Source organism: Pyrus communis, chromosome 10 (genome assembly GCF_041283825.1).
Source record: "Pyrus communis isolate YQ-2024b chromosome 10, ASM4128382v1, whole genome shotgun sequence".
Taxonomy (NCBI): domain Eukaryota; kingdom Viridiplantae; phylum Streptophyta; class Magnoliopsida; order Rosales; family Rosaceae; genus Pyrus; species Pyrus communis.
In genome coordinates, this window is record NC_142574.1 from 23,593,910 (window position 1) to 23,654,857 (window position 60,948).

The 60,948-nt window shown below is 38.3% G+C and overlaps 8 protein-coding genes, 2 long non-coding RNA genes and 1 other non-coding gene across 15 annotated transcripts; 4 read left to right on the plus strand and 7 right to left on the minus strand.

The window, feature by feature from the left end:
- Positions 1-4,544: 4,544 nt before the first annotated feature.
- Positions 4,545-6,513, minus strand: LOC137728698 (cytochrome P450 94A1). The gene has a single exon (XM_068467438.2). It carries the CDS (start codon positions 6,269-6,271, stop codon positions 4,760-4,762), a length of 1,512 nt encoding a protein of 503 aa, XP_068323539.2. The 5' UTR covers positions 6,272-6,513; the 3' UTR covers positions 4,545-4,759.
- Positions 6,514-21,366: 14,853 nt separating this feature from the next.
- LOC137727346 (putative myosin-binding protein 4) lies at positions 21,367-26,136 on the minus strand. Of its 2 annotated transcripts, none has more exons than XM_088677262.1 (4): positions 25,976-26,136; positions 23,792-25,170; positions 21,924-23,698; positions 21,367-21,803 (listed from the first exon to the last, which is right to left on the minus strand). In XM_088677262.1, the coding sequence occupies exons 2-3, from the start codon at positions 25,050-25,052 to the stop codon at positions 21,945-21,947; spliced, it is 3,015 nt and encodes a 1,004-aa protein (XP_088533388.1). In that variant the 5' UTR covers positions 25,053-25,170; positions 25,976-26,136; the 3' UTR covers positions 21,367-21,803; positions 21,924-21,944. The 2 variants fall into 2 exon arrangements, with proteins under 2 accessions (XP_088533388.1, XP_088533389.1); XM_088677263.1 differs by lacking the exon at positions 25,976-26,136 and adding an exon at positions 25,310-25,865.
- Positions 26,137-29,232: 3,096 nt separating this feature from the next.
- LOC148693752 (uncharacterized) lies at positions 29,233-31,861 on the minus strand. 2 transcript variants are annotated; one of them, XM_088677380.1, is made up of 3 exons: positions 31,450-31,861; positions 30,399-31,331; positions 29,233-30,293 (listed from the first exon to the last, which is right to left on the minus strand). In XM_088677380.1, the coding sequence occupies exons 2-3, from the start codon at positions 30,991-30,993 to the stop codon at positions 30,037-30,039; spliced, it is 852 nt and encodes a 283-aa protein (XP_088533506.1). In that variant the 5' UTR covers positions 30,994-31,331; positions 31,450-31,861; the 3' UTR covers positions 29,233-30,036. The 2 variants fall into 2 exon arrangements, with proteins under 2 accessions (XP_088533506.1, XP_088533507.1); XM_088677381.1 differs by having other exon boundaries at positions 30,399-30,554; positions 31,450-31,854.
- A 1,142-nt stretch (positions 31,862-33,003) lies between these two features.
- Positions 33,004-33,165, minus strand: LOC137730358 (U1 spliceosomal RNA). The gene has a single exon (XR_011068122.1). It is a non-coding gene; the product is annotated as a U1 spliceosomal RNA (small nuclear RNA).
- LOC137729907 (iron-sulfur protein required for NADH dehydrogenase, mitochondrial-like) lies at positions 33,164-37,380 on the plus strand. Of its 2 annotated transcripts, none has more exons than XM_068468959.2 (8): positions 33,164-33,377; positions 33,492-33,612; positions 34,109-34,231; positions 34,762-34,859; positions 35,410-35,536; positions 36,064-36,149; positions 36,273-36,398; positions 36,937-37,380. In XM_068468959.2, the coding sequence occupies exons 1-8, from the start codon at positions 33,351-33,353 to the stop codon at positions 37,096-37,098; spliced, it is 870 nt and encodes a 289-aa protein (XP_068325060.2). In that variant the 5' UTR covers positions 33,164-33,350; the 3' UTR covers positions 37,099-37,380. The 2 variants fall into 2 exon arrangements, with proteins under 2 accessions (XP_068325060.2, XP_088533814.1); XM_088677688.1 differs by having other exon boundaries at positions 33,214-33,377; positions 36,922-37,324.
- A 266-nt stretch (positions 37,381-37,646) lies between these two features.
- On the plus strand, positions 37,647-40,869 carry LOC137729524 (fructokinase-1). The gene is made up of 5 exons (XM_068468496.2): positions 37,647-38,441; positions 38,854-39,104; positions 39,195-39,486; positions 39,615-39,767; positions 40,252-40,869. The coding sequence occupies exons 1-5, from the start codon at positions 38,052-38,054 to the stop codon at positions 40,636-40,638; spliced, it is 1,473 nt and encodes a 490-aa protein (XP_068324597.2). The 5' UTR covers positions 37,647-38,051; the 3' UTR covers positions 40,639-40,869.
- A 2,147-nt stretch (positions 40,870-43,016) lies between these two features.
- LOC137728966 (uncharacterized) lies at positions 43,017-46,315 on the plus strand. The gene is made up of 3 exons (XM_068467783.2): positions 43,017-43,103; positions 43,306-43,352; positions 43,720-46,315. The coding sequence occupies exon 3, from the start codon at positions 43,809-43,811 to the stop codon at positions 46,107-46,109; it is 2,301 nt and encodes a 766-aa protein (XP_068323884.2). The 5' UTR covers positions 43,017-43,103; positions 43,306-43,352; positions 43,720-43,808; the 3' UTR covers positions 46,110-46,315.
- Positions 46,316-52,151: 5,836 nt separating this feature from the next.
- LOC148693753 (uncharacterized) lies at positions 52,152-53,362 on the minus strand. The gene is made up of 2 exons (XR_015952299.1): positions 53,222-53,362; positions 52,152-52,888 (listed from the first exon to the last, which is right to left on the minus strand). It is a non-coding gene; the product is annotated as an uncharacterized LOC148693753 (long non-coding RNA).
- LOC137730044 (calmodulin calcium-dependent NAD kinase-like) lies at positions 52,190-55,836 on the plus strand. 2 transcript variants are annotated; one of them, XM_088677763.1, is made up of 9 exons: positions 52,190-52,288; positions 52,418-52,585; positions 52,685-52,908; positions 53,059-53,120; positions 53,240-53,461; positions 53,711-53,840; positions 54,319-54,641; positions 54,757-54,901; positions 55,250-55,836. In XM_088677763.1, exons 1-9 carry the CDS (start codon positions 52,279-52,281, stop codon positions 55,487-55,489), a joined length of 1,524 nt encoding a protein of 507 aa, XP_088533889.1. In that variant the 5' UTR covers positions 52,190-52,278; the 3' UTR covers positions 55,490-55,836. The 2 variants fall into 2 exon arrangements, with proteins under 2 accessions (XP_088533889.1, XP_068325212.1); XM_068469111.2 differs by having other exon boundaries at positions 52,279-52,585.
- On the minus strand, positions 53,775-56,730 carry LOC148693754 (uncharacterized). The gene is made up of 5 exons (XR_015952298.1): positions 56,598-56,730; positions 56,435-56,490; positions 55,038-55,139; positions 53,998-54,952; positions 53,775-53,911 (listed from the first exon to the last, which is right to left on the minus strand). It is a non-coding gene; the product is annotated as an uncharacterized LOC148693754 (long non-coding RNA).
- Positions 56,731-58,510: 1,780 nt separating this feature from the next.
- Positions 58,511-60,123, minus strand: LOC137727776 (histone H1.2). The gene is made up of 2 exons (XM_068466591.2): positions 59,585-60,123; positions 58,511-59,465 (listed from the first exon to the last, which is right to left on the minus strand). Exons 1-2 carry the CDS (start codon positions 59,774-59,776, stop codon positions 58,770-58,772), a joined length of 888 nt encoding a protein of 295 aa, XP_068322692.2. The 5' UTR covers positions 59,777-60,123; the 3' UTR covers positions 58,511-58,769.
- Between the last annotated feature and the right edge of the window lie 825 nt (positions 60,124-60,948).

Genomic DNA, 60,948 nt, shown 5'->3' on the forward strand with positions numbered 1-60,948 from the left:
TTCCTTACGTTTCTGATTACAGATCAATTCCATTTGAAAAATGGTTAAGTCCTAAGGCCGGGGGGCAATTTTTCGCTCTGGCCACAATCAAAAGTCTGTTTCATGAAACTGCCAAGACGGTCGAAGAAACACCTAGGCCACCTGTTGTCTCGATCGAGACTGAAAGCGTGGTAGGCCTAGAAGAAAAAGTTCAAGTTTTTGCGCCAAAAATCAACGATTCATCAAAGGAATGTTCCAATGATGAACAAGACCGATATATGGATTTAGATGAAAAAACCACATCAATTGATATGGTCATTGAAGACATAGGTCTCGCCGAAAAAACTTCGCCTATAGATATGATTATTGGCGATAAAGTTGATATGGAAAAATCCAATTCAGCTAAGTTGTTGGAGTTAAAAGCTGAAATTAATGAAGCAATTATGCCTGGGGGGCATAATAATTGTCCGACACTTTCGGCGGCCGAAAATGAAAAATATTTCACCAAGTCAAAAATATTTGGAGAAAATTCTTTATTCGGCTTAGAGCGAAATCAATTTGAGAATTTTGATATTAAAAGATCTCGACTTGGAATAAAACATCGTTGGCCTCCTCCACTTTATAGTTTGGCCACTTTTGTTTTCTTTTGCTAAAAAAAAAAAAAAAAAAAAAAAAAAATTAAGGGTGAATAAATTATTTTCTTAACCATTCGGCCGTTCAGGCCGACGCCAAGAAAATAGGGGTGTGACACTGCTATTTGTTGTGTGCATTGTGCTTTCAATGGTGCCATGCAAATGAAAATCTAGCATACATGAGCTTTGGTTGAAGTCGGCGTAAATTTGGCATACATGAGCTTTGGTCTAAGTCTGCGTAAATTGAATTTGGTGGTCTGCAGGCAGTAGGAGGGCCAAAAATGTGTGGGATTTCCGGCTAAGCGATTTGTCTACAAACAATCGAGTGCAACAACTAGGGATAAAATCCTCGGTCATTACTCGGCCTCCCAATTTTTCAACTAGTCATGATTACCAAGTTAGAAGTTCTTGTACTCGGCCATAACTTTCCTCAACCTCGGCCCAAATGAATTTTCTTGACCTGAAAGGCCGAGCTGCCAAGATTATTGCTTCTTTGATCATAGCTTTGGTCATCAAGTCGCTGCGGTAGCTTTCCCACAGATGCAGCTTTTCTACCATCACAGATGGGCTGCTGAAGACAAATGGTACCCATCAAATGTTAATAAATAGAATGCATGCACATATGCATGTGCATGAAAAGGACAAGGGGACTGATGGTTGCAGACTTTGTTAATAAAGTGGTTTTCCCATTTTCCTTTAACCAAAAGAAAAGGAAAGTGGGGGATTGGAGGGCTATCAAAAAAAATAAAAAAAATTAAAAATTAAAAATTAAAAAAAAAAATATATATATATATATATATATATATATATATATATATAAGAGTTGGCCAGAAGGTTTTATAGTGGAAGGTGGGTTGTCAAATCCAAGAGTCAGGATATTTAGTAAGCTTCGGCCTTGGATCAGTATATATATACATAGGCAAGCCGAGCTGCCAAGGAAAATTCTTCTCGACCTCGGCCTCAGCCTGTCTTACACTCGACCCTAATTTCTCTCTACCCCTTTCCAAATTCTTCTCAACCTTCTGGAAAAGTTGCCGAGCCTAGTATGAAGTTGTGGCAGTCGAGGAAGGTCGTAATGTTGGCAAAACATACATGTTATTGTTAAGAAACAAAGTTTCTTTTTCGGCGGTACGATGGGATTTTGTTGGTTTCGAACAATTAATTTCCTTAACCATTTGCCTTACGAGCTAAAGCTCAAGGAAATTGGGGGGCAATGTTTGGACCCGATTTTACACTATCGGCCCGAGTAATCGAGACCGTTGAATGACAAAGTGGTTGAAATAATTTTCAATCATTATCAGGAAATAATGTTGTGATTTTAATCATGATATTATCTCTTAATAATATATTAAATTTTTTAAACCTAATATTTGTCTAAATTCCCATTGATTTGAACATATGGGATATTGGGATACGCACGGCAATGAAGCAAGCAAGGATGGGATTATGCATGCATACAACTACAAATTGATGAATGTATGTGTGACTTAATGCGACAGGGTGATAGGCTTGGTGATGTGACAAGCCTAGGTGTTGTTTTTGTTGAAAAGTCATGGATAATCATAAAGGATCCTGAGATTTTGTCAGATGGGTTTTGATAGAGAATGGTCTCTTAAAATGATCAGGTTGTGTTGTAGATAAAATGCAATTTAGTATGCATGCCCAGTTCCACTTGGACTAACACGGTGGAAAAAGAGAAGTTTCAGTTGGAATAGGATGCTTTCATTTGGTGAGGTAACGTATGCGGAAATATATATTTATTTTTCCAAGGGAAATTAGGAGAAAGCCTTTATCATATCCTAGAGATATTTGATAGCCAAGATGATTAGACACCAGTTATGAATTGATTTTTGACAGAGTTTGAGTTGCAAGGGGACTTTACACGATTATCTAGTCGTGCCAACTACGTCGGTCCTATAAATACAGATGCAATGGCAACGGAAAAGCGACCTCCAATTCAACACACAACTGCCTTGCGCAAACATCTTGAGATTTTTTTTATTTTCTTTTTCCACCAACACACCTTCAGTTTGGATAAACAACACTGTGAAGGCAACTGGTGAGTATCTTCAGTTTGGATAAACAATACTGTTACCGTAGAATTAGCCAATCGAGGAGCACCTTCAGTTTGGTTAAACAACACTGCGTCGAGGCCGACTAGTTACCTATCCAAGTCTCGGTCAAGAAGGGTTCCCGAATCCTTATTGGCAGAAGTCATCTCATTAGCTATCTTGGCGAAGTGAGGTATTGCAGGTGACTACATTCGGCACATTGAAAGCCAAATTTGATATTGAACTTCGCAGAACTAGCAGCCTTGTCTTTGAGCTCAAGAACCCGAATGGTCGAAACTTGTTCCTTTCTCGGTTGCAATCGCAAGATCAAGAAGTCAGCAAAGCGCTCAATGCAACATCAACAAATTTTACTTCTCGGCCGATGAGTTGGCACGCCCCTCATTCAACCGAAAGATGTAGTTAGCTCATTAGTTACTCGGCCTACGCACCACATAGGCTTTGTAATTTTTAGGGTTAACACTTCTAATAAAAATGAAAAATAAAAGAAATAATTTCAACACACTCCTTTCTCTCTCTCTCTCTCTCTCTACACTTCTTTTTTATTTCGAGAGATTTTTTAATGTGCTCGAAATACGGCATGAAACACCATATGTCATTAGAGCATCTCCAATGGAGATGTCAAATTGTCCAAATCAGCAATAACAGTAACAAAAGACAGCATTAATGTTTTCCAATTGAGAAGCCAAATCTGATGTGGCATGATATGGATTAACATCTCTCTCTTTTGCTGCCAAATTTGATAGCACCTTTAGATTTTTTTAATTAATTATTAAATGCTTTTTATTAATTTTTTTATTGATTTAAAGCATGATCCTTTTGTTTCTTTTCATTCCCAATGCAAAGAAAATACATATGAGTTAGTATTTTATGTTTAAAATTTGACATATCGGTTGGAGAGTAAAAGTTTAAAAGATGCTAAAGTGTCATGTAAGAGCATTTCTAAAGGAGATGTCAAAAGATAAATGTCAAATGTTAATTTGATGGCTGATGTGACAATGTCAGATTTTCTCTTTTTCCAACCGATATGTTTATTTGTTATAAATGATATTTGTATGATCTATTTGAAAAAGAAATCAATTAAAATACATTTTTCAAGATCTACAATTGATGCATTAATAGGACCCACATAATAAAATAATTTAAAAAATTAACATCACTTTTTCTCATATGTCAAATTTGACATATGAAAACTCATATGTCAATCCACATATCAGTTGGAGCTCACTCCTACCTTCAAATTTGATTACATGGAATTCCACCTAGGATTTGACATTGGAGATAGTCTAAGCCTTCAAATTTAAATTTTAGGTTTAAAATTTGACATCTCCTTTGGAGATGGTCTTATACAATTGGAAGAACATTTCAAAAAAAAGTTTTACTTCAATTATATAATAACATGTGGTGTTCCACTCTATGTTCCGAGCACACTGAAAACTTTCTCTTCTATTTGGCGGGTTGTAGTCTTTATTGCATGAATACTTATGACAAGCTTCGACTTAAATTACATACGCACTCTTTACAATACACACACAATACGCAGTGTTCTAAAAATCTCCGCTTAGCGCTGCCTAGACCCCACCTAGGGGTTAGGCAGCTGACCATTACCCCGATTAATGCCTTGGCGTTTGAAAATTAAAAAAAGAGCGCCTAGACCTGCTGAGGCGCCCGCCTAAACCACCTAGGCACCCGTCTAAACCTGCCTAGGTTGCATCTCACTTAGATAGAAAATAGATAACTTTCATTTTGCATTTTATATTTTTAGTAAATTGTAAGAGAATTGTTGAATATTTAAAAGAATACACATTATATGATTGTTCTCCATGTTTTCATTATGTTCTAATACTACATAATATATATGACATTTATTTTATAATTTATGATTAAATTATATATATTTTAAGTATAAACTGACATTTATTACACGAAATATAATAGATTCAGTTAAATCTATCTCATCCGTCTAGGTCCTATTTAGCCGCTTAAACGCTATACGTTAGGCCCAACCCGCCATCCGATTAACCCCTAGCGTCTTTCTGAAGATTGGCAATACGTACTCATTACAATACACATGCATACTTAAGCCCTCTCCAAAACGGCGACCGGAAGGCCGCCTTTCATCTTCGCGGTGAGGTAGGACAACAGCTCCGGCTGTGCCCCGCCCTCCCTCTCCCGCGGGACCACCTTAAACCTCTTCAAAACCGCGCTCACCACTCTCTTCATCTGCAAAAACGCCATCTCCTTCCCCAAACAAATCCTGGGCCCCGCCTGAAAAACCGGATAGCTATACGTGTCCCTCCCAACAAACTTCCACTTGTGGGCCCCTCTCTCCTCTCTCTCCAGCCACCTCTCCGGCCTGTACTCCGCCCAGTCCGCCCCCCAGAGCTCCTCCATGCGCCCCATCGCGTACACGTGGTACATCACACTCATCCCCTTCTTCACCTTCGTGCCGTCCGGCAAAACGTCGTCGTTTGCCGCTTGTTTGCTGTCGGTGGGAACCGGCGGGTACAGCCTCATGCTCTCGCACAGCGCCGCGTGGGTGTACACCATCTCCTTCACCTCGTCGTAACCTTTTCCCGCTGCCGACTCAGACGACGCAGCTTCGTTGATCTCCCTCAAGATCTCGTTTTCCACACGTGGGTTCTGCGAGAGAAGCCAGAAGAACCAGGTTAGAGCCGCCGACGTGGTGTCCCGGCCTGCGAGGATGAAGCTGATGACGATGTCAGTGACGAACTTTTCGTCGGTGTGGCCAGAGCTCAAGAACCGGGAGAGCAGATCTACAGATTGCAACGCCTTCGCCTCGCTCAGATCCCGCTTCTTTTCTCTGACAATGGTTTTCGCGAACTCGCGGACTTCCGATACGACGGCACGGAGGCGCTTTTCGGACCCGATTCCGAGAGCCCGTTTGAGTTTCCATACTGGGTGCGGCAATCTGAACCTGTCGCTGCTGATTTGCAAGGCTTCGTCGAAAGCCACTGCGAATTTGGCTTCGGGCAGATAGGGCAGGAGGTAATCCGGGTCGTACCCGAAAGCAATTCGACAGATGTTGTCGAAACCGAAGCGCTGAAGAATGTCTTGGAAGTCCAGGACTGAACTGCTGGCGGCGGAGGCGGAGAGAATTGGAATAAGGCGGTTCGAGAGCTCGGTGTCGACCACCTGTTCGACAAATTTACGCAGAGACTTGGTGTTGAACTCGTGGCTGGAGACTTGGCGCTGGAACTTCCAGTTATCTCCATCAGCGTTGAAAATGCCGTCGCCGAGGAGCTCGGCGAGGGTGGTGCGGAAGGTCTCGCCTTTTTGGTAGTTGGGGAAGTTGGTCTTCAGGATGTGCTGGACAACGGTGGGATTGGCGGTGACGACGAAGCGGCGGCCGAGAGAGTGGTGGAGAGTGAAGGTGTTTGATGGGGAGGTGCGGAGGAGGTCGGTGAACCACGGCAGTCTGCGGCGGTGGTTCTTATAGAGAGATGGGAATGTGCCGATTATTGGGTATGATTTGGGGAGCTTGCTTGTTTTGGGGTTCGGGTCCGATGAAAACCTGAAGAGGATGGGAAGGAGGAGGAGGAAGGCGAAGGTTAAGAGCTCAAGAAACATGGCTGGCCGATATAACGCAGAAAAATGAAAGGGTTTAAAGGTGTCGGACGATTTGCAGTGGTTGTTGTAGTGAGGCTGATTTGCGGATGATTTGGCAGCAAGATTTGGGGGTTAATTTATAATGTCTGAGTTTGTTCTGTTTAAGCAAATTATCAGACTAATCACTTTTCACTGGAAATTTACAAAAAAAATATGGTCTTGTATGAACAGTTTTTAGTGTACTTTTCAATGAGTCAAGTCTATGGCGCGCATAAATCGTTCACAATTAAATGACAATCGATAGTGATATTAGTACGTAAGCGAGGTTGTCAGAGCAGCCGCAGGTACATGGATGGTGGGTCTTGGATTTAAAATAAAGGAAAGAAAATTTTGGAGAAACACCATCACCCATGGTCGTTGTTGACCTCGAGAGAATATTCTGCTCTCACTTGGGTGGGTTTTACCGGAGATAATGAAGGAGTGCAGATGTGTGCTAGCTTTTTGATGTAAAAATACTAATGTTTATTTCCTTTTTCTAATTTATTTAAGGACAAACTTAGAAGTTTAGTGGAAAATATTTAATCAACTTTTTTCCAGGCAGATTGATCTTAAACTTTGGATAAGATCTGAAATGACGTCTATTTGCAAACAGAATGAAACACGGTAACCACATTCTCTGGTCTTTCCTGTTTATTTGCCCTCACAGCGCATTCCTTGTCCCCTTCTTACACTATTTCTTCAATATTAAGACCACGATGACCAAAATCGTTTTCTAACCTAATTGTCGCATTATATTTGGGTCAATAGCTCTTACCAAAAATTCCAACACCAAAGTACCCAAATCGGAAAAAGAAAAATACTAATTACTCTTATCTCCGCAATTTGTCCATAATATGGGTTAAATTATGCAATTTATTTAAGTGGTGGACCTAGAACATGGAAGACGACGTAAGCAAAACTGTCACCCAAAAAGACAATGAATGGTGCATGTACGAAGGCTTCAAGGGTAAATCTACGGGCACGGCAGAATGGTCTTGTTGAAAGCCAAGATCCAAGGGTCCCAGCCCTAGGACGACACTATTTCAGGCCTTCCCGGAAGTGGGAAGTGGATGGAAATCAGAGGAAATCCAACTTCAATGTTTATGTGCATTCACACCCCACAAAAGCTTTGTTCATACTACTCGTATCGATTCGTTAGTTTGATTGTTATTCACTATCATATAACGACACATTACCAGATTAACTAGATCGTCTAATTATTTACTATCGTATATCGGCATAGTTATCAATTATTAATACATTGTTGATATTATTGATATTATCAATTTGTTATTCAAATTTGACGTGATAAGTAATTGATAATGTGACATCCATTTTGTTAGTTGACTCTGCTTTTGACCTAAGCATTTCTCCCATGAAACAAGCGTATATGTGTCAACTCTTTCTCTGGGCTCGGAAGGGGTAGATAACCGTGACTTATCACTAGTTGCTTCTATTTTTCTAACTCTCTCATCGGATGAGGCGTTACATGATGAGATAGACAAAGAGGATTGACATTTGCCAAGTTTTTCTCCCGTGAAACAACTCAATCCTCCCTCTATATCTCTCCTCAAGTGAAGCAGTACATGATCACGTGAACCGCTACATGACCAGGGAGGCAAATAGACATGATGCACACACACAACAGGTAAAGTTACTCCATTGCATCCTAGTTGGTGTTAAATGATGAGTTAGTTAGAAAGACATGTTGTCCACGCTCGGCATGTAAGTTTGTGGGAGGATAAAATTCGGTTTCGATTCATGGGCCAATACCAATCACCCAGAGGTGGTGTTGTGCAAGATAAACTGGGAGGAAAACACATAAGGAATATACAGATACACGTGTCTAGATAATTGCCTCCACTATGGAGGACCATTAAGGAAGTGGGAAAGGAAGTAACTGCCTCCACTAAGGAGGACCATTGAGGAAGTGGGAAAGGAAGACATGACGTGGTACTTGTTCCCGAAGCATGTAGTCATATTACAAAGGACCACTAAGGAAGTGGGAGAGGAAGAGAGGTCGTGGTACTTGTTCTCTAAGCATGCAATCCTATAAATATGGAGAAGGGCCAAAGAACAAGGTACGCCATCAGAACCCTTGAAAAACCAGAGAATAGAAAATCAATCGACTGACTTGAGCGTCGGAGTATCTCTTGCAAGTACACCGCCTAGACAAGCTGCGGGGAAGGACTATTTGGGGACTCCTCTAATGAAAGATTCGGTGAACGTGAGGATTACGGTCAGCAAATCTAAGGAGGTATTTCTTCCCATAAGAAATTTCGCTCTAATAGTTGGCGCCGTCTATGGGAACACGAAACAAAATCAAGCTACAAATATGACTGGATCCACATAAGAAGTTCCAAATCCCTTCGGAGATGCAGGGACTTGATCAGTGCATGCGAGGTCTCAATCCCAAAATAGTGAACTCAGTCTTGCCATGGAACAATTTAGAAGGCTAATGAGGGAATTGCATGAAACAAAAAAGACAGTAGATGAGGCGTTGAAAAAGGCTGAAACGAGAAATGTAGTGGAAGATGTGACCGGCACCAAGAGACAGCGTGTAGAAGAGGAAGATAAGGAGGGAAACTCTAGTAGTATGCCATCCAGCAATCGTGTTGAGATGACAAAAAGTCGGGGCAAAGAGGATCACAAGGGAAAAGGATTGAAAAAGGTAAATGATGTTGATTTGTGAGAACAAATTGAGAAGATTGTGAAGGGATATAATCCACAAACCCCGATAGAACTTGCCTTAAAAGCGACCAGAGGGATCCATAAATCGCCGTTCACAAAAGACATCCTGAAAGCTAAAAAACCTACCAAGTTTACCCAACCAAAGTTCAGGTTGTTTGAAGGCATGGCTGATCTCGTCGAGCACATTTACCACTTCCAACAATAGATGACGCTTGAAGGAGACGATGATGCCCTCCTATGCAAGTTGTTCCCCTCAAGTCTTTCGGGATCATCTTTAACTTGGTTTAGATAACTGAAACCAATGTTTATTGGAAGTTTCACGGAACTTTATAAAGCATTCATATCTTAATATGTTTGCAATTGGAGGCCAAGAAAAGATGTTACGATCTTGTTCAGCACCAAACAAAATGTTGGTGAAAGCTTCAAAAGCTACATGACTAGGTTTATGGAAAAGTTGTCCACCTTAGAAGAATATGATTCTTACACAGCGTCTTTGGTATTCTGAGAAGAGGTGTTGCCTGAAACGAAGATGCGTAGGTCATTAATCGAAACTCCACGACTGGACATGAGGGAGGTGATGGCCCGAGCTGATGGAATCATCAGACCGAAGGAAGAGGAACTTATCTGGTCAAAGCGGGCCACAACCATTATTGCAGCATCTCCAGCGGGCACTTTCGTGCCTATTCAAGGTAGGTGAATGGGTATTAAGAAAGGTTATGGAAAACACAAAAGATTTGAATGAAATGAAGCTTAGATGCATATGGTAAGGACTATATGAGGTGACCAAAACCTTCAGAAATGGAGCTTATAAACTCAGGCACGTTGAAACAAGTCAATATATGCCGCGCCCATGGAACGTAATTCATTTGAGAAAGTACCACATTTGCTTTTCATGTTTATGTTTTCCGTATTTAAATTTCTGTTTCCAACAATGTTGAAAAGTAAATCCCTTCTTGTCTTCCTTGCATGTCAAAGGGTGTATCCCTAGATGTCTGTTGACATCTCCTTATTGTATGATAAATAAAGTAGCACTTCATTCGAATCTTCGACTAAAGTCTAAAGCTGGATAACATAAACCATGGATTGAGGATCGAATCGAGATCAAAAACATAAGATCGATTGGGAAAAGAAAACCCAAGACCGGATAGGCGGAGACCCAATCAAGATCAAGAATCTAAGATCAAGTGGGAAAAGAAAACCCAAGATCGAATGGGCAAAGACCTAATCAAGATCGAAAATATAAGATCGAGTGGGAAAAGAAAACCCAAGATCGAATAGGCAAAGGCCCAATCAAGATCGAAAATCTAAGATCGAGTGGGAAAAGAAATCCCAAGATCGAATAGGCAAAGGCCCAATCAAGATCGAATAGGTAAAGAACTAATTAAGAGTAGAATCCAAGGATTAAACTGTTTTTGAGATCGATAACGAGATGAAATCTGATTTTCCTCCTCGAACACGTCATGTGTTTGCAGAGGAAAATAAAGCATTACATGTGCAAAAGTAAAAGCTCAAGCAGTGGGACATTGTTTTTCCAGCTCGTAAAAGGGAACATCTTTTATTTAAAAGAGGAAAACCTTTTGGATATTGGATACATAGTGCGATAAAAGATAAGAATGAAAGAAGAAATAAACCTATGGGTAGAAGGTGAAAACAAGGACAACATCACTACTAGATATTCTAATAGTGGTTGGACCTAAGGGCCAAACTTATTACAAGCAAAATGACATCTAGTCTAACGGAATGAGGAGACTATCCCAGTTTATGGGGGGAAAGGTCGCTTTAGCCTTGGAGCGGAAATAGTGAATGCCTTGTTTAAAACCATCATGTATGACATCTGAGTGAGCAGCGGACACGGCACAATTAGCAGCCATCAACTCCCCCTTGAGAGGATCCACCTGGTGTTCAACGCGTTGCAAGTATCCCTTTAAAGTTTCACGCTCGTCCAATGACAAGGAGTAGTCAAAACACAGGGGGCAACATGGGTGGAGAGGGGAAGGTGCACGAGAATGACCCGCTTCATCTCTTACATAAGGGATGAGAGAATGAGCAACAAAGTCAGGAGCTCGAGTTGTGTAACTCCTTTTTGGATAATTCAGCCTTGGAGAGATCCTTCCATCGACAACGGAATCTAGAGCCTATTTTTCACTCGACCTTGTTCGAGACCGGTACGTGGATTCACGAAAAATGTTAGGAACTTCAAAAGAGTGAAAGGCCCTCATTGGCGAATGAGAAAAGGAATTAGAGCATAGCTCGATAACATTCCTAGAATCCCTGGAACCCTTCCGAGAGCTTCCCTTTTTGGGAACATCAACACAAAGCCAAAGGTTGAGCTTCACTATTTGATTGTTAGCCATGAAACCCAGGTACTACCTACTTGCTTTCAAACACCTCTTTATATAAAGACGTTTCGAGGTTGCTAGAAACAAGAATTCAAAATCTAGGATGATCGTATCTTATTGTGATATGTTAATCTCTCGTTTGAAAACTCAAATTTAAGGATAAAGGATATTGATCTCATTTGGTTAAAACTGAAAATCAAAAGGAACGGCTAGGAAGGGTTGGGAAACAGAAGGGCGAAGGCCCAACTTGCGAACGACAATTACACTAAGATACAAGCAAATATAATAAGTAAAATATGATGACATAAATACAAACACAAATGGGGTTATAGCCCATAAGAACAAATCACAAACATAAATGGGGTTTTAGCCTATGAGAACAGATTACGCGATGACATGAGCTACTGAGCGCCAAAACGAAGGCTTATATATAGACATATAAAAGATTGGATTGGGCGTTTGTCATAATCTGATTATTATGAACGCAGTACACACCAAAATATTGGTAGAAACCATTCACAACCAGACAAAGCACACTATGTACAGGTGGGCAAACTAAGCTTTGGAGCCACTATATATATATATATATATATATATATATAAACTGCAAGTTAAATTCATAATCGCTCTTTCAATTTATAGTTTAACGTCCTCATAATTGTTTGTTTAAACTCTCCAACCAAACAGTAAGACGTGGTCCAAATAATAAGTCCTAGGTAGAGGTATGAGCGGAGCGCATGAGCGAGGAAAGGGTTTAGCGAATACGCGAGGAAGGTGAATGAGTATAAGTTTTCTGTATTTTGTTTGCTTGATTTGTGAATTCTATGAGTAGATTATTCAGATCTAATTCAATGGCCAACACTAGCTCTAGATCCAGTTTAGGTGGAATACCTGATATTGTTAATGAAGAACAAAAACTTGATTTTCAAACTGATGATAGTATAGACTTTGGAGATTAGAACATCCCCAAGGTTTCAAGTAAAAGCATTTACAATAAGAAATGGTCAGTAGCCTTATTTAGAAGTGAACATCATGTTAAAACGGTTGAAAAAGCATATGCTCTTAGCAAAGAACATGAAACTTGTCAGTTGTTTTCTCCGGAACAAATTAAATCTCATAGGAAAGATGGTCATAACTATATCCACATTGGCTTAGTTCAAATAGCCGTAAAACCTTTAACACGTATAGGCCTTAACACCTCTATTTTGTTGTGTCTCTGAGATGCTAGATTCACTAACTTCAGTAATAACATACTTGGAATGATCGAGTCAAGTCTTTATAATGGACCTATCCATCTTGATTGTTTTCCTGATCTCACCATAAGCCTTTCAGACCCTCACATGCTGAAAGCACTTACTCTCAGCATCAAAACTTCAAGGTATCAAGTCCTTAAAGGCACACAACCTTTGGCCTTAATTTACAGATTATCCTACAAAGTCACTGGCACAAACATGAATTTTCAAGCTTTAACCAAGAGTCCTAGAGACCATACACTTTTAATGCAAACTAACCAAGAAAATGCAAACATTAAAGTTCCCAGAACCATTAGTTGGTCAGATATCAGTCTACCTTTAGATTGGTGTTTGATTAATGAAAGTAAACCAGTAGCTATCCAAAATAGCCTAGTTAATTTAGACAACATAGAACAATACTTTGATGGAACTGTTAACATCAATTTTGATCATCCAGCCAGAAAATCTTGTGAGTTTCCCTAGTCACAAAGATCATTTGCTCATAGTAGAAATTCTTTTTCTGGATCCATACCAACCGATAGGATGGGTCAAGATCAAGAGTTAATCAATTCAATAGCCAATAGGAAATTAAAAGTCGTAGCCTCCAGTTCATCAGTAACCCAGAAGAATTAATTAATGATTTAATTGATATCAAATTAAAAACAGTAGAAACAACCTCTTAGGTCACACATCCAGTTTACCAACCCCAAACCCAAGATCAAGGAGAACAATCTTCTCCAACATAATCTGATTTTGACGCTTGTCAGATTCATCATCAACTTTTAGTTTTGAACAAACCTTTTAAACCTGATAGGAAAAAGCTCAATGCTAATATTGAAGCTGAAGAAAATATTCCAAGAAGGAATATTTTTAGAAATAAATATACAACAAAAGAAAAATTAGAAATTTATAAAAAAATGGAAAGAATTTATGCAAACACACAAGCTTGAAGTGTTTTTCTTCGATTCTATTGAAAATTATTACGAGTCTGAAAAAAAAAATAGAAGTAATAACTAAAGAAAATTGGCTTAAGGAAGATAAGACAATAGTCTCCTCTAGTCATCCTCCACAAGAAAAGATTTTAATCACTATTGCTAATACGCAAATCCCAGCAGCTCCTTTTAAACTTCTCAAGGAAGATGCAGGTGTAAAACCAGTCATTGAACAAAACAATTTTACTACCCAGAGTCTCCACACCATTGGAAAACAGTTAGATAAAATTGAAACAAAAATAGATAAACTTTCTCAGCCAAAGTCGTTAATTAGGGAGAAGCCCCTGGTTAACTTCCCAGAATCTTCTTCAAAGGCAATAACTTTAAAAACAATTTCGACAAGTCAAAAAATTGACCAAATGTTATCAGAATTAAAACAAGAAAAGACAATTCATGTCTTACAACATCCCAATGATTCTTCATCAGGAATCTCTCCAACCTCCTCTGAGTCAGAAGATGATTCAGATTCCATACGAAAAGTTGAACAAGCTTTTCAAAACCTTGAACTCAAAAGGATTACCAATAAAAGAGTCAATCCTACATCCCTCACCAAAAATTGGTATCTTAGGCCAATACCTCCAGATATCCAGTTTGAAGAAAGAAATATCCAAAATCAATTCTTAGTCTCTTTTGATAAACTCTATGAATGGAATATAGATGGTTTGTCAGAACAAGAACTTCTAAACAAACTCAACATATCTTCATGGTTGCTAATAGTTATATTACCTATCATAATCTCATCCAAACACAAGTTGTCGACCTTTTGGTCACTGGATTTGCAGGAATGCTCCATTCCTGGTGGGAAAAACATATCACTGAACAATCCAGAAATGAAATAAAAAACGCTGTTAAAAAAGATGAAGAAGGAATACCAATCTTTGACGAGCAAATTGGACAAGGAGTCCCAAATGCAGTCAATACATTACTCTTCACAATAATAGAACATTTCATAGGAACACTTAGTAATGTTACTTCCAAAATCCATGATCAACTCAGCAATCTGAGATGTCCAACTCTAAGCGATTAGAGATGGTATAAAGATGTGTTCATGTCTAGAGTCATGCTCAGAGAAGATAGTAATCAGCCCTTTTGGAAGGAAAAATTTATAAACGGATTACCAAATCTTTTTACACACAAAATTAGAAGTGTCTTAGTTAACGAAGAGGTGTCATACCGTATAATACCCTTACTTATAGAAATATAATTAATATTATCCAGAAGGAAGGATTAAAAATGTGTGAACAATACGGATTACCTCCTATTGCTCCCTTCAACAAAAAGAAAAAAATTTCATGTTTGTCATAAGTACTCCAACAAGTACTCAGGTAGATCTTATCCCAAATATAATAAATACATATGCAAAAATAAACATTTCGAAGCTAATAAGTTTTATGAAAAACCTAAAACCAGCAAGTGGAAGAGGAAACCCTGTGGAAAAATCCACTCCAAGAACCCAAAACAAAAAGGAAATTGCTACAAGTGTGGCAAGTATGGCCATTACGCCAATGATTGTCGTGTTAAGAAAACAATCAGTCAGTTGAAGATCTCTGAGGAAGAGAAGCTTCAGTTAATCAGAGTCTTAGAGCTCAAGGACACATACCATAGTCAATCGGAAGATGATTTGGAATTATCCTATTCTGATAATAGTTCATCAACCAACCTTTCATCCCCCGACATCAAGCTAGGATGTACTGATGCTTGGTGTAGCAAAATCTCAGTGCTTAATAAGCAAGAAGAACAAGAAGATCTTCTTATAGAACTAATAAGTAAAGTCGATGACCCTGAACTAAAATCTTTTTATCTTAAGAAACTTAAGAAGTTAGTTTTTTCTGATGAATCCAGCATTAGCCAACCTCGACCAACTCCAAAAATCTCTCTTAGCACAACCTTGGAAAGGTTTAATAAGACTAAGAAAGAAATCACAATCAAAGATCTCCAACGAGAAGTTAATAAAATCAAAGACGAAATTAGGTTTTTAAAGTAAAAAAACCTAGAAATTCGTACACATCTCAGTAGAGTCTTCACTCAAACCCTTGTTGACAACCATGATGAAAGACAAAGCAGTTCTTCTTCAGATCATCATTCTGATGCTCATTTGAGCAAATCATCTTCAAAAGATTTAATCTTAGGTCTTTTAGACAAGATAAGAATCCAAAAATGGTATTCTAAAATCAAAATAATAATCGATGATTTTCGTATTGAAACCATTGCTTTGATAGATTCGGGCGCAGACTTCAATTGTATTCAAGAAGGGTTAATACCTACTAAATATTATTATAAGTCCAATGAAATACTTAGTGCTGCAAACCAATCACCTATGCAATTAAAATTTGAAATCCCAAAAGTGTATGTTTGTCAAAATGATATTTGTTTGAAAACCTCATTTGTTTTAATAAAAAATATTTCTGACCCAGTCATATTAGGTCTCCCTTTTATGGCACTCATATATCCTTTTAAGTTTCATCACAATAGGATTACCACCCACTTCTTAGGACAGAAAGTCACATTTGAGTATTGTAAGGAGACATATCTCAAAAAATTAAAACACTTACGGAAAAATAGCGTTTCGCGATACCTCAATTTAATTACTCATAAAACACAACAAATTAATTTCTTAAAGGAAGAAATTAATCACAAAAGAATTGAAGAACAACTAAAAAATAAGTCTTTGTTAGAAGCCATTAATACTTTTCAAATGAAACTTGTTAATGACATCTGTTCAGATATTCCCAACGCCTTTTGGCATAGGAAACAACACATCGTTAAGCTTCCTTATATCAAGGAGTTTAATGAATCCAAAATCTCAACCAAAGCCAGACCAATTCAAATGAGTCAAGAAGTTTTGGAATTCTGCAAAACAGAGATACAAGAGCTTCTTAATAAAGGAATTATCAGTAAAAGTAAGTCACCATGGTCATGCCCTGCATTTTATGTTCAAAAGAACACAGAGTTAGAAAGAGGTATCCCCCGATTAGTTATTAACTATAAACCTTTGAAAGAAGTTTTGGAATGGATTCGATATCCAATCCCCCAACAAAAGAGATTTACTAAAGAGACTTTCTCAAGCAGTTATATTTTCAAAATTTGATATGAAATCAGGTTTTTGGCAAATTCAAATCCATGAATCTGATAAATACAAAACAACTTTCGGACATTATGAATGGAATGTAATGCCTTTCGACCTTAAGAATGCCCCAAGTGAATTTCAAAATATTATGAATGAAATTTTTAATCAATATAGTCATTTTTCAATTATTTATATTGATGATGTGCTTATTTATTCAAAATCAACAGACTAACATTGGAAACATTTGCACATGTTTGCTATAATAATTAAGTCCAATGGATTAGTTGTATCTGCATCCAAGATTAAACTGTTTTAGACTAACATTAGGTTTTGAGGATATAATATCCATAAATCTACAATTCAGCATATTGATAGAGTCATTCAATTTGTTGATAAATTCCCATATCAGATTATTGATAAAACTCAATTACAACGTTTTTTAGGTTCTTTGAACTATGTATCTGAATTTATCCTCATCTTCCTCAGTAGTGTAAACCATTGTTTGATCGTCTCAAAGATAATCCTCCAACATGGTTTACCATTCATACTTCCATTGTTAAACATATTAAAACTCATGTTAAGACTTTGTCTTGTCTTGGCATTCCAACTCCCAACTCTTTTAAGGTAGTTGAAACCGATGCATCTGATATCAGTTATAGAGGTATCCTCAAGCAGCAAACTTCTTCCATGTCTCCTGAACAAATTGTTTGTTTCCATTCAGGAATACGAAATTCTGCACAAAGTAATTATAGTACTATTAAGAAAGCGATATTATCTATTGTATTATTCATTAGCAAATTCCAAGATGATTTATTAAATCAAAAATTTCTAATCCGTGTTGATTGCAAATCTGAAAAACATGTTTTACAAAAAGATGTTCAAAACATTGCATCCAAACAGATTTTTGCACGGTGGCAAGCCATACTAAGTATTTTTTATTTTGATGTTGAATACATTAAAGGTAGCCACAATTGCATTCCTGATTTCTTAACAAGAGAATTTCTGCAGGGGAAGAATGACAGGAAACAGCAGTAGCCAGAGAAGGCTTCTAGCCACTCTTCCACCTCCACCACCAGTAAAACATGAATTTATTCCCGATTCCTCATCGGCCTTAGCCATCACCAACAAATTCACTCCATTTGGATCCACTATAGGGAATTTCCGACCAAATTACCAAACGGCTTTAACCAGTTCATATGATCCATATTCATCCATGCCAACCTCATCATCATCCAAACCACCCAGCTCTGCTAAAACATCCCTATATGTCAAGAAAAACCCAATGGAATACCAATTTTGCATCCCTCATCACATTGACAAAAAACAACCCCCAGAAAAAATAGCCAAAATTATTTTCCCTCCAAATTCCCATCATCTCCCAGCTGAACATCCTTTAAATATTATCGGGCCATTCTCTCTGAAACTGAAAGTATTGCTATTAAGCCCATTTACAATACCACCCATGAACGCAAAATACTCTACCATTCTCTTCATATTGGTAGATTTCTTACCGAACAAGATTGGGGAATCCCCCTTTATCAAACCAAACAAATCCATACCCAACATGCTCTCATCCCAAACAACCATTATAATTATTTTGATTACATTCAAGCCTGGACTAATATATTTCTTCATCAAACAGCTGATTTCAGCCATTCACGGTTTGTAACCTTTGACAGAAATTTCAGGCTAGTCTTTCAAGCATGGTTTTCCAATTGGTGGTCAGTCCATGGCCCAACAGTCAGCCTACTACCTGAAGAACTCATGCAGGTTTTATCATCTGGTTTCCAGCAAAGATTTGACAGAAGTCGGTTCGATGGCAATTACCCTTCTATCATTGTTCATGGCCAAATACAAGGTCCCCTGGATCTTCAGATGGAACTACGAAGCCGAAACAGGCCAAATCTACAGGTCCCAGTGGGTCAAATGGTGGGACAAATTCGACTGTAAAAAATTATCAGTTTAGTCTCATCGGAATTCCCCATTGTTCCTGTCCCAATGGTGCCTCCACCAGCTCAGAAGGCATTGCCAGAAATCCCAAAAAACATCTAATCCTTATCAGACAGTAGTCCTTCATCCTCCCTTAAGGGCAAAACTAAGTCATTCAAATCATCCAAGTCTACAAGTTCGAAGAAAATAGAGAAATCCTCGCAACTTCAAGATTTGGCAGATAAGCTTATGGTAGAAGCAGCCTTGCTACTCAAAGAGGAAGAAGAAGCAAACTCAGACTCATCAGATGCTTCATCTCAACTCATCAAGTGGTCCGATTATCAAGATTCTCAAGATCCATTTGAATTTTGAATTTTTCAAAATGTAATAATTTGTAATCATTTCAAGGGTTTACCCATGTAAATTGCACAGTCTCAGCCATGTGATCAACAGTAGCAGCAATCATTCCGACAAGGAACTATTCATCAGCAGTAGCAGCAGACAAATCACTATTCATGAATAGTAAAATCATTTCGAAGATAGACGCGTGAATACACAGTGAAAGTTTTCATCATTCGCCAGCTTTAATAGCTAGCAGCACATGCAAGCGGGAATCCCGGCTCAATTATCTCAACCTCAATCATTCTTCTCAGCAGTATAAAAGAAGAGCTCATTTTCCGAGCAAAGGGACTTTAGTCGCCAAAAGCTAGAACTTCTCTTGAAATATAAGTGATTTAGCTCCATCCCAACACCAAATATCAAACATTTGTATTTTAATTTTCAATCAAGGATGCCTGCGAGCACCATCTGTTTTCTAATCAATCGTTAGTAGATGAAATTGTAAGTTGGTTTCCAATTTGAAATAAAATTTATTTTCAACTTATATCCTTGCATCATTAATTTAAATTCATTATTTTCATTATGAAAAATATTTTCATCACCACTGATTTTAATTGGCATTTATGTTTATCCCCCAGTCAATTTATTGAGTATCTCAAGTTCAAGGTAAATACCGATTAATCATTTGTCCAATTCTTCTTATTTGTTTATCATAACTTGTATCATGGCATATTTAGCCCAGAAGTTTATGAACCTCATCTTCTTCTTTTTCCATCTAACATCTCTGATGATAATTGTGATGGTGATTGTCTATTTCATAATCATATATAGCTTCTCCCCCATTTGGTGTGTGTGTGTGTGTGTGTATATATATATATTTATATTAGACTTTCGGCCTACACGTGCAGACTAGGTGTACAACCTAGTATGGTGGATCATATGTGTGAGGAGGAAATAACATTATGGGTCATATGTGTGAAGGATGGAGGTTTATAATATTTTTATATCTTGAGAAAAGCAGAACATCTAGTTTGAACGAGAACGAAAAAGGAAACAAACTAAGTGTGCAGACAAAATGGGATAGAGATCTGTAAAATAAATACGTATAAGTGTTAGTCAACTTTTGTCGGTCCTTGTTCATAAATCCTCGTTTGTAAATCTTACGAAAGTGTCATTGCCAATCCTCATTCAAAATCCTTGTTCGTAATATGAAGGTGTCAATTCTCGTTTGTAATCATACGAAGGTGTCAGTTCTCGTTCGTAAATCATGTATCAGCCCTCATTCATAAATCCTCATTCGTACATCATACAAAGGTGTTAGTTCTCGTTCGTAAATCATGTGTCAGACCTCGTTCGTAAATCCTCGTTCGCAAATCATACAAGGTGTCAGTCCGCTTTCGTGGGAAGGTGAAGCCCTCATTCATAAATTATGCGAAGATGTTAGTTGATTTTCGTAAAAGTATGCAAAGGAGTCTGTTGGCTTTCACAAGTTACGCGATAGTCGACTTTCATATATTATGGTTTAGGTGTCAATAAATTGTGCATCAGTCCATGTTTGTAAATTTTGCAGAGATGTCTATTGACACTCGTAAATTATGCGAAGATAAGACAGGGCAAAGAAAGCTAGTAGAGCATCCGTAAGTTAGGCGAACAAAACGAGGGCTTTGGTGGATTAACCTTCAGTAAATTTATCCTTAGAAAAAGTAACTTTCACAAATTTGGCCTTAGCAAGAAGTGCTTAGAGTTAGAGTTTCAGCTTGGCTTAAAGAGTATAGTTTCAAGGCCTCATGCGATCGAAAAACTCAGTTTTTCCCTATTTTACATGCGTAAAAAAAGGAAAAGGGGGGCATTGTGGGAGGATAAAATCCGGTTTCGATTCATGGGCCAATACCAATCACCCAGAGGTGGTGTTGTGCAAGATAAACTGTGAGGAAAGCACATAAGGAATATATAGATACACGTATCTAGATAACTGCCTCCACTATGGAGGACCATTAAGGAAGTGGGAAAGGAAGTAACTGCCTACACTAAGGAGGACCATTGAGGAAGTGGGAAAGGAAGACATGACGTGGTACTTGTTCCCGAAGCATGTAGTCATATTACGAAGGAACACTAAGAAAGTGCGAGAGGAAGAGAGGTTGTGGTACTTGTTCTCTAAGCATGCAATCCTATAAATATGGAGAAGGGCCAAAGAACAAGGTACGCCATCAGAACCTGAGAAAAACCAGAGAATAGAAAATCGATCGACTGACTTGAGCGTCGGAGTATCTCTTGCAGGTACACCACCCAGACAAGCTACAGGGAAGGACTATTTGGGGCCGCCTCTAACGAAGGATTCGGCGAACGCGAGGATTGCGGTCAACAAATCTGAGAAGGTATTTCTTCCCATAAGAAATTTTGCTCCAACAAAGTTCCTCTCGTCTTTTATCATCCATAGCAAGAAATTTTTAATGAGGAATATGCAGGTACTTGAACAATTTGGGAAAACTGGATAAAACTACTCTAAACTTACTAGAAAAGACCTGCTTGAATTTACAATGGAAGTGGTTTGGCTAAAAATGGAGCCTTAACCTTGACAACAAGAAATATCAGCTACACAAGATGCTAATTTTACAGCCTTATCAATAAATTTGAACTTGAAAATTCCTGCCAGTTCTCCAAACAAACAATGGGGAAAATCGGACCTAACAGAGGAAAAAGAAGGCCGATGGAAAATTGTGCGCTTATGAGATGATAACGCCATGTCCTAGTATAGACCTTTTTTTGGTTTTTCCTTCCAAGAGTTTTGGCTGGTACCTGTACATGAAATCATTTTGATTTTTCATGACTGTGGGTGACTGAAGGAATGCAATTGATTTCTTCACTTTTGCACCGAAATGCTCGGCTGATGTATCAATACTTCTGCCTTCCAAATTTCAAATGTACCTGACAAAAGGAATGCATGAATGGTAAAGCAAATGTTGGAAAACACATTAAGCAGCCGAAAAAGGGAGGGAAACTTGAACAGAGCAAAAGCACATTTTAGTCCTTGGATAACATACGTACCGTGTAATTTTCCATTTGAAGTTAGGGAACAGACTGATTTCTGAAAGCTGCGCCAATTTTTCGCAGTTCTCGCAGCTCCTGAGCTATCTCTTGAACGAACTGTAGCCCTTCCTGTCCATTTTGAAGAGAGTAAAGCATGTGCTCAAGAAAATCATGATCAGTCTCGAGCGCCTCCAACCTGTCATTAAGGTCTGACATTTCGTTTTCCAGAACATCCAATTCAGAATCTTTTGTGTCTTCACAGTCTAAACTCTCGCAATGAATTGGTCCCTCTTGTGGAGCAGCACTTCCGTTAGATATATGTAAATCGTTTGGCATCTGCACAACTTCCTCTTCAATCTGACCATTTAATAAAAGCCTAAATTTTTTAGGCGTCTGTACTTGATTTGGTTCATCATCTGTATGCTTTCTAGAATGCCCACCATTAGGCATGTTGATGGAAGCCCCATTACAGGAAATTTCGGAAAGCTTCCTCTCCAAGCTCTTCAGACAATTTGAAATGTACAATTTTTCATCTTCAAACTCCAAAAGTGTTGTCTCAGAAAAAAGGCGTTCATTGCTAGCTTTAGGTACCTCGGTAACTGTTGAGTTACCAGTAGCTTCGACATCACTTTTTACTCTGGGAACAACAGCTTCAGGTACCAAGGTACTCTCCACTGTGTCAATCTTACCCTTCAAATCATAACTTTTTACCGGCATTGGCATACTGTCCATTGTCGATTCATCTACGATATTGAACTTAGAAAATTCTAGCTCTGCTTCCAAGTCCTGTATTTCTTTCTCCTTTTCAACCAGGAGATTGTTGGCTTTTTCGAGTGCATCTACATCAAACTCGGCCTGCTCTTCCATCATTCTTAAATACTGAAGGGCCTCCATATGGACTGCAGCTTTCTCTTCCTGTAGCTTTGTGATCATGGCCATTGCCTGATTTGCAGCAATTTCAGCGGCATTCCTTTCTTCGTCTAATTCCCTGAACAACTCCTTTATGCACTTTCTATAATAATCAACCTGTCGTTTTAACCGATCAACAATACTTTCACCTTCAATTTCACTGACATATCCTTCATCCAGAGATTCAAGACCAGATTCTACTGACCATGATGTTTTAAGCCCAGGATTTGGATTAGAATTGGAAGCATCAGTTACCTGTTTTTCATCACCACCACCACATACCCCTGAAATTGTATTATTTGATGATGAATTACTCTTCCGAGCATAAGACTTTGAAGCATCAGGTACTGGCTTTTCGCCACCAACACCACGTGCCTCTGAAATTGTGCCATTCAATGATAAATTACTCTCCTGAGCAGAAGATTTGGAAGCAACACTAATCGGCTTTTCATCACCAACACCATGTACCCCTGAAATTGTACTATTGGATGATAAATTACTCTCCTGAGCAGACGATTTGGAAGCCTCAGTTACCGGATTTTCATCACCAACACCAAGTACCCCTGAAACAGTATTATTTGATGATAAATTTCTCCCCTGAGCTGAAGAATTTTGTGAGTCCGCTGGTTTCACTTCCCCATCAACTCTATCAGGTACCTTCACTGTAGGTTGTTCTTTAATAGAATTGGATGTATCTCCTTCCTCATCAATGCCTGCTGACTCAGACACAGCATTTACATTAATATGATTTGGCTTCGTAAGAGGTTGGTCATTGATGATAAGATCAGTTTTAGTAGGTGCTCCATCTGTTGCACTTAAAGACTTCAAAAGTTCATCATCCTTACTGATGGGTGCATCTCCAAAGTCGCTTGTCCCAGTAAAACCTGTTCAATAATTTCAAAAAAGATCAACGTAATAAGTCAAAGGTCATACAACTCATATTAACTGGAATCTGAAAAGCGGAAAGTTGAGCTTACTAGTTTCAACAACATTAAATGGAGGGATATCATCCAGTGAAATAAGCTCAGGGAATGCATAAGGGATGGAATTCTGACTCACTTGCTGCCAGTTAAGCTCACCCAAGCCATTCTTTGAAGCAACATTCGAGCCTAAGAATTTTATATCAGACCTTGTGCTACCATCTGGCTGCACACTTGGATCAGAAAGTATAGGCTTGTGGTCGGTGGTAACGTTGCTCTGCTTTGCTGGATTCAAACCATTTAGCGGTGCTTTGAATGGTTTTTCTGAAGTATATTGAACTACTAAAGCTTCCTTCTTATGCTCCCGATTTCCAATGATTATGCTGCTACCACCGTCTTCATCAGAAAATGGAATCTCAGAATCGGTATCAGAACTAATCTTCAACTCAGTGTATCCTACATGAGACAAGGGATCCCAGCCAAGTTTTCCAGCACGACGAGCGGATTCAGTATCAGAATTAATCCTCAACTCAGAGTATCCTACATGTGGCAAGGGATCCCAGCCAAATTTTCCAGGACGAAGAGTGGAGTCAGTATCAGAACTAATCCTCAACTTGCGTCCTCTATGTGGCAAGGGATCCCAGCCATGTTTTCCAGGACAACGAGTAGTTACTGATCCAGAAATTTTATCCCTGGTCTTCTTTGAACCATCCCTGCCAGGTATACGACTACGGCTTGAAAAGCGTGGCAAAGGAATATTAGGTTTGGAAGCAGATGATTTTTGTTGTAGTCCTCGAGCATTTTCTCTAGGTCTATAAGGCCTACTGCAACAAGAGCATGGCCTTACACCCACAGAACTATGAACAAACTTTCTGTTCTGCATGGACCTCCTAAAACCGGAACTTCCAATATCAGAATCCGACTTGCCAGCCAAAAACATGTGCTTTCCGGGGTTTGACTTGCCCTTTTTGGCATATGACACGATGCAATCTTCACACATTCCATTGCCATCGTGCTTACCATGAGTTTGACAAGACAACCATGACGAGAACTCAGATATGTGGTTGCTGCAAAGTAGATCCTGATAAAGTTGAGGTTTTGGTTTTTCACTGCCTATAACATGTTCCAACCTGGAGCAAAAGATGCAAGGCTTTTGCAAATTGCAATATTCTGCAAATTTAGTCAGCAGATAGGATAACAGTCCGTCGACAAGCAGAAGAAAGATCAAAACCCATTCACATGCTGCAGATGTTAGAATGTTTACAAACCCCTCTAAGTTCTTCTGCACACGTACAGATGAATTTCCCTTTGCTGCCATCTGCCTACCAATTGCTCTACAATCTCATGACCTTCCAGTTACAAAAACTCGAGGAGATCACCGGTCGATCAAAGTAATAGCTGCTCCTATCCACCCAAATCAGAACTAAGCATCCCATCTTCAATCACCACCCCAAGCAAAGAAACAAATGAAGCAATTAGGAACATTCAAATAAAAATAATTGAATCACAGAACTGCAGTTAAGCTAGAAACTATACCAGATGAAATTAAAAACATTAAATAAACTCAATGCATACAGATGTGAGTTAGGCAGTGTGTCCGCACTATAGCACCCGAGTTCAAATCCCCCTCCCCGAAAACCAGAGTACTTCAGAATACCGCATTGTACGAAAATAAATAAACAAATAAACCATACCTAATTGTGCATCACCAACCATGACAGAAGCTAGCTACTAACAAGAAGTACCAGAAGACAATCAAACATTAAACTCTAACCATCCCAACTGTTCTTAATAATGACAAATCAACAACCAACGATATACCTTAAATAAAACGAAACGAAACTCACCTAACCTAATTCATGTGAGAAACCCAGATAGAGTTCAAGAACACCAATTCTGTGTGAATAAAAAACAAAGCAACAAACTTTTCTGCAAATTCTAATGCTTCAAGCATATGGAAGATTACCCAGCATATTAATTTTCTATAAAATTATGGAATTTCAAACAAAACGAACAACAAAAAAAGGATCACGAAAAGGGCATCATCCAATCCATCACAACGTGCATTGCGATTTCAGAAAACAAATTAATCCCAGATTAGTGTTAATCTAAACAGAAATAAATTTTACATCTTTTATGCATTTCTCGGGTTTAATTAACACATGAAAAATGAAATGGGAAAAAAAAAAAAGATAAACAAAAAAAGGAAAGGGAAACAGAAATAGAGAATGTGGGTGGTACCTGGAAAATGGAGCTTGATGGAGGATCAAAAGGTGACAGAGGAAGAAATGCAACTATGGAATAAAAAACATTTTGGAAAAAATGGAAGAGGAAATTGAAAAGTTTGGGGGAATTACGAGCAGGTCCTCCGTTGCGTGGGAAAGTCATAGACCGTTGAAACCAACCGATTGAAGATTACTTTGGATGCCAATAAAAGCGAAGCTCCAAGCTTTAGCTGGCTCATGAATTAACACGTAATAAAACCATAGAACGTGTCAATTTGAAAAATGCTTCTAATAGGTTGTTTTTCTTTTTCTTTTTTATTTTTTATTTTTTATTTTTTACATAAACGATATTGGGAGTTGCAGTTAATAATTTGGCGTCGAATTTGTTAGTTTAAAACTTTTCACTAACGAGTAAAGAAGTACCAAACTATAATGTTAAGTCTAATGTTTACAAAAAGTTTAAAGTATGAATGTGACAATAATATAAACGAGTTAACTAGAACAAGATGCATTATCACCCCAAATTATCGCCAACCGACAAAGCTGAGAGTATAAGGAGGGGACTTGAACCTTGACAAGGCTATGCTCTACCATTAAGTTAGAGCATCCCCAATGAGGGGCTCTATAGGATAACAAATGTAACCCAACAATTCATAGCTAGGAAGATCAATGCTTAAGAACACAGAAAAGCAGGAATTCGAAGAAGAAGAACTAAGAGAGAGAAAGAAGTTTGTAAGGTAGAGAGAGAACGCACTGATTGTATTGAAATGAATGATGAAATGTGTTTACAAAGCTTTTATATGCTAGCTATTTCTTAATGACTAAGCAACCCTCATTATACACTAACATATTCTAACTAATTACAACCAACTAAAACCATTTCCAACTATATAAGCTGACATGGCAACACCCATTGTAGTACTGCTGAGGTTGAATAAGTGAGACTGTAGTTGATAGTACCTTGCATATATCTTAGGATTATTTTGACCAGATCAGAGTGCACATCAGTAGGATTGTTCATATATTGACAAGCAACATTAACAGCATATGCCAAATTAGGTCTTGTAAATGTGAGGTATTGCAAAACTCCTACCAAACTCCTACATAATGTAGGATCAGATAAAGGTATCCCTTCTAAATCAAGAAACTGAGTATGAGGTCTACACGATGTATTCACAGACTTGCAACTGTCCATACTTTCCTTGTGCAGCAAGTCTTTAGCATAGTTAGACTGACTAAGAAAAATATCCCCATTTGCTTTGTATTTAACCTCCAGTCCCAAGAAATATGACAGTTTGCCCATATCCTTGAGATCAAACACATCCCTTAACTCTTGAATAATTGTTTGAACCTTCTCAGGACTAGAACCAGTTAGGATTATATCATCAACATAAAGTAATAATGCAATAACATCAACTCCATCATATTTCACAAATAGACCGGTATCAGATTGAGAAACTATGAACCCCATTGTAGGTAAATAGCCAGTGAACTTAGCATTCCATGCTCAAGGTGCATGTTTTAAACCATAGAGAGACTTTATCAATTTGTAGACATGATTTGGATGCTGAGAATCAATAAACCCTTGTGGTTGTTTCATGTAAACCTCTTCTTCTAAGTCACTATGCAAGAATGCATTTTTAATATCAAGATGTCTCAATTCCCATTTGTGTTGTGCTGCAAGTGCAATGATTAGTCTCACAGTGGTCTGCCTAACCATAGCACTGAAGGTCTTCAAATAATCCAAACCATGCTCTTGAGAATACCCCTGAGCAACCAATCGTGCCTTGTATCTTGAAATCGAGCCATCTGGGTACTTCTTTAGTTGTAGACCCACTTACTTTCAATAACTGCTCTGTGACTAGGTAGAGGTACTAAAATCCAAGTACCTTGACTTCTGAATGCATCATACTCCTTTTGCATTGCATTCTGCCAGTTTTTATTTGTTGCAGCACTTCAAAATGATGTTGGCTCAGCACTTCAAAATGATGTTGGCTCAGCAAGATCATGAATCTTAGCCATTAAAGAAAAGGCATTTTAACAAGTATCTGTATCATTCAATCTCAAAGTAGACAATTCTGGCCAAAATGCAATATAACTAGAGTAATCTTTTCTAACCTGGTTTGCATCCTATGAGTATTAGTACCACAATGTGAGTTGTTACCAATTTCAGAGGTATCAAAAGGAAATCACCTCCAATTGTGCAGGGTGAAGGATAGGTAACACAGAGGCTATATTTGGAGATGGGATAGTTGTTTCAAATTGTTGAGATAATGTAGTACAATCAAATTCAGAACTTGAGTCTTGTAGTTGTGACTGTAACATTGGAGTGATAGACTCAGAATTCAAAAACTGCACTTCATTACTAGAGGACAAATTCACAGTATCTGGCACTGAGAAGCAGTTCTAGGATGTATTGGGAGAACAAATGTTGCTGATTAGTGGTTATTTGTAGCTTCATGAGTGTATGATATAACCTGAGACTTCTGCAATTTCTCTAAGAACTGATCTTTTGAAATTCCAGAACTTGATTTGCAAGGAAACAAATCTTCATTGTATATGACATGTCTAGAAATGATAAATTTTCTAGTCTGAGGATGATAATAGATAACACCTTTATATCCATTTGCATATCCAAGAAAAATACATAACATAACTCTTGGTTGTAACTTGTTGTCATTATAAGGTCTGACATATGGATATACTACACTACCAAACACCTTCAATCCTTGCAATGGAAAAACAACACCAAATAGCATCTGATAAGAGGATTGCAAATTCATAGTCTTACATGGTTAATTTAAAAAAAATAGTCTTACATGGTATTCTGTTAATTAAAAAAAATACAAAATGAACACATACATGAAACCACAAATCTTGAGATAAACCAGCAGCAATCATGAGTGTTATAGTTGTCTCCACAATATGCCTATGTTTCCTCTTAGCAATTCCATTTTGCTGAGGGGTATGAGGATAAGCAACTTTATAAATTATGTCTTTGTGTTCTAGAAAATTCTGAAATCTTTTACTCATGTATTCTTCTCCTTCATCTGTTTGAATGCAAATAATACCAACATTAAATTGAGTACACACAAAACTGTAGAACTTGAGGAAAACATCAAACACTTTTGATTTAGTAACCAATGGGAATATCCAAACATATCTAGAGGATTTGTCCACAAAGCTGACATAATATCTGAATCCTTCAATGAATTTAGTAGGTGAAGGACCCCAAAGGTCAGAATGAATCTTTTGAAAAAGAAATAAACATTTGTCTTTCTTATCTAGAAAAGGTAATCTAGTCATTTTTCTTGAAATACAATATGAACACATATGTTGTGCATCATCAACAGTACTAACTATCTGAGATTGCTTTAACACTGTAGACAAGACTTCATTGCTTGGATGTCCACATCTCTAATGCCAAATCACATGCTTCACTTCCTGACCAATTAACCCAGTTGACTTGATCTTTGACTTCACTGCAGCATTTGTAATCAGTTTGGTAGGAATCTTAAACAACTCTCCATCATTGCTCATTCCTTGGTGGATCACAGCCTTAGTTACCATGTCCTGCACAAAGAAATTATGCTCATCACATATGAACCAATAAAAGTTATCTTTACATAGCTATTTAACAGATAACAAACTGACTGCAATAGTAGGAACATGTAACACATTTCTCAAAATTAAAGAATGAGGTAATGTGTGTAATTTTGCAGATCCAATGTGATGAATTGGCAAACCTTCCCCATTGCCAATTGTAATTTGATCAGTACCCTCATAAGTAGCAACTTGCTGAAGAGCATTCACATTTGCAGTCATGTGATGTGATGCACTCGTATCAACAATCCAAGAGTCATTTGGCAAGAAAGTTGGCTGAGCTTGAGCTTGCATTGCAATTAAAGATGCAGATAGTATATTGCCATGATAAGCAAAATTGTTCCTATGATAATAGTCTAATGCACTATGATCCTTCTTCCCATATATCTAGCATTCAATTACTGGACCACTTGAACTAGCATTTATAGACCTTTTCCAACAATTTGAAGCAGTATAACCCCTTTAAGAATAAATCTAACACTCTGGGACAATGTTTGACCTTGTTTCAGTATTACCAGACCAAGAATTCCAATTTCCATTATTCTTCCTGTTACCAGAAGATTGACCTCTGCCATTACTTGTGTTATTTCCACTTTGTGAAGGTCTGAAACCACCATTTCCATTGCTGTTGTTGGACCTGAAAGGCATTGGACCATTATTTTGATTTGAGAACTGCCTTTGAGCACCAATATTTCCCACAAATCCATATGCATTTGGAAACTCAAAATATCCTGAGAATGAAGGTGGTGAAACATTAAATTGAGTTCCAGAAACTGAGGATACATCAGTGGCATATTAGAAGGAAATGGCATAGAAAGTGATGGAAATGACAGAACCATTTGAAGCAGTGCCAAGTGATGAACCAGAAGATTGCATTCCAAATGATGAAGATCCATTTAGCATCTGAGTTAAAATACCACCAGTTGTACAAGGAACTCCCCCCCTCCCCCAAGAATTGCTAGTAGATCCCTGAGATGAACCTTGTGATGATCCTTGCATATATAATCCAGGGAGATTATGAGACAAACTATTCATGACAGATTCAGCTTCTCTTTCAACACATAACAACTGTTCATGAAACTCTCTCAATGTGATAGGTGTATCTCTAGTAAGAATCACAATTTTGATAGTAGAATACTTTCTAGGTAAACCAGATAAGGTAACCAAGATAAAGTCATTATCGAAAACAACTTCACCAGTTGTGAGTAGTTGGTCTTTGATATTCTTTAGCTTTGACAAGAATTGATCTATTGAATCTCCTCCTTTTTGCAGAGTTTGAAATTCAGTTTTCAGAGTATTTACTCTAGCTTTAGACACTGATGCATACCAATCTTGTATACTAGACCAAGTTTCATGTGCAGTTCTGCAACCAAGAACATGCTCAATTGCTTCATCAGACAAAGTGGCAAGAAGTAGACTTAATAAAGTCATATCAACATATTCCCACTCCAAGAAAGTTTATGTGATTTCTATAGTGACCCCACAATCTGTATGAATGACATACTTTGTAGGACACATAACAGATCCATCAAAATGATCAAACAACTTATACCCTTTCAAGACTTGAAATGCCCACTTAGAAACATTTCTATCATATAGCTTGATTGTCAACATTCCCAAAACTCCTTTAATTTTCACACCAGGAACTGTCATTTTTCACAAATCAAAGTATTGCACATAAATGATTGCAAATAACAACCAAGAATTGCAGAAAAACCTTCAAGAATGGCTTCGTGCCTCAACAATTATAACAGATAATGGCTTCGTGCCTCCACAAATTCAACAAAATGATGGCTTCGTGCCTCAGCAAAGATAGTAAAAAAGATGGCTTCGTGCCCCAAGAAACATAGCACAAACAAATCATGACTACGAATCAAAACAAGTCACCTGAGATCGACATAGTTGTTGATGGAAAATGCCCAGACGAAAAATACCCAAATTCAGAGCTTCAAATCTTGATTCTTGATAGATAGAACTTCAACACAAACTCATCAAAATCTCATACTCCGATACAAAATTTATGAGCCCAAAAACATTCACAGAACCACAGCGGATCGACGACTCTTGATACCATGATAACAGATGTAACCCAACAATTCATAGCAAGGAAGATCAATGCCTAAGAACACATAAAAGAAGGAATTCGAAGAAGAAGAACTAAGAGAGAAAAAAGTTTGTAAGGTAGAGAGAGAATGCACTGATTGTATTGAAATGAATGATGAAATGTGTTTACAAAGCTTTTATATGCTAGCTATTTCTTAATGACTAAGCAACCATCCTTATCTATTAACAGATTCTAACCAACAAATTCTAACTAATTACAATCAACTGCAAACCATTCCCAACTATATAAGTTGACATGGCAGCAACTATTGTAGTATTGCCATGTGTCTTCATTCATCACTATATGGGGCTAGAAAAGTGGTGGATATAGCTAAATTTAGAGTTCCGAGGATTCTTTGGGGCTCTAAAAAAGAACCTCTCCCAATAAGGGGCTATATATCTTTTGGGCTCTATATGAGCATATATTTTATTTTTGTAGTAATTTGATTATGCGGTAAATTTATTTTTGTCTTAACTATTCTTCACTTGATTTTTGGAGTGTTATCTTAAATTTTAATCTATGCAATTTTTAACCTAAAAAATTCAAATTCTGACAAAGTTAGATTTCATCACTTATGCACTGTTGTAGGCTCTCTTGTCTCAATCTCATAACAACCATTGGGTTTGTTTCTATGAAAACAGACAAGATAAAATTTCATTTCATAACAACCATTGGATTTGATTATTTTATCTCAATCTCATCCGTTGGTTTATTTCTTTGATTGACACATTCTCCGAAACCAAACAAGATTTGCATTTCATAACAACCATTGGATTTTATTACCTTATCACAATTTAGTTATGTTATTTGCTTAATATTTTCGGTTTAGGTCTCTAAATTACCAATGTTAAATTTCATCACTGTTTAATGAATTTTTCAATCTAGAAAATTAAACACAAAGCACAACATTTTTTTTCTAATCAATCACACAAAAAATAGTCATTGTTTGTATATGTTTTCTTAATCAAACAAACGGTTGAAAATAAACCCTTAAAACCCTAAAGGATTGAAAAATAACCCTTAAGATTGTGTTTTGGAATTAAAAATAGGGCTCACCTATTTCTAAACTAAAAAAACCAAGAAAAAAGAAAAAACCCAAGATTGAACCCTCAATTTGGTGTGGATCCCCCAACTTTTTAGGACTAGATGTAACCCAACTTTTTGCTATTTAAGGATTGAAGTTGCCAACCGATGTCTCAAAAAGAAATTTTTCATTGCGAAAAAACCAAACAAGCCCAACACCACATGTAGGTCCCAAAGCCCCATATTAGTCTAGCTGTTTTGTAGTCCAAAGCCCGCACTCCGAAGAGTAAACTAAAGAGTTAAACTCAGAATTGGAAGGGGCCGCGCGAACGCAGGCCCCCACTGGCACAAATTATGACGTTGGCTCTCCCACGTTGGGGAGACCATAGGCGGGCACCCCTCCTGAGTGCAATGGAGGTCACCAACCCAGGCCATGGGCCTTCTTGATCACCCATTGACCCCGTCCAGGTAAGTATGGACAACGTTCCCTCCCCCTCCCCTTTTCTACTCTTCTTTCTCTCCGCACTCCCCTTCCCTCCGTCGATGTGGGACTCAATCATTCCATCATCCAACAACCGACTCGAACTCTAAATTCTAAAACCCCCTCAAAACACAAAACACACACTCTCAGTCTATCATTTGCTGAAGAAGCTTGGAATTGATGAAGGGACTGCTCAAGTCCTTCACTGTAAGTCTTCTGCTTTGTGGGCATTTCCAAAGTCGTCTGCTTTATTTTGTTTTGAAGTTTGTTGAAGGAGCTGATTGTGCTGTGTGATTGAATGAATTGTGTGTGTATGCATAGAGGGTTGGAGTAGGTGTTAGGGGTTATAGCGCGGCGAGGAAGGACCTTCGGATTGAGGGGGTTAAGCATGCCATAGCTGTTGCTTCTGGTAAAGGCGGTGTCGGCAAGTCCACCACTGCAGGTACCATTGTTTCTTCACATTTTTCGAGTTTTTACCAATATGGTTTTCGTTTAAGTGTTAATATCTAAAAATGGTTGAACGTTGTGGAGTTTTTGAGTATTTTAGGTTTCTGGGTTATGCGAAAATTATGTAAAGAGGCATCCTTTTTGTGATTACAGTGGTCTCCAGTAGGGTAAGTTTTCGGATTGTGGTGAGCTGAAGACTACGTTCCTGATCTTCTTTGATTATTTTCAGCTGTTTTGGTTAATTTTGTCATTAAAAGTTGAAGAAAACAATGGATTTTTTACCTTATTGGGTGCTGGAGTTGTGAGGTAGTTATAAGCGATTCCAATTTTGGATGGTAGAATAGACATCAAAGTTCAGGATTTACCATCTCACTGATTTCGCATTTTGAATATTTTAGTGTTGCAAATGAAATCTAATCTAATGATGTTCAAAATGGTGACTTTCTGATTGCTTATTCAAAACAACATATGCATAATGGTGGGAATTGCAGTTAATCTGGCTGTTGCACTTGCTAACAAGTGTCAAATGAAGGTTGGCTTGCTTGATGCTGATATATACGGACCAAATGTTCCTATAATGATGAAGCTTGATAGAAAGCCAGAAGTGACTGAAGGTATATGTTAAGTTAATTTTCTGCAGATTTCACTTAAGAGATGTAGAATTTATTTGGTTAATTGTAAGATTTGTTCTAAACAGAGATGAACTGGTAACTAAACTTTCCAATCAGTTTGAGTGTTTCAATTCCTGTACGAGTCTTTGCACTTCACATTTTAAGCAATATTACCTCTTCATTTTGCTAAACAGTCCTTCAGAAGCAATACGAGAATTTAGGTTTTCAAATTTTGTGATCAAACACGATATAAGGTATTAACTTCTGTGTGTCATTTCATAGTCAAGTCCACTTGTGGACTCTGCAGAAGACAAGTCATATAAACAAGTATCCCTTTACATTCGTCACACAGACACACTAGATAATGACTTCATGATTCTGCATCTTCTTTTACATCTTGTAGCATCTCTATTGTGAAGGCAACCTATAGTAACTCAGACATGTACAAACACCAGACGTATACTCTCCTTACTATTTACTGATTCCATAATGCTAGACTGGAGAATATTAACATTATGGTTATCTTCTACCAGATAAAAAAATGATTCCAATCGAGAGCTATGGAGTCAAGTGTATGTCAATGGGACTTCTTGTGGATAAGGATGCTCCGCTTGTTTGGAGAGGTCCCATGGTATAACTTTGATGTTATAAGTTTTATTGCTTATTTGTTTATTTAATTTCATGTTCCTTGCATAGTTTGATTGATGGCGCTAACTACTAACAGTTAGTGCTGGTATGCAGACTACATCATTACCTTTTAAGAGATTTCATTTCCAACTACTGATATAATTGTCCTCATAATCATGAAAGAATGCAAATTAGTTAACTGAAGTGAGGTTCCTATTGAAATTTAACCAAGCTGGTACTTTTCTTGTGTTTGTGTGCATGTGGACGAGTCTTCATAGATAAACATATATATCACTTATTTATTAATTGTTAAATATTTGGTTGCTATGAGATTGAAATTATTGTGCTGGGGTTTAAGAAATTTTGTTATTATTGAGAGAAAGTAACAAAGCACCCAAAAGTAATAGAAAATTTGAAAAAAATTAGAAAGGCCTGGGTAAAGATAGCATCAACATCACTAATTCAAGTCGGATAGCATCAACATCGCTTGTGCTAAGAATACTGTGCTGTTTCCATTCATATTTTCTCATGATTTTTTTGTTTAATTCTTGCAGGTATCTAGCGCTCTTGAAAAAATGACTAGGGGCGCTGACTGGGGAAATCTTGATATTCTTGTGGTAGATATGCCTCCTGGCACTGGTGATGCTCATATAACTGTATCCCAAAGGCTGCAATTATCAGGTAGTTGAAGAACATAACCACAAAATGCTTTGTATTTACGTTCAAATTTCCCGCATTTGGTTTGGGCAGTATCTTCTTTGATAGCTGAGGTTCGTATCTCATGCCTCAGAATCTTGTGCAATCTTCGATCTATGTTAAATGCATTTAGCAAACTCTCAAAGTACCACAATCGTTTCTCCCACCTTCAGCTTCTAAATGTCCTGTAATGTTTCAGCATGAGCATGGTTGTTCAAATTGGTCTAATCATTAAAACTGGAGGACTGATTAGGTTCATTCATGAAACTGTACAATAGGCACAACTGGTAGATTTCATATAAGAAGGAATTTATATGTAAAACATAATGCTAGTATATTTATAGATATTAAATATCAAAATTAAAATTTTCTGGTTTCTGAAGACATGCAGATTAGTGCCCCTAGACCCCCTCCCCCAGAACATCCGAGTAATATTCCAGTTTTACCTTTCCATTAACTTGGTTTCACAACCATCATTTGGTTTTCCATAACTATTACTGGTTTGTTGGTAGGTGCATTGATTGTTTCAACGCCTCAAGATGTAGCATTAATGGATGCCCGTAGAGGAATTAACATGTTCTCTAAAGTCGAAGTTCCTGTATGATTTTGTTATTCTTCAGAACCCAGATCATCTTTGGATATGTTTGCATTGGCATTGTAAGTTGTGGAGATCATCAGTGACATAATTGTTAAGATAATTAAATTTGAATTGCTGTTGTAGATTTTGGGAATTGTAGAGAACATGAGCTATTTTAAGTGTCCGCACTGTGCTGAATGTTCCTTCATTTTCGGGGAAGGAGGATCTCGTAAGACAGCAACTGAGATGGATTTGGAATTTGTTGGCGAGGTATGATTAGTTAGTTTCATCTGTTTCATAGTTTACTGTAATATCCGTAAATTCCTTTCAGGTTGCATCAGTTTGGGTCTCGATTCTTATCTTTTATCTCCTTCCTCTCCATCTCTCTTCTCTTTCACGCTGAGTCATTTATTTTCATTAGAGTAGGAGGGTAGAAATTTTAGATCTCCATAGTATTGAGACTCCTCTTGTCACTTTCTATAATCTCTGCTGAAGGCATTATGTTTTGCTGCAAACCAGATTTCTGTTCTTGCAAAGATAACATGAATGCCAATCTGCATAACAAACATACCTCATGTTAGTTTAATGGAACCTGTATTCGATATAATTTATGACTGCCGTGGTGTGTCGCGCACACGCCATTTGAAGGAGCTTTCATGACCTCTTTTGTTTTCGTTTTTTCTCCATTTGATCCTATATTTATACAAAATTCACATAATTGGATTTTCTTTTTATGTACTCCAATAAGCTGAGATGAGTTGCACCTATGTTAATTAATCTTTCTTGATCAAAGTGCTTAATGTTTCAGATACCGTTAGAAGTGGGGATCAGAAAAGGCTCCGACAATGGCGTCCCAATAGTAATATCAGCTCCTGATTCTGACGTCTCGAAAGCATATGTTGATGTGGCTCGGAAAGTTGTAGAAAGACTGTCGAAGGAAGAACAATCCCGTCCACAGATATCCCTCTGATTCTGTGTTGTCCAATTCAGCAAATGAATGGAGTCTCTGCTGTACTTTCTGCACTAATGGCAGATTCCCTTGTTCATGCCTTTGTAATCTTTCCTCAGCATTGTCATAGCGTACTATTAGTACGTCGGACGAGTACCGCGGCAGTATAAAGTCGAAACAAAAAAACAAATTATCAGAAAACTTTTTATACTATCGGCTTATAATTTATTAGAACATATTCTGATCATCTGAAACTTGTAGTGAGCAGAGATATTGGAAATTCAAGTTTTGAAGCATTTTCCATCTCTTAACATCATTGAAGGAAGAAACATTTCAGTGTACTCGGAATTCAAGCTGGTATATTAGCGCGTGCCATAAGAGAGAAGGGATACTAAAATGTATAACATCTCTATACTTGTATTATTACATTTGATATACGGGCCTGTATTTTGAGCTACTGTATGAGGAGCAAGTAGGGGTATCCAGTTTTTGACTAGTGTCTCCAACCCATCATTTTCATGATGATGGAATAAGTTTCATTTTCTCAGATGAATGGGAGAGTTCAATTCAAAGGAACATGTAGAAGAATATGCATCTTCCACATGGACCTCTAATAGTGGCACCTATATTTTTCTAAACCACTACTATTAGGAAAGGGATCATATCCGAATTCCTTGCACCAAATCCAATAAGTTCGGGAATCCAGACTATTGAAATTTGATTAAACAAGGAGCCCTTTTAAAAGTTATAATAACTGTAGCCATTAAATTAAATTTCAAGGATCCGGATTCCGAACTTTAATAGATTTGGTGAAAAAGATCCCGTGGATCCTTTCCAAAATAAAGCTAGAAGAACAAGTCAAACCCACTTGACTGCATCCAAATCATTTTCAATGTTTCCGCCATTTTTCCACCATCTCTCAGTTCTTCGCTTCCCCATCCACTCATAATCTCTCTCTCTCTCTCTCTCTCTGAATGCATCACTGCACCGTAACCCTGAAACCCCCACCTCCACACCATGTATCCTCCTCTCGCTCCCACCTGATATTTCCCCCCAGCCCTAGGCTGACCAAATCCCAATCCCACCCCATCTTCACGCCAATTTACATTCGTGCTCATTCCGTCTCCAACCGCACCGCCAGAGGGCTCGATGTCTCCGTCTCCAAACACTCCCCAAACGCCAGCGCCCCAAATGGCTCCCTACACGATTGGAAGCCGAAGAACGTCGGCGTTAAAGACGTAGATGTCGCCACTCTCGGCAATCTCTGCGTGGATATCGTGCTCAATGTGCCCAAATTGCCACCGCCCGATGTCCACGACCGCAAATCTTACATGGACCGGTTGTCCGCCTCGCCACCGGATAAGGTTTGCTTCTCTCGCAGCCTCTGACTATGCCCAAAAAAATCGTTCTGTAATTTAATTTCTTGAATTCTGTGCATTTTCTTTACAATTTTGGACCCATTTGATATTTTGCTTTAGAAGTGAAGTAAAAGAGTTGAATTTGTGACAGAGACTGCTAATTTCATCTCTCTAGCGCAATTTGGAGTATTTTATTTGTTGGGATTCTTTAATTTCAGGTTGCTTTGTGATCAAGTTCATAACTTTCGACCCATTACAATGGTTATGGCTTTTGCTTCTTAATACTTTCGTTTCGTCGTAATTTGAGTTTTTAGTTTTTCCTTTTGTTGATGTTGTTTTGCATTGTGTACTTAATCTTATATGATATGCATGTCTGCCGATAAGTTTTCCGAATTTGATTATATGGTTTGAAATGTAGCAATACTGGGAAGCTGGTGGAAACTGCAATATGGCCATAGCAGCTGCAAGATTAGGACTTAAGTGCATCGCAATTGGGCACGTGGGTAACGAAGTATATGGACAGTTCCTTTTAGATGTCCTTCAAGATGAAGGAATTAGCATGGTTGGAGTGAGTGACAACAATACCAATGTTGACAGTTCAAGTGCAACGTATGAAACACTTTTATGCTGGGTACTCGTCGATCCATTGCAAAGACATGGTTTTTGCAGGTAAATGTTTTCCACTTTTTGCTTTTCTTTTAGTAATTCCATCTTCTTTGCAAAGAACGGCAATTTGAATCGACCTGGTTTGTTTATCAGCCGAGCTGATTTCAGTAAGGAGCCTGCATTCAGTTGGATGAGCAAATTATCTGGACAAGTAAAGACAGCTATTAAACAGTCAAAGATTCTGTTCTGCAATGGTTATGGCTTTGATGAGCTCTCTCCTGGTGTAATAGCTGCAGCTGTAGAGTATGCCGTTGACGTTGGTACAGCAATTTTCTTTGACCCTGGACCACGTGGAAAAAGCCTTTCTGCTGGTACAACAGATGAACGAGAAGCACTTAACCTGTTGTTGAGGATGAGTGACGTTCTTCTCCTAACGTCTGATGAGGTTTGATGTATTGTTAACCACGATTCATCTTTTTTCTAGTTTATTCCATCTATTAATGTGCAAAGTTTTCCTTTTGTCTTGCTGCTTGCAACCGTCTAATACATTTTGATGATATTAATGATTTCCAGGCTGAGTCATTGACGAGCATTAAACACCCAATATTAGCAGGGCAGGAGCTGCTCAAGCAAGGGGTGCACACAAAATGGGTGATTGTCAAAATGGGTCCAAGGGGTTCAATTCTAATAACTAGGTCAAGTATTTCTTTCGCACCAGCTTTTGAGGTATCATTTTCTAACTTTACATTTTCTTATGACATTGTCGTGAACTTGTAGCTTACTTGTTTTATGAAATCATACTGGTACATATTTATTAATTCTTGCTAGATTTTTTTGTTCTACATCTAACTTTGGATCAAATTCAGTACATCTTGCTTCTTGTTTGCCATCATGCACACCATTTCATGCCAAAATCAAATTTGTTAAATAGTTTTAAGAACAACATTGGACAAAAAAAAAGCTATCAAAAGTGTTATACATGCTCGAGATATGTCTGTTTGCTCTGTGTGCTTGTGCTTGTGTATGTTTGTTGTAGCTTGAACCTTCCTACAAATAAGAGTATTAGGTAGATCATATCTTTTGGCCAGAAGTAATTCTGCATTATAGAAGTAGTTTCATATTCTGCTGTATCCTGTTTGAATTCAATTCCAGCTTTCTTTATTGGCTGATACACCAATGAAACCTTAGTTGTCATGCTGAAATGTAACAGGTAAATGTCATAGATACTGTTGGATGTGGAGATAGTTTCGTGGCTGCGATTGCATATGGTTTTATCCACAACATGCCGATGGTTAACACATTAGCAATTGCAAATGCAGTAGGTGCTGCAACCGCCACAGGTTCTGGTGCTGGTAGGAATGTGGCAACCTTGGAGAAAGTAATAGAACTTATAAGGGCATCTAATCTCAAGGAGGATGACAAATTTTGGAATGAGTTAATTGTTGAAAATTTGGGTGTCGAGGAAATTACATCGCTTTCAAATTTGGTCATCAATGGAAGTGATAACCGGTTAAATTGTGTATCCTTGCAGAAGGTGGTATCCGAATTGCTTCCTAAGCTCAAATCTGCACAGTTAGAAAGAAAAGTGTCTTTTTGATAGATCATAACAACGGTAGGTTTTTAGCAATTGGAGTTATGTGATTCTCTGGGTTTAATTACACCCTTGGGGTTCTTCTTCTATGAAATTGAGTACTTTCGGGGAAAACATCAGTTTTGAGCAGGAGTCGGTAAGCTTGCATAGCTTGAAGTTCATCTTGGATTTAGTGAAATATTGTAGGTGACGGTATCGATTTGGTTCTTCTAATATATGCTGTGGCAATTGGCATGATATCGCTTTGCTTTCCAGCTTTCTGCAAGCATATTTTTTACTCTCCTGCGCGAAGATGTTTCATTCTTTGCACCTTTTCAACATATTGTTCGGGAAGCAATTTAACACGCTCTTGCACTTTCTTGTGTGTTTTTGGCCCTTGGATTGAATGAATCAAAAGGGAATCAGGAGACAAAATAAACACGAGTATGCAGAAGGGAAAAAAGGGTGTGGCGATTTCATTTCCCAATTGTTATTGATGAGGCATCTTATTGGTGCTTTTTAGCCTGATATGTGGTGTAAACAAAGAAAAAGTGAATCTTACATGTTATGGTTTTTCTGAAATTGCAAAATTTTTTGGCAGTTGGAAGGCAATTCTAGAGATTGATTGTCACTTTTGCTCTTCTTTATTCATGCCACTTCTTCACCATGTCTTTTTATGCATATCCTTTTTAAACGAGAAAAATCAGACCAAATTAATTACGGAAAGTGATTTTTGCACTCCCTTTTATACTTTATGTACTTCCCCTCTTTTGTTCTAACGATTCAGTAGAATGGAAAAACATAATTGAGGAGATGGGTGCATAACGTAAAAGATGACTGCGAAAATCACTCTTCATAAATAACTTTACCCCTCCCCTCGGTTTTTAAGTGGCAATGCTATAAGCCTACGACCACAAACACATACTATATAAGATTTAGCATGGCCAATTGAACAAGACATATAAAAGTTTGACTAGTTGGACAAGGCACTCTGCCAGACGTTTTTAACTCGAACTAGAATTGTCGTTCTTGTCTCAAATGAAATGAGTTGAACACATATTTATATTGATCAATTCACTAAACTCACTTTCAAAAATAATATTTCTTTCATATTTAATTTGTAAATTTAATTTAAAATTTTAATCTCTCTAATTTTATTCTTCAAAAAATGTTATTAATAGTGTACGTGATGATAAACATTGACTCATCGAGTGTGGTAAAAATTAAAAAAAAAGGGCTTTGATAGGTTTTTTATGCGGGAAAAAAGGTAAATTACCAAAAAAGCCGAGGAGAAGAAGAGAGAACTACACAAGTGCCCCCAACTCTCTCCTAATTTGTAACTGCCCCTATTGGTCGTAGCCCCCATCTTCCACCAAACAACGCCCATACCACTCCTCCATCACCTCTTTTACTTTTATGCCCTCCCACGGTCCCACCCCAACTCAATTATTTCTCAACCTCTCTCTCTATCTTATGTGGGTGAAGATGAAGGCCCCCCACACAAAATAAAAATTAATAAAAACACTTTTTTTTTCTTGATATTTTAATATTTATTTTTATGTGATTTTTTTTTCTTTTGAGAGAATGTTTTTCAAAAACACTTTTAGCTTATCACTTCTCTTTATTCATGATCGTCGGATTGAATAAATCAAATGAAATAAGAGATATGATTAAATATAAAAGTGTGAAAAGCTAAAAAGATATGTGTTTATCATCTCTCTTTCTTTTAAATAAAGTGAAGATGTTTTAGTGTGAATATTGTACTATGGCACTAAGATTCATGTGGATTTTGTGATTGAATGTTATCGCATTTTTGTAGTTGTAGGTTCACCTGCAATTTGTAATAAATTTAATTAAGACATTCTTCTATAGTAGTAGCGTTTACCTGAACTTTCTAATAGATTGAGTTATCACATTGTATAATAGTAAAGTTTACGCGAATTTTATAATGGACCAAGTTATCACGTTTGTTTTTATGTTATTTCTTTAAAAGAAAGCGAAGATTTTATAGTAATGGTACAAAAAAATTTCTAACATTTTTTATAGTAAAAAGATTTACATGAACTTTGTAATAGATAAAATTATCATATTGTTTAACAATGGTAGAATTTATGTGAACTTTGTAATCAACTAAATTATCACGTTCTTATGTAGTAGTAGATTTTACGTGAATTTTCTAACAAACCAAATTATCACTTGCCTCTTCATATCTACTTATTCTTCTAATTAATTAATTGTTAAATTCTACAAAATCCAAAACAGGAAAACCCAAATTTAAATGATATTTCAGCTACATTTCTCAAAAGATAAATGAAAAGAGAAATGGGGGCAATATCGGAATACCAAAAAGTTGGACGAGAAAGGAAAACAGGATGACATAAATACCCTCCAAATTGGCTAACCCTAGAATTTGCCGAAGTCCAGTCGCTGCCCTCGGTTTGCCCCTGCAAAATTTCTGTGCCTTCCCCTTCTCTACCCTTCTTCCCTCTCAGGTTTCTCTCTCCCCCACCCGCCAAACTCAAACACTTCTCTCTCTCTCTCTCTCTCTCTCTCTGCTCTTCCTTTTCATGGTTTTCTTAGAAACAATTATTTATATATTTTCTTTTATTTAACCGTATTAGATGCAATCTCTACTGATTTCTCGTCCATCTCTGAAGTTTGTTGATTGATATTTTTTTGTTGTGATTTTTGCAGGTTCAGTTTGTAACTTCTGCATGAGCTTCTGGGCGGACTTTGATTCTGTAAGTTCCGACGCACTTCAGCTTTGTTTCTGTAAATTATCTGTTTGGTTGCTGAGAAAATATCAGAAGCTTTAGGATTTGTGAGTTTTAAGCAGCCTAATTAGAGTATAACGTAGCATGGTAAGTTTCATACTTCAGTTTAAAGCCTTTTTTAGCTTATTCGTTAGGAATTCCTGCACCAGCGGGTACTGTGTGCTGATCTCAATCTGCACTTACTGTAATTTTACTGATTCCCGAATGAGTTTACATCAAAAAATTATATTTCGTAATGAAATGGTGCTCTAGATTGGACTGTATGTCCGTTCTTTCGGGGTCAATGGTAAAAAGAACATAAATTTGATCCAAATGTGCATTCTTTGTGACACAGGTCTACTCAGAAACGCATATTGGGCAGAAATTTTCTGTTTTAAGTTCTGTGTTTGATTGTATTGGTGGGGGTTGGTTTTTGGACCTGTAATGGCGGACCATAGTTTGGTTCTTGGGCAGAATGGTGATCTGCCATTGAGGCAGAATTCACATCCAGGACAGGGGCTGAATCACAATCTGGTTCCGGGTCAAAGTCATGGCCTTGCATTGAGGCATGCCCCTGATCAGGATTTGGAATTAGGGCATGGTAGCCATGATGATAAGCAGGGTTTTAGACATCCCCATGATCATGGATTGGCTTTCGATCAGACAAATGAACATGAGATAGCCCTTCAACATAGGCGCATACAAAATCTTGAAGAAGAAGGTTTGGAGTTGGAGCAAGATATTGGTGTTGAAACTGATCAGGAGAATGTTGATGTCGATGAAAATGACAATGACCTTGCTCTTACTGTGGCGACTCATGAGTTGGGTTTATCAGATAATCATGCATTGTCATCGGTGGAGGGCCATGATCTTCACGAAAATTTGGATTTAGCAATGGATCAAAATCAGGAGATGGGTATTGTGCCTGACTCAGACATGAATTTGCAGCAATCCCAGCTTTTAGATACTCCTCCTGTCCTTCAGTATCGATCACATGCTATGACAACTAATCACCAGCTGGCTGTTGGGCAAGAGTTTCCTGATGTTCATAGCTGTCGAAGGGCACTGAGAGATGCTGCTATTGCCCTTCGCTTTGAGATGCAGACTGTCAAGTCTGACAAAACTCGTTTCACTGCCAAGTGTGCAACAGAAGGATGCGCTTGGCGAATTCATGCTGCAAAGCTGCCTGGTGTCCCTACTTTCACAATAAGGACCATCCACGAGGAACACACCTGTGGTGGAATCACCCATCTTGGTCATCAACAAGCCTCAGTCCAGTGGGTTGCAGAATCTGTGGAACAACGTTTGAGGGAAAATCCTAATTACAAGCCAAAAGAGATACTAGAAGAGATTCACCGAGTTCATGGCATTGCATTATCGTATAAGCAGGCATGGAGGGGAAAGGAACGCCTCATGGCAGCTGTTCGTGGATCCTTTGAAGAAGATTATCGACTCCTTCCTCAATACTGTGACCAGATCAGAAGAACCAATCCTGGAAGTATTGCACAGGTTTATGGGAGTCCTGATGATAGTTCCTTCCAACGCCTATTTGTTTCATTACATGCATCTATATACGGGTTTCTGAATGCCTGTCGACCTCTTCTTGGGCTCGATAGGACTCATCTGAAAAGTAAGTATCTTGGGACTTTGCTTTTTGCTACTGGGTTTGATGGAGATGGAGCTCTGTTTCCATTAGCGTTTGGGGTGGTTGACGAAGAGAATGATGAAAATTGGATGTGGTTTCTCTCTGAGCTGCGTGTCCTGCTTGAAAATTATGCAGAGTACATGCCTAGGCTTACCATTTTGTCTGATAGACAGAAGGGTATTGTTGATGGGGTGGAACTAAACTTCCCGACTGCTTTTCATGGGTTTTGTATGCGCTATTTAAGTGACAGTTTACGGAAGGAATTTAATAATCCTCTGCTTGTTAACCTTCTCTGGGAGGCTGCTTATGCTCTTACTGGCATTGGGTTTGAACAAAAACTTATTGAGATTGAAGCTATATCACAGGAAGCAGCCCATTGGATTAAACAAATTTCTCCTCGCCTGTGGGCAACAGCATATTTTGAGGGGACAAGGTTTGGGCAGTTGACTGCTAATATGGTTGAATCTATAAATTCTTGGATAGTAGAAGCATCTGGGCTTCCAATAATTCAGATGATGGAGTGTATCAGACGGCATCTGATGACTTGGTTCAACGAGCGTCGTGAAATGAGCATGCAATGGACGGGCATACTTGTTCCTTCTGCCGAAAAGTGTGTTTTAGATGCAGTTGCGCTTGCTCGTACTTACAATGTGATTCGTGCAAATGAAGCCGAATTTGAAGTTAGAACCCATGAAGGATCAGTCACGGTGGATATTCGTACCCGTTGTTGTTCATGCCGTGGATGGCAGCTATGCGGGCTGCCATGTTCTCATGCTGCAGCAGCCCTCGAGTCTTGCAGGCAACATGTCTATCGGTTCACAGAGAGTTGCTTCACAGTGGCAAATTATCGGAAAGCCTATTCAGAGACAATTCATCCAATTCCAGATAGAACGCTGTGGAAGGAGATGGCTGGATTCCCAAATGAAGGTAACCCGGATATGTGGATGGTTATTAACCCGCCAAAGTCGCTTCGACCACCTGGACGACCAAGGAAAAGGCGAATTCGCACAGAAGATGGTAGTCGCACGAAACGAGTTGTGCATTGCAGCCGCTGTAATCAGACCGGACACTTCCGAACAACTTGTGCTGCCCCCATATAGTCGCCAATACCCAAGCTGATACTGTGCAAAGAAGATATAGGCTTTTCTTTTTTAGTAGTGTCTTGGTTTGTATCTTTGCGTGTTCATAGGCTTTCATTAGACACAGGATCTTCCCGTAGGCTTTTTATTTTCGGATAGTCGATGTCCAGTTGATGCTTCAGTCACATATTTCGATCGTTAATTAGCAACATAATCAGTTAATTAAACATTCGTAATCAATTAGTTCTATGAGCTTCTAATTTAGCGATAATGTTGTTCATGTTGTGGGTTAAGCTTCACAATAGGCTAGTAATAATGTTGTTCTTGTTACAAATTATTTTGAAGTTAGCTCGAGACACGAGTTCTAAACCCTAAATCATAAGCTTTGGTTAGAATGACAACTCTAAACCATGAGTGGTTAACTCTAATTAAACCCTAAATGACAACACCAAACCCTACAGCCTTTATGATTCAAAAAAACCCTAGTAAGTTGGTTTATTTATTTTCAGTGGACTGATCCTTGTTCAACGTTTGTATCTTTTCCAGTATGTGTATTATACTAAACTTGCAGACATTATCCTCCATATAACAATGTTCCAAAGGTCAGACAATTTTTTTTTGGTTAAATAGCTTAAAAATCAATAAAAATTACTTATAAGATTCAATAAATGGTAAGACGGTTTTTCAAATCTAAAATATTTTCCTCACTTCATCTTTTTGTGTTCTTTCTCCTTGACATAAACCATTAAAGCTTATAGAAAATTCCAAATTGAATAAAAATACTTACAGAAAGTTCAATAAAAAAAATCTCTTTTAAACTGTAAGACCGCTTTTAAAAATTTAATAAAAAATAAGTAAAGAAAATTTCAACATAAAGCCTTAAATCTCATGCAGATTAATTCATGTATTTTATGTCTAACCCCAAGAAATTCTGCAACAAAATGAAAATGGAAAAAATGCCTACTTTGTGTGAGATTGTGTTTAGGTTTTCAAATACCAAGATGAAAGTTGGCACCACTTTTTGAAGAGAACAGCTCGAAATGTGGGAACAGAATGCCTACTCAGGGAAAGGGACTTTGACTTGTCATAAATCTTTCAAATACGCATATAGTATAAAGGTAATGATTCCATTAGCTATTGGTATTAAACTTGATTGTTATTTTTTATTTTTATCTATCTGTTACGCGATAATATCACGGTTATTACAATCAGCGCTCTATGTTTATTATGCTTTAGAGTTACTTGCTTAGTGTTTACGTTAAACAAGTTGGTCGGTAAAAGAAATAAACTTTTCTTATTTGTAACTGTTGGAACATGAGTTGTTGAAGAAAGTCGTCTAGGGACTAGAGTGCTCGCCCTGATCAATCATAGAGTACTTAAAAAATCAAGTAAGGCCTAATTGGAAAGTTGATTTTGATTCCAAAATATCTAGCAAGGACTTTATTAATTTGTAGTCAAGCAAAAATTATCTTAATAATTTGTGTACACATTCCTCTCTTTTCCATTGTACATAGATGTGTGGGCTAAGTTTGACTCAAATATGAAATTAAAACTGTTTTTGCGATTCCAAATAAAACTCTTTGAGGGATATCAAGATTCCATATAGGAAATTATTTTCAAAGATACAAAATTAGGAAAATTTTAAAACTAGACACCGAGTTAAGAATAATTATATTCTAAATTGGTTAAAAAGGCTGCCACAAAATTTCCTTCTTGATATTATATATGCAACTGACTGACAAAAGATTTTTTAATATCTCTAACTTGTGACAAAATAGACCAAAAATATATATGAAATTGAAACATGGATGGGAGATCTTAAACTTATGATCATCAAGTCAAGACAAAAATAAAATAAAATTAGGGAGTGCATTATGCATAATGCGCTTTATATTCCACTTTTCTTTTGTCCCTTTTTCCTTTCTGCTTTAAAATTTGTTGGTTGGTTGTCTCTAAATAGCTTTAACATACCAATCTGTGTTAAGCTTGGGATTTAAGCTTGGCATAAATCACATATGCATGCCATCATTGATAACTGAAGGTTCTCCACCTTCCGTCACCGTCCCTTTACCCAAGTGGCAAGCAAAAGACATATCCTTTGCTTGTGAGCTGCAATCAACACCAAGGTCAAGATCCTTGCATGAAAGCAACGCACCCTCCTCAAAACTATTAATCACTTCATCAATTATTAATCAATCTCAGTAGACCCAGTTACAAACTTTTAATCACAATACATAGAACTTGAGGGACATCAATTTAACAGACAATAAGAGTACTAAATCGTGGTGTTTGTACTGGTTTTATTTGTGCATATTTTCGCTATTTTAGGCATTGGTGCAAGTTTTACATAAGTTGATTGTTAAAAAGCAACTACAAAGTTTGGACCATATACAATTATACATTGGCCTTTGCAAAGGTTTAGGGCAGAAAGCTTTTGAAGGTAGAGGGTAGCTTGTTCCTTAATCTATTTTTAAGTGCCTAAAGAAGCTATTTAAGTTGACTTTAAAACTATTAACTAATATATTTTCTTGAGGAAAGAGAAAGAAAATCCTGACAATTTCCTTTTACTTTGGATGTTTATTATTACAATTTGATATCCACAAAGAACCTTTGGCCAGCTATGTGTGCAATTGAAAGCTAGTTTAGCAGTATTAGTGGAAGGTGGACTCCATGCGTCATGTGACATGGGGAAAGAATCTTGTTTTCATCCTTACGTATATAAGGACCCAATGAAAATATAATGCATGGCCATATGAAATCTCTCTCTCTCTCTCTCTCTCTGTGTATGCCATCTCTCTCCTCTCCTCTCCCTCTCTCTCTCTTAAGAACAGTTGTGGGGAATGTTGTCTGGTTCGAGATCTTTCGATAAAACTTGAAGATCGTTATCATCTGAATGATCTCGGACCAGGCTTCATTCCCCTCAACTGGGAGGAATATACAGAGTCTAGAAACATATCATGCATTAAAATGCAACGAAGAATTATACAGGTACATCAATTTGTTGTTTTAGTACACTACTGCCTAATGATTCCTGTTTGTGCAGAGAAGCTGGCTGCAGATTTTCAATCGTGGCCGGAATCGGCAACCGGAGCAACCCAGCATCAGGTCTGTAATGATATATAGTTTAATTCTTTCTTTTTCATGCTTAAATGTTGACAAAGATGTATAGTGCCGATGCGAACTGCAAATTAAAGCTTTCCTTCTGTCCCTTTCGTTTGTTTATTTCTTTGATGTTCTGATAAAGGATATAAAGATCTCTCTCTTCCATGCCAAACCATACCTTACAAGAAAAGTCAAAGCTAAATTGGAAGAAAAACTTGCATGAAACTGAGACATTATGTGAAAAAGTTAAAACGTATAATGACACTGATAAACTTGATATATTGACACTTTGGCGACCTCATTTCATATAAGTATATGCTCAGATGTACATGTGAAGTTCATAATTTCAGATCTGCTAGATATAGATAACTATATAGCTTCTCAATTGGCTGCTTGATTTGTGAGATGAAAAAATTAAAAATAAATCATGTCCAAAAGAAAAATAATGCAATTGAATGTGGAGCATGAAGTATGCTGATACCAGAAGAATACAATATCAATGTCTTGAGAGTTATAAGTGTGGGTTCTGATTTTCATGTTGAAAGTAAAGGCTACGTTGCAAAATAGGAATCAAAGTACTTATTTGTTTTGTGGGGCTTTTGATTGGACTTCAGGGATAAAAGAACCTATTTGGGGGGTTGAAATGAAAGATTGCAGGGAGAGAAATGGAGAGGGGGTGCCAGCTGCCTACCAGTGCGATCTTTGTCTGCTTATGTGTATTATATTCTCATGCATATGCTATCCTGACTCTTTTTTTCATGCAACATTGTAGGGTATTGTCTAATTTTCAACAAATTATGGCACGATGTGGATGGAGGGATTTCTTTTTCTTTTTCTTTTTTTGAGAACTGGTAACTTCAAAATACGGTAAAATTGTTTGCTAGCTGTTACAAAGTGTTTTTTAGAGAGAGAGAGAGGAGGGGGGGGAGGGGGGGGGGGGGGGGGTGGAGGGGAGGGGGGAGGGGGTTGAGAGGGAAGAGAGTGTCTGTTCTCCTTTAGTTGACATCCATCAATCTAAATTCATTTGGAAATGTTGTTTCCTTCAGAAACAGAAACTAATTGTATGTTTGTGCACGTTTTCATCCTTCATGGTGGATATCCAATTCTCCTCAAGAATGAACAGCTGATGGTACAAAGTTGAAGTATTGTATAAGTATGCAGACTTGGGCGTAGCCAAGTTGGCTAGAGGCTAGAGCAATGCGCTCTACACTATGCACCCAAGCTCGAATCTCCTTCTCCGCTAATATGTTAGAATATGGTTCAAATAAAGAAAAAGTATTCAACAAGTAAAAATATATACAGAAACATTCATAGACATACCCTTCACAATATGACCCTCATAGAACAACTAGTAAGGCCAGACTCAAACCATTTCAGTTCGGCTTTTTGACATGGGGGTAGATGTTTTTTCGTTCTATAAATAAATGGAAAATATTTTGAGGTCATAAAAAAGAATGAGAACAAAAGGCACGTAAAGTATCGCAGCAGAAAATTTTAGTGAATAATTTGCAGTTCTTTTATTTAATTCTCAACATGAACATTTGACAGAATTTAAGGTTTTCATGAAGTACAAACAAGTTTAATATCTGTGTTACAAAACGATGGAGTAGAACGGGAGGCGGACTGATTACAACACACTCTTCGATCATGTTCTCTCATACTTTGACGAAAGATTAACGCTGAAGCCACGTTCATAGGACAGTACCTTTCAGAGGTAAACTTCTCTTCTTCTTTGACACCATGTCATAATCTGCGAGACCAGGAGAAAAATGCAACTTCGACATGCATGCACAAGCACGCTGCACTAGGTCTTGTTTCTTTGCAACCTTGATTCAGGGGAGTCACATGCGCACTGCAGTTGAATGCATCTTCAATCCTTTACTCCATCGATGTGATCTCCTCTTGTACAGACCCCCGTCACCCCACCACTGAAGATTTTGTTTTGAATACAATAACGATCAGCCATTTAAGACCATAGCAATGCACCTTCACATTTTGTAACTTAGAAGATAGCATCAAAAAATTCGAAAAACATTGTTCTTTGGAAGATCTATCTCATGTCTGGTACTGTATGGTTTCACTCTGCAAGAACTCCGAATCATTCTCTTGAATCAATAGTCCTTATGTGTTTCCATGCCCCTTCGAGACCCCGAAAAATGAACAACTTCCTTTTCTTAGGAACACTTACAAGACCTTTACCATACTATTGAAGCGGGGTTGGTGCCCACCATAGCCCAAGGCTGACTCCCTCCGTTCTTAATACGAGCTGAATCAATAAGAATTGTAATAATGTCACGATCTCATTGAAAAATTTCTTACTTGCAAATTGTGCGAGAAATAAATGTTTTGCTACTTTAAAATAAGAAATAAATTTAATCGACATTCTTAAGACATGCATTATGATATTATTTGTCAACAATAATTCGTTAAATTTAACATAAAATGCATAAATAGATTAACATGCCTACCTTTTGTGTGAAAAGCATTAATGGATCACAAGCTAACGATTAGAGAAAAAAAAAAGTGTGCGCATTTTTTTTTTTTATTTTTTTGGCTTTTGACAAGGCGAATACTCTATATCATTTCTAACTTATGACAGAAAATTTGAACTCAAATGCAACAAATTTCGAACTGATGTAATTCACCTAGGCAAAGAAAGTGAATGATTCTTCTTTTTTTTTTTTTTTTTTTTTTTTTTTTGCTAATAAAGAAAGTGAATGTCTGAAATTCTTAAAAATGGGGAATGTATAATTGCTAAAAAATACTTAAGTTTATAAAAGTGTTTGATGAAATAAGATTAGTTGGCCATTAGTTGGCCCTTGCCATGTTATATATTTGATTAGTTCCATTAATAATATTATTATTAATTGACTAACAACGTTCTCTCAAAGATATTATCGACGTGTGTCACCGCTCAATAGCAACAAACTATCACGATTAACATGCAACGACAAAAGCACAACCAAATCCCAAATTTTCCTTCATCTTTTTCACAATCAAATCAACAAAAACAAGAATATAAGCAAAAATAAATAAAAATATTCATTCATTCTTCAGATCTGAGCAATTTCACTGGAATTTGTAAGACATGCAGAAAGGTAAGAATTATCATGCAACAAAGCTAGTCAGCCTCTTGATATTGGCCTTTTCCGTCGCTCTTTGCTTCCATCCTTCATGCAAAAACCTATCTCATTTTTCGTTCCTCATCACCTCTCCATTTTCTTCAGATCACACCTTCACTCAGATCCTTGTAGCCTCCTCAATCGGCATCATCATTGCCGCCGCGCTGCATTACCGCCTCCGAAAGCACAAGGATCAGAAGGTCATCCCCCGCCTCAAGGTTTCCGACTCGAACCGCGTTCATCACAAGCTCGAGAGGTTCCCCCACTACGTAGGTAATGATAACATGATCATCCGCTTATTTTCCGTGGCCTTTGTGATCTGCAACGTGTTTGTGATTGAATATTTTTGGCATTGTGTTGTTGTGGATGCAGCTAGGCAGCTGGGATTCAAAGACAGAAGAGAATGTCCACAGCTCTGCAAGCTAGCCACTGAATACATCAGAAAGTTCGAGGGGTTTGAGGAAGATATCTACAACTTCTTTTCCAGTGAACCGGATGCGGATTCTCTGTTTGTGAAGCTCGTCGAGGAGTTTGAGAGATGCATCCTCAGTTATTTTGCATTTCACTGGAGCCAAGCTGATATGATGATTACTCAGGTGATTAAGATCAAAAACAAAATATATGGATGATAATGTGATAGTGTTCATGATGCATTTTTTTTTTCCATAATTTAACCACACGATGTTGAATTCCGGTGATTTATTTCTCCGTGGAACTGAAAGTAACAACAATTTATAAAATTTCAGATCTTGAGCTGTGATGCTGAGCCCAAAAAGAAGCTCAAAAACATTGTCATGGCGGCAACCAGGTGGGAAATATAATTCTTTTTGGTAGGGTATGTGCGTGCGTGTGTTAATAAGACATGGCAATTGATATGCAAATATTGAAGTTTACAGGAATACTAACTACCTGCAATTTGTGATACAGAGAACAGAGATTCGAGAGAGTGACGAAAAATTTGAAGGTGGCTAGAGTTTTCACTAACTTAGTGGAGGAGATGAAGGCAATGGGACTCGCACAGCCGGATGACTCAACGTGCACAGAGGTGATGGCTCCGGTGGCTCATGCTGACAGAAGCCCGGTCCTCCTGCTCATGGGAGGTGGAATGGGAGCTGGAAAGAGCACCGTGTTAAAGGACATTCTCAAAGAGTAAGTATATTTGAATGCAAAATCTATATAAACCAACTTCTTTTGGAAAACTGTTGGGTCTCTAAGCTTATTCCATATGCGGATCATCGTCATTACTAAAATTTTGATTAACCAACCATATTATGTATCGGGAAATCAGAAGCGAAACTTTATTTTCTTACCAGCTGAGGAGTAATTTCCAAATTAATGAACACGAAAAATAAAGTGGAGAGAAGCTAACATAGTGTTTTTGGATGAAATGCGTTACAGACCATTCTGGCACGGAGCAGCGGGGAATGCTGTAGTGATTGAGGCAGACGCCTTCAAAGAATCAGATGTCATATACAGAGCTCTCAGCTCCAGAGGTCATCATGACGACATGCTGCAAACCGCTGAACTGGTATATATCAACTCTCTCCTCTTTCTCTCTAACTTCAAGAGCAGCATCATCACACTTTTCCCGGAAGTTCCCTGCAAATAGCGTAGACTTCACCCGTAAAATTGACGTATAGAAGTAATCGCTGCACGTAGCTTTTTTATTGTCTGAGTTATATTACCTGAAGGGGCATCTGATTACAGTGCATCTCTATCCTTGATCTGGATGAAGAGTTGATCCTTCACGACATGAATCTAAACAGGTAGTACTTCTCTTAACCACACTGACGTAGGAGGATCTCCAGCCATTGCCAGAATCCTTAGGACAGATGAATATATGAGGCCTTAAAACTTTCGATATGAAGCTACCTTCAAAACCCAGAACGCTACCCACTTATCTTCTCTACTTTCAGCGTCTCTGTTTCCTGTCTCTATTACAATGCTGCAGTGGAACTTTAGATGCACAGAATTTACTCAAAAACTGATAAAATAATGTTAAACAGGTACACCAATCATCTACGGACGCAGCATCATCCCTCCTCGTCACAGCGCTTAATGAAGGGCGGGATGTCATCATGGATGGCACTCTCTCTTGGGTACCATTTGTTGTGCAGACGGTAACAATGGCCAGAAATGTTCATCGCCGTCGTTACCGCATGGGGCCTGGTTACAGGGTGAATGAGGATGGAACTGTCACTGAAAACTATTGGGAACGACTTGACGATGAAGAACCAGAACAGGTAGGAGGCAGAAAGAGAAAACCATACAGGATAGAGCTCGTTGGAGTCATGTGTGATGCTTATCTAGCTGTTATAAGAGGCATCAGGTAACATTACACGTCAAAGACATCCTATTTTTCTTAATTCTTGTTCTTTTCGGTCTCAAATTTGTGGCAAGAAAAAACATTGATGCATGAAATTGGGCATTCTCAATGACAACAGGAGAGCTATCATGGTTAGAAGAGCGGTGCGAGTAAACTCACAATTGAAATCCCACAAGAGATTTGCTAATGCATTTCTAACATATTGCCAACTGGTTGACAACGCGAGACTATATTGCACGAATGTACTGGAAGGCCCGCCTAAGGTACGCCTGCTACCCTTCTTTTCGTTTATCTTCCTTTCCAATAAGAAAAACCTGCAGACTTTCACATAAGCAAGCTCAATAAGGACGGACTTTCTTGGTTAAAGATCGGACACGTAACATAATAGTACAGACTTACAGTTTCCCTTGATGGCTTTGATTTCTACATCTCCTAGCCTCGGAAATCATAGCCGTTGCACCCTGAACCCCGAAACATGTCTGATGAAGCCCCGGCGTCCATCTGAATTCAAGATGCATAGAATGAATATACTAGTCAATGATGGATATAAAGCAGGCTTATAGCAGTCTAACCATCACATGTGTGATACTAAGATAGTGATTTTTGTGAAGTTGATAGGATGGAAAGACAAAGACAAAACATTGCTCGTGGATCCAGATGAAATCGATTGCTTAAAAAGGGTAGGCAGGCTAAATGACACAGCGAATTCCATATATGAACTTTACAAGCGTCCTAACCCAGCTTATGAAACCGGGTCAGTCTGGAAGGACATTGTCTTGTCACCTTCAAGATTAAACATTCAAAAGGAGCTGAAGTACTCCATTCAGAAAGTCGAAAGATTGAAACAATAAACCAACGGTCCCAGCCAGGTAGCATTTTAAACTTCTTATCTTCACAGCTCAGAAGACGGGAGGAGACATAGCAAAGGATTGGAGTTTTCCATATTTGCAACCAGCAAGTATTTGTCAGTGTTGTAGCAAAAGACGAGGAGCTTTCTTGTCTGTGTTGTATCAAAAATGAGGAGCTTACTCCTAAGGTTTATATATATATATATAGAAGGTGAAGATTTGAAGGTCAAAATTCGGATTTATCTTCATAGATGATCATAGGCATATATATATGAGATTGACAATGTCTGATTTCCTTGTTGTATGAACTTCATTAGGCCAGTTTAAAAAAGACGTTTCCTTTTTCCTTATGTTTTCTGTTCTGATAAACCTAAACTTACAGATAACATAAACATACAGTGTAATCGAAACGAATTAATGACTTTGAATTCAGATATTCCAGGACGTACTGAGTAGTGAAATTTTTTTGTCATTCAACAGAGAAGAGTGGTAGCGAAGAAACTATAAGAATTAACTGAGTTCTGTATTTTTTCGGTAAGAACAAGTTGAGAAATGAGCATTCATACAGTTATATCCAATATAATCTATAGCAACGCAACTGTGAAATCAAAACCTGCCTTAAATAAATCTATAGATCCACAGCTAATTGGCAAATAAATTCCACTCCAGATGGTAACCTAGAGTTTCTTAAAAGACAGTGTTCGTTCCTAAATGGCAGTTGAATTGAGGAGGGCACTAGAATATAACCAAAACTATAGCCATAGCGTAAGGAGAAAGAAATAATCCGACCAAAAACATTCGTATCTTCTAAACGAGTATTTAATGCTACTTTTTGTGATTCTTTCTACTATCAGAAGTCATAGGAACAATGATTTTCGAAGCTAAAACAGCGCATCTGATGCATCGATTGAAAATTCAACGTAAAGTACAGATGACAAAAAAGAGTACCTGCCTGATATCGGCCAGCTACTTTCAATGTTTAACCTGCATTTGAGACTGAAAACCTGCACTCCATTAGGTAAAAAAATAAAAATAAAGAGAGAGCGCTCTCAAGCCAAGTTCAACAGTAAACATGGTTAAACCTTAATGGAAACAATGGTAAAGGACATGCCTGCATGTGTTTCTCTACTCCTTGGTTGTCGACTCATCAGCAAGAACTCCTTTATTTTGGTTGGCATTGTTGTTTCACAAGTCCAATGCATTCATTCACACATCTCTTGGGTAGCTTGTGAACAAAACCCTCCACCAAACAGGCAACATAAGAACTTCTCCATAAGTTCATCCAACATTAGTAGAACCAAATGCCAAACCTCCATGTTATCTCTCTTCTCCAGTTGTCTAAATCTTACTTCCACCAAACAATTTTGTATATTACACAACCCAGGATCTAGTTGTCAAGAGTTTGTTAACTAGTGTGATGTATGAATAACCAAAGTTCTGGAACAAACAACAGGTTCCTCAACAGGACAATTTCTTTCACCGTCTCAATTATGATGGGTGAGCAAACAGAAGAAGGGAAGTGCGTATTTTTCATGGCATTAAAATCGCAAGTATATCAATCTAACCAGAACGCTGAAAATGGAATTGATAACAAAAAAAAAAAGGAAACATGAACCAGAAAAAGTAACTGCATATGAATGAGGAAAGAAATTCTGAAAGCAACTGCATATGAATGAGGAAAGAAATTCTGAATAACATGGAGATTGGAAGAGAGTTTAGAGAAACAAATTACCAGCAACAGAACGTATAACTGAAATTGAAACTGCCTGGGAGATTCATGTCTAGGTCTCAATCTCTTGAATTTATCACCTCCATGGTCTAGAAAGCAAGGTAATGCTTAGCTCAAAGTAAATACATTTGACGTTTCGCGCATCACAACTTCTTCTGGCATGAAGGCCATGTTTTTCTGTTCATTTCAAGTTACCGCGGTGATTGGAAATAAATGTATTACTTTCTAGAATTCCAAATATTAAAGGGTTTTCTATTCTCATATTCATAAATTCTTTATCCTGAATGCAAGAAACGAGATTGAACATTAGCTTACTGAGCATTTTCAGGTGGAAGGTGCCCAAAACATATCAGGGTCACGCTGCCGCTACTCAAAAACACCAGTGTAGCAAGATAAAAGTTATGAACTCCAAAGCAGACGCAATATTAGAGTGATGCTAGAACTGACAGAGATAAATGGGAAATATCAGCATTCCACATCGGAATCATTCTCAAACCCAACTACCTCCTTGTTTTAGCTAAACTAGACCTATTCCTCAATAGCATTCTACTCAACTAAAGACTTAAATAGCATTCATTTGTTCATATAAAACCCTGGCATAAGGAGGCGCTGCACACTGCACAGGGGTCGCGCTAGAATAGAGGCCACTAGAGCAGGGGATGCGTTTTTACATGACTTGTTAGAGGAGATGATGTTTGTGAGTTGAAACTCCGTCGCACCTGGTTTCTTCAACTCCCAACCGCCTAAATTGTGTGCTTCGCCTCAACAACTCGGCTATGGTTTCAGTAACTCAGTTGTTCCATTGTACGGTATGATCTTACTCAAAAGATGATTCAATGTTGGTATCCCAACAACCATCTCATGTTATGATAAACATCTTCTGTGTCTATGACTATGAGATGGCACTGACTCCCAACCCTACTTATTCGCGTCATTCATCTCCAAATCTCGGGCACATATCAAAAGATTTCTCTCGCCCAAATTCGTTTCTACCATCTTATCAGGCGGTTCACACGTCTACATTCGTGCTATTTGAAAGAGTATGCATTCAATATCGAATCGAAAACCAAACAATTTTTTTCTATACAAACGATATTGGAGAAGTCGAGATCCAGTTAACAAACAACCGAGAGAGAACCAACCACAGTTATTGAATGAGGTTTGAATTGAAGTCTACGCAAACAGATGTTAGGCGCTTACCAGGCAGGCTAGCGTCAATGAAACGCCGTCGCGTCCTTTTTTCGGATCGCTCACGCCATTGGAATATATACACAACAATGCTAAAATGCGCAGGGTGGAACACGATAACTCATCATCTTCTCTATTTCAACTCAAATGTACTGAAATTTGTTACAATCCATTCCCAAACTGTCCCCCACAAAACCCTAGACCAAAAACAAAAGAAAAGATCGATTTTCAGGCAGAAAATACTCGAAAAAGGAAAATTAAAATAAAATCCGGATTATATATTCTTCCTTTTTAAACTGCAACGACGAAGAGATTTACAAGACTACCCCTACAGACCCACTAGACTCTCTTCCTCTCTAAACTCTCTCACTTTCTTCCTTTGCGAGCTGGAGCTTTCTTCGCCGGCGACTTCACGCTTCGTGGCTTAACGCTCCGAGCCGGAGCTTTCTTTGGAGTCCCCGCTTTCTTCGGGGCAGGCCGGGCGGTCGGAGCTTTCCTTCCGGGAGATGACCTCGTCAGTGTCCTCGCCGCCTTCGCTGGCTTCTCCTTTGGCTTTGGCTTCGGAGCAGCCGCCTTGGGCTTGGCAGCGGCAGCTTTTGGCTTGGCGGCGGGGGCTTTAGGCTTGGCAGCGGGCTTGGACTTTGCCGGAGCAGCCGCTTTGGGCTTCGGAGCAGCAGCTTTTGGCTTAGCTGCGGGTTTGGCCTTCGGTTTCGCCTTAGGCTTGGCGGCAGCAGGCTTTGGCTTTGCCGGAGCTTTGGCAGCTGGCTTTTTCCCTCCCTTAGGCTTGGCAGCAACAGCTTTTGCCTTGGGCTTAGCGGCGGCCGCCGGCTTCTTCTTCACCGGAGATGCAGGCTTCGGCGCCGAGGACCTCACAGGCGGGAGCTTGAAGGAGTTTTTGACCTTGACAATCTTATTAGAACTAACAAGCTTCTTCAAATGGAAGAGCAGAAGCTTCTTGAAGTTGGGCGGCAGCTGCTTTTGCTTATCCTCGATGAACTTAGTGATCGCGTACTGGCTCGAACCAGTCCTCTCCTTCAACGTCACAATCGCGTCCTTAACCATCTGCAGACAACAAAATTGAACCGGAAAAATAAGATCGGAAACCCTAAATCTCGAAACTTGCAGAACACAAATCGAGAAATTGAGAATTCGAATTTTCGAATCCGCGAAAATGCGTTTACCTCTTCGTACGGAGGATGAGCTGGAGCGCTTCTGGGCTTCCTCGGAGCGGGCGCCTTCTTCGCCTTGGGCTCCTTGGCCTTGCCGGTCTTGGCCACCGGTTTGTCGGCCGCCGTCTCGGTGGTGGCCGGCTCGGGAGGAGGATTCTCGACCGTCTCGGTCACGACGACCACGGTGGCTTCTTCGGTCACCATGAACAATTCGAATTTTAGGGCTAGGGTTTGGAAATAAAGGGGAAGGGGAAGAGGACTGGAATTTGAAAGAGGGGAGGGAGATCTGGATCGACCGGCAATGTACGTGTGTGTGAATTCACAGGTAATTTCGTTGTGTGAGAAGATGACGGAAATTGGACTCTTTAAATAGTCAAGTGCCTGAGGGACGATATCCGAAAGCTGGGCGCTGATTGGTCGACAGGACCAGCACGAGGATCGCTGCCTTTCGGAAATTTGAATGTGGGCCTTTGGATGAACCGTTGTGGACGGTTGTGGATGCTCTGGGTGGGAGGGGTGTAGATGGCTGGGTTTGGAAAATGAGGTGTTCATTCTTGGTTTGGGTGTGCTTTTGTGCTCAATTAATTTGATCATATCTTGATATTAACTTGATGGATTTGATTGAAATTTTTTTCACCTTGTAGGAAATTATCTAAGCTTTCCAACGAGTATTTTTTCCTTTTTTTCTGAGTTCGGGTTCGGGATTTATTCGAGTTTGAAGCCACAATGGTCAAGATTAGGGTTTTTAATGATGTTATTGTCGTCTCGAGCGATTTTCGGAGAATGCTCGGAACTTAATCCCGATTTTTTCACCTCACCCAACACAAACGTAGTTAAGGAACACGTTGGTTCAAGAATCGTAGAAATCCGACTAGATTTGAGTATAGAAATGTGGATCGGAACGCAAATGAAGTTGCACAAAACTTTTGCTCATTGTGCAAGGGTGTGACATATTTCATGTGGAATGTATCCTATTTGTAAAACATCAGATGACCTAACAAATTAGAACTAAATCTTCACATTCTATGACATCAAAAGTGATCTTGGAAAATAAATCCAAGTGAAATCCACATCCAATGGTCATTGGGTTGATTTAGAATTAAGTATTTATGTTCCTTTAGCATGTGGAACATTGACACATATGCCACTTGCAACTTATGTAACTTGACTTGATACACTTCTTGCTCATCCTTTATACACCTTCAAAATTGAGGACAATACTGTATTTTTACTCCGGATGAAAGCAAAATTTCATGTAAAAGATGCAGTGGATTAACAGTTGTTCTTAAGTTTTTGCTTAACTCGCTCACTGGTTTGCTAACTGCACCTATCAAAGGGGTTTACATACCCAAAAGTTGCTCACAGCTTTTGCAACA

Excerpts from the sequence above, each read along its gene's own strand:
- LOC137728698 (XM_068467438.2), bottom strand. The coding sequence starts at position 6,271 with ATGTTTCTTGAGCTCTTAACCTTCGCCTTCCTCCTCCTCCTTCCCATC.
- LOC137727346 (XM_088677262.1), bottom strand. The coding sequence starts at position 25,052 with ATGGCAGCAAAGGGAAATTCATCTGTACGTGTGCAGAAGAACTTAGAG. Across the intron at positions 23,699-23,791 it reads ATTTAATGTTGTTGAAACTA|GTTTTACTGGGACAAGCGAC; the intron begins GTAAGCTCAACT and ends ATTATTGAACAG.
- LOC148693752 (XM_088677380.1), bottom strand. The coding sequence starts at position 30,993 with ATGACTTTATTAAGTCTACTTCTTGCCACTTTGTCTGATGAAGCAATT. Across the intron at positions 30,294-30,398 it reads ACTTGGCACTGCTTCAAATG|GATATTTTGAGTTTCCAAAT; the intron begins GTTCTGTCATTT and ends CTTCATTCTCAG.
- LOC137729907 (XM_088677688.1), top strand. The coding sequence starts at position 33,351 with ATGAAGGGACTGCTCAAGTCCTTCACT. Across the intron at positions 34,232-34,761 it reads AAAGCCAGAAGTGACTGAAG|ATAAAAAAATGATTCCAATC; the intron begins GTATATGTTAAG and ends ATCTTCTACCAG. Across the intron at positions 34,860-35,409 it reads TTGTTTGGAGAGGTCCCATG|GTATCTAGCGCTCTTGAAAA; the intron begins GTATAACTTTGA and ends TAATTCTTGCAG.
- LOC137729524 (XM_068468496.2), top strand. The coding sequence starts at position 38,052 with ATGCATCACTGCACCGTAACCCTGAAACCCCCACCTCCACACCATGTA. Across the intron at positions 38,442-38,853 it reads CCGCCTCGCCACCGGATAAG|CAATACTGGGAAGCTGGTGG; the intron begins GTTTGCTTCTCT and ends TTTGAAATGTAG. Across the intron at positions 39,768-40,251 it reads CTTTCGCACCAGCTTTTGAG|GTAAATGTCATAGATACTGT; the intron begins GTATCATTTTCT and ends GAAATGTAACAG.
- LOC137728966 (XM_068467783.2), top strand. The coding sequence starts at position 43,809 with ATGGCGGACCATAGTTTGGTTCTTGGGCAGAATGGTGATCTGCCATTG.
- LOC137730044 (XM_068469111.2), top strand. The coding sequence starts at position 52,279 with ATGCAGAAAGGTAAGAATTATCATGCAACAAAGCTAGTCAGCCTCTTG. Across the intron at positions 53,462-53,710 it reads TTAAAGGACATTCTCAAAGA|ACCATTCTGGCACGGAGCAG; the intron begins GTAAGTATATTT and ends AATGCGTTACAG. Across the intron at positions 53,841-54,318 it reads TGCTGCAAACCGCTGAACTG|GTACACCAATCATCTACGGA; the intron begins GTATATATCAAC and ends AATGTTAAACAG.
- LOC137727776 (XM_068466591.2), bottom strand. The coding sequence starts at position 59,776 with ATGGTGACCGAAGAAGCCACCGTGGTCGTCGTGACCGAGACGGTCGAG. Across the intron at positions 59,466-59,584 it reads CTCATCCTCCGTACGAAGAG|ATGGTTAAGGACGCGATTGT; the intron begins GTAAACGCATTT and ends TGTTGTCTGCAG.